We start from the raw sequence: 72,089 nt of genomic DNA, 5'->3' as shown, positions 1-72,089 counted from the left end.
GTCGATTGTACACATTGCTTCACCATGTCCTTCTCCTTTGAAATTCTTTGTTTCTTTTGAAAACTCTCAGATCCTTAGTTTGAGTCTGGAATCCCACAAGTGTTTATCCAAATCCCTCAAACCAGGGCTCTGATATCAAGTTATAATGTCCCATTTTCAAACCAAAATTTTCATTTTTAATTTAGATAAAACATTGTTCATAAAACATGCATACATAAGTGTTAAATACAATCATCCGAAAATATCAGAGTATCAAAATATGTAGAAACACAAAACTACAGGCGAATTTGTACAACCAAGCCTTCGCCTTCCCACGATCATCTGAAGTACTTGAAACACATTTAATCAACAACCGTAAGCACAAGACTTAGTGAGTTCCCCAAAATATCACACACAACACAACATCAAATAAACAATATGTTTATCAGCAACCTTAGGGATTATCAGCAATCCCAATGGGCTAATGTGACATCCCCAATTTCACGGCCAGAAAAGACCGATTTGTTTATGCTTTGTTTTTAAAATCAGAGTAATCTTTTAAAGAAAACGGTTGCAGAATTTGTTCCCTAAACAAGATATGATAATAACTTATCAAAAAATTTCTCAAAGAAAATGTATTTTCATTTAATAATAAAACCTCGGGATGTCATGTTTCGATACAGACACATAAGCATAAACAGAACATATAATCATTTCCACTATTGATTTACATTTCCTTTAATCTCTCAGTGCAAAGCAGCATTCGTATCAATACATGTGATACAAAGAAAACTGGGTGGGTCAGGCTTGGGAGCCTGGTGAGCATATAAGGTTTTTAACCCACAATAATACAATTATTATATTCAATCATCAAACAAACAACTCAATTACCCATCCCCATTATCTTCTTTACTCTTAAGGTTTTACCCTAAGAATCAACTATCCTTTATTCATTCATTCCTAAGGATTGACCTAAGGAATTGGCACGAAGTCCATTGCTGCCAAAGTTTATCTATCAGGTACTAAATCCATAGTTATCAGACGCTAACTCCATAGTCGTCGGGGGGTTTACTTAAGCGGTGCTAACTCCATAGTCACCAAGGTTCACTTAACATGCACAAAGTCACATCGTTACCAAGGTTTACTCAATAGGCGCTGACTCCATAGTCACCAAGGTTTATACAATAGGCGCTAACTCCATAGTCACCAAGGTTTATACAATAGGCGCTAACTCCATAGTCATCAAGGTTTATACAATAGGCGCTAACTCCATAGTCACCAAGGTTTATACAATAGGGGCTAACTCCATAGTCACCAAGGTTTATACAATAGGCGCTAACTCCATAATCACCAAGGTTTATACAATAGGCGCTAACTCCATAGTCACCAAGGTTTATACAATAGGCGCTAACTCCATAGTCACCAAGGTTTATACAATAGGCGCTAACTCCATAGTCACCAAGGTTTATACAATAGGCACTAAGTCACATCGTCATCAACTATTCCATCTATCCATGTTCTACCCAACATTTTTGTAGATATAAATACAAACACAGTTTAAATCATTTAACACCCGTATAAAAACATCAATTCCAAGCCCATCTCAAATATACAAATAATATATAACACATAGCACGTATTTCATAGCTAATACTTTATATTTATGTGTTAGAAGAAAGTAACTATACACTCACACATATAAACAACAATATATATACACATAGCACGTATTTTATAAAATACTTCATATCTTTGTGTAAGATGAAAGTGAATATACACTCACTTGATCAGAAGATGATCGGACAACACTACAGCTCTAAGAGTAGTATTCTTCGGTGAAACCGGGATATCTTCACACACCGGGTTTCTCGCGGGCAGAGCTTCAGCTCGGAAACTTTTTTCTTCTCGGGATCTTCGGGGCTTCGGGACTCGCTTCGGGTCTCAGGGTTAATACCGGGGCTTCGGGATATTTCTTGCACGTAAATCGAGGTAAAACGGGAGAGAGAGAAGAGAAAATAGCAACCCTAAATGGCTGGCCCTTCAAATCTATTTATAGGGCAAAATCTGCCCTTGCCACGTCGTGGCACCTTTTTCCACGTCGTGGGCTTGGTCGTCACTGCATGCGTCATCGCAAGTTGCGTCTGGGGGACTCCCGGAGGTGTCAGAAGACTTGCCACGTCGTGGCACTGCTTGCCACGTCGTGGTATCTGACAGTTTTGGGGTTTCGCGCCCCGAACTTCAGAAATTCATAACTTTCGCATATGAAATCCGTTTTCGACGTTCTTTATATCGACGCGTAGGTGAGATTATGCTCTACAACTCTCGTTTAGACTTCATTGGCTAATTTTGACTTTATTTTTAATATATTATAAATATATTACTTAAATATTATCTTTAGTAGGTCGGGACAGGAAAACTCCGTTCGAAATCCATAACTCCTTCATCTGAACTCTGTTTTCGTCTGTCTTTTTATAGTTGGACTACTATCGAAGACATCTTCGACTCTCGTTTATATCACCAAGGATAGATATCTATCTACCTTAAATTCACTATTTACGTTGCGTTGGGTCGCGCTAGGTCGTGTTGGTTCTGTTGCGAAACTTCGACAGGTCATAACTTCTTCGTTATAACTCGGATTTTGGCGTTCTTTATATGCACGGAAACCTTGTGACATATACTAAAACTTGGTTAAGATTAATCCTTCTAAATAATCTTCCATAAAAAAGTCATTTTGATGCTTATCGTCTCTAAATTGACTAGCCCGGATCTACGGACGTTACAACTAACAACACGCCCGATGGGTTATCCACAACCTTGGAGACTATCAACAGTCTCAGTAGGCTAACAGCACGCCCAGTGGGTTATCAACAACCCTGGAGACTATTAACGATTTCAATGGGCTTAAAGCATGCCCGAGAGTTATTAGTAACTCTGAATAGCACATAACAACAAATATCATGTAAGACCCAGCTGGTCAGCATGCACACATACTATGACATATGCAATATAGTGAGAAAGCTCATCTCTCATAAAAGACTGATAAACCTCACACCCGAACTGTCGGTACTAGACTCCTTCTACTAATCATATCCAAAAATAACCCTAATTAACAATTACAGTAATTACACCAACTCGGGAAGTCCAAATACCAAGACTAATCCTTATTTTGGCAAAGACCATTTTTCCCTTCCAAGTCCTCAACCCCTCACATATGACTAAAAGTCAAACTGGTCAAAAAGTCAACAGTCAACCTTATATTGACTTAGGCGTGACATATACCTATCTCTATGCGGGACGTAGAGCCTTAACTAGAAAATAGGTGAAACCCAAGCTACGCTGGGTGTAGCCCAGATTACGCCCCGCGTACAATGTCTTTTGCTAATATTCATATTTAGCACTTAATATAGTAGGACCTTTCACTTAAAGCTCATATCTGACCCTACTGAGCATTATAAATCTTAAAGTCTCTAACTTTATGTCCTTGCATGGCTAAAAAGATCTCAAATCAAAATCCCTAACTATTTAGTCATTCTCATGATCCATATCTCATGCATGGATGGAAGGAAGGGGCAAAGATTGTATTTTTATGACTTAATACACTCCACAACGTCTAAAAATGCTACTCACAAGGTCTGGAGTAGTTCATACCCCAAAAGACCAAGAATATGTGAGAAAAAAGGACATAAACTCATAAACTAGAAAGATATAGCAAATCATTCATCAAGGTTTGAACTTGATACCTTCTAAATATGAACAAATGGATGCAAAATATGGATCCACAAGCTTGAGTGCACCACAGCTTCAACAATGGCCTTCATTCACAATCAATATGCATCAATAATCACTCACAAGCTCCAAAACTCTCTCCAGGGGATCAGGATTTCGAGATGAGGGATAAAGGGGATGGAGATTGGTCATAAGAAAGGCCTCAATGGGTTAGAGTCCTTAAATAGGGCTCAAAACGCCGAAAATTAAGGTTTGCACCATGTGCGATTACACCTTGTGTATGGCAGAAAACCGTCGCATGGGTTTAATGAATTACGTCCTACGTAATTATCAATCTAACCCCCCCCCCCCCACCCCCCCCCCCCCCCCCCGCGTAGAACCTTATTTCCTAAAAATATATAATTTAAAATCATAAAGAAATGTACATGAGGAACGAGTGTTACATATAACATATGGTTAAGGTTGTAAAGGTCGTTATTTGAGGGATTAGGGATTACTCAAGGACCATAAATGATGAATGAAATTATTATTTAAAAAAATCATTTTTACTAATATTCTAACAAAATAGGTGAATGGACATAAAAATAGTCATGTTCAAGTGTTTAAATATTTAATTCATCAACCATGATACCATAACTCCATAATTAGATTAAAAAAACTAATTTTCAAATATGAAATTGTTTATTGACTTCTTGGGGAATGGATAAGGATAATTGCAAAATGTCATGAGTTAAATGGAATGTGGTTCTTGTTGATAAAAAAGATGGAGGTCTTGATATGGGTAGCTTGGTCGCTTTGAACTTAGCGCTTCTTCATAAATGGCGATGAAGATTCTTAAACAATGATAATTTACTTTGGGTCGGGACCATGGGCTCGTGTTTTGATCTCTATATCTCAGTTGCAAAACCGAGGGGTAGTTGTTAATTCTATTATCAAGAGAATTCATGGTAATGGGATGACGACAAAATTTTGAAAAGATAAATGGATTGAAGATAGTTTGGTGATTAGATTCCCAAGATTATTAAAGTTTGAGCTCGATAAAGTTTGTAATGTTGCGTATAGAAGATAACGAATGGAGTTTGGTGTTGGTCTTGGAGGCATCATATACATTAGGGTGAAGAAATGCTTCAATATTCGGGTTTGATGAATTGTATTAAAAATGTGACTTTTACTCAACAAGAAGACATATGTTGGTGGCAAATTGGTGAGTATGGGTTGTTCATGGTTGGACATACTATGAGATGGACTAATTTTGCTATTTTGCCTTCTTTGGTATGAAAACCGGATGGAATCCATATGTCCCAATAAAGGTAAATATTATGATATGACATGTTTTCTTGAAAAGAATTCCACCTCGAAGTAACGTGGTAAATAAGAGCATGGATGTTCCCTCGGTGTTGTATCCCATATGTGAGCTGCACATTGAGCAATTTGATCATCTTTTTGTTAGGTGTGATGTGGCGACTAAAACCTAGAATGCTATTTTCTCTTGGCTTGATTTTGATCATTTCAAGTTTGATTCGGTTCATAGGTTATTTAATTTCCTTTACAATGACTTGTTGAATAAAAGGAAGAGAATGGTGGAAGATGTGATTGTATGTACTACCATTTAGTACATTTGGAGACTTAGGAATGATGTGGTGTTTGGAACAAGAAAGGTACGGAAAAGTGATATTGTTGACTCTATCAAAGAGTTTTTTTGTGGTATTCTAATAGGAACTGTAGATGTACGTTAATCTACTTAAATTGCTTCAAAATCCCTTAAACTTTTTGTAATTGTTTTTATAGCTCTTTGCTAGTTTTTGTTTTTTTATATTGTTGACTGTTTAAAAAAAAATTGTTTATTAACTTCTAATCTTCTCAACATTCTTCAATAATCCAAATCACACTGTGTTCTGTTCTTCTTTGCAATCATCATATCATAAGTCTATAAATCATTTAAGTATTTAGCACATCGGATACAATATGGGTTATAACTTTTTCGTAATTTTTATTTTTATGTTGGTTTTGTTTCATGGTTTAGTTTTTTTATTGAATTTTTAATGAGTTTGATTGAGTACAACTTGTTTGGCTGGTTAACTTTAATCCTACTAAGTACTTGTCTGACTAGTGACAATAGTATATGTAACATGTTTGAATCCACTACGACAAAAAATAAAATTTAAAAATGTTTCACAATCATTTTTGACGAACATAATAGAGTAGTGTCCTTTCATGAGTCAGATCGATTATTGCTCCAACAATTAAACGATATGCTCAATCATTTAAAGAAAAAAAAAATGGTCGGACATTTAGTTCTTAATCAAATTTTTAATAACACGAATATTAGAACAATTTGAAATGTGAATCGTCATGTTTCATGATATTGGTAGAACCAATATTGCAAATTTTGTAAAATTAAAAAGAGTTATCTCCTATTCTTACTTTTTCACATGCTTTAAACCAAATATAAATAAAGAGTTACCTCCAATTTGGGTTAACTTGACCAAGACTTTACTTTTGCCCAAAATGAAAAGAGTAATTTTCACAATATATTTTTAAGATTATTCCGCGTTTATCTTATGAAATATCGTTCAAACAAAGCATAATACATAAACTTTTGAGAGTCACATCGGTATTGACCTATTACTTATAGGCTTTAGAATATTTGCAAAATGAACCTAGTTCTTTTGACGGATACAAGGCTAGATGAATTTAAAAATCTAAATACTTTGGTTTGATGTAAATAAAAGGAATCACTCTTCTCAATTTTAGTATTGATGGATCATGAATTCATGATTTACTAACGCCCCATTTAGCGCACAAGATGAAGTCGATGATATTTTTCTCATTTGTATTTTATGTCCTTATTTTATAAAACAAGTATATATTTCGTTGGATTAAATAACATTGCAACTTTATTAAAATTTCTTTTGTAAAAAAACAAGTTAGTTTACCCGAACTGGTTATTCAAACCAGGTTTGCAACAACTGGTTCTAGTCAGATTACAAACCTGTTAAGTGTTAAATAAGAAGTGCTTTTTGACCAAAACCTGTTTTCAAGTCAGACTTGTTCAAAACCGGTTTGCCTTCATTAAAAAAAATATATATATATATATATATATGGAGCTTTGGGTCGACATTTGGGCCACATGTTACGATGGTCGTTAACGTCAAATCATGAGCCAGCAACAAAATTTCGTGGTACTAGTTTTCATGTTTTCTTATCCGAAATAGTGCGTAACGCCCCCAACTTCACACGTGGCCACACCAAATAATGGAATATGCGTGCCATCTATGCTTTTCTTTGTTATTCAAATTTCAAAGGGAGAAATATGTAATATGTAATACTATATATATTGGCTCAATCAATTGTCAGCTAGAGTGTTCGTTTAATGCCCATTGACTCGACTTTATTGCTATACATATCTAAAAAGATAAAATATTAAATACCAACACGACCCACAACTACAAAAACAATAACATAAGAAATTCGAGTGCTACTAGAAAATATAAAACTAACTTAAAGAACAAAATAGAAATAATATTGTAAAAGATTTTATTTTATCATGTGTGATAAAAACAATTAAATTTTACAATATATATTACTCACTAATTATACTTATAAAAGAAGATGAAATGTGAGTTATGTTATGAATGCATTTTATAGCAATACATAATTATACTCATAATAATATTTGTTATAATGTTCACTAGTGATGGAGAAATATGAGAGAATATGAGGAATCCAATGGTGATTCACTAAAGGGGCAGAAGGAGGGACAAAGTGGGCAGCTGCACATGACCTAATTTTTTATTATTATGTTATATATGTATATATATTTATTTAAAAATAAAAGAACTTATAATAGCGATAAAGGCCCTTTTTTCTGACTCGTCCAAGGCATTTAAGGATATTTAAACCCTCAGAACCGGCTCCGATAGTATTTTATAACACTCTCCATTTAATGACGATTGTATCATGCTCCCTTAAAACCTTAATAGGTAAAACATCATAAGAAAAAACTCTTATTAAGGAAAAAAGTACATGATTAATAATAGACATTGAAAATAGTTGTCTCATTAAAAACCTTACTAAGAAAACCTAGTAGAAAAAACTTAGATAAGGAAAAGAGTACAATATGTTTTGAACTGCCCCTGATGGACACATTACTTGATTTCCTTGAAGTGACGCATACCAATATTTTGTAACATCTTTTCAAAATTGGATGTAAGAAGTGCTTTAGTGAATAAATCGACCAAGTTGTCACTTGATTGAATTTTTTGGATGCTGATGTCACATGTAACATCCGAAATCTTGAAGATAAATTGTTGAGAATAACCTTATTTCTAGGTCGAGTGTTGAAGATGGATGGATGGCGAGGGTTTAATGAACCAACTCGACAAGTTAGGGAGCCTCAACTGGACGAGTTGGCAGCTGGGAAGAAAACCTTAATTTTTAGGGTCTTGCACGCTATTGAAAGTCCTTAAGTCATTTTTCTTGCCTCCTTATCAGCCTCCATTGTTATCCAAACCCTAAAACGAGTTGTAGCCTCCATTGTCAAGTTTTTGGAGCATTGGAAGGAAGTTTTGTGTTCATTTTGTGCATTGTGAAGGAATTAGAAGATCTTGAAGTTTCTAGCTTGGAGAAGGAAGTCTTGAATCCAGAATCACTCCATTTCTTACAGTCACTTTAAGATATCAAGTTCATACCTTGACTTGTAGATGATTAGATCTCCTCATTTTGGGTTTTGTTGTGTTTTTGGCCTCTTTTGGAGGATGACGATGGAGTGAAGTCATTTAAGGGGTTGGTCTTTCAGATCTAAGTTGATTTTGGTATCCCTGAGCTTAAAGGTGCAAACTTTATGAGGATTTTGGTGTCATTCATGTATTAAGCCAATTATTAAGTCCATTCCAAGCTTAAGAGCTTCATTTAGACATGCATGAACATAAAGTTGGCAACCTTACTTGGTTTTCCAACTCAAGGAAGTCAGATCTATGTTTTGGAGCCATGTCCCTGTGGATTAAGTGCTTAATGTATTAAGAGGTGGGTTTCTGGCGAACCCGACGAGTTTGTTGGATAAACTCGGCGAGTTGGCTCGGTTTTCCCCGACATTTTCAGTCTGATAGAGGAACTCGGCGAGTTTGTTGGTCAAATCAGTGAGTTGACTTGGTTTTTCCCGATCTGTGCAGTTGATGGAAAAACTCGACGAGTTGGGTCAACGTGGACTGGTGACTTTGACTTTCGATTAATGTCTTTGATCAAGTTTGTTCCAAGGGGTACTTGAGGAAATCTGAATTGTAATAAGGAATATTATGGGCTTAGAATAATGCCCATATGGGGTTGGTCCCAATTTGGAAAAATAGGTCATTAGTGGGCCTTTGTGGATCTTTTGGTTTTGGGCCTCATTTTTGGTCCATGTTGGGTCTTGGGTAAAATGGTCGTTTTACCCCAAGTAAGGATTATGGATTATAGCATGTGTTGTTGGTATTGATAGTTCGGGAAGCCGGCAGGGAAACAACTAGAGATTTCTTTCGGGGAGCTTCTGTATTCGAGGTGAGTTTTCCACTTTTCCTCACTGTACTTTTGGGTCGAATGCACCAAGGTCGGCCCGTTGGATTAGATATCCTATTATGTGATAGTATGTTATTGTTCAGTAGTGATCTGTTATATCAATGTCATGGTTTATAGTATAATGCTATGAGTAGTGAGAATGTGTGTTAATGACAATAGTTATGTAAGATTAAACATATTTATATTACCAAACAACATATTTTCTTTATCATTCTCATAGCATACGATATCCGTACAATAATTAGTTAGAATACTTGAACCTAACTCTCTCTCTCTCTCTCTCTCTCTCTCTCTCTTTATATATATATATATATATATATATATATATATATATATATATATATATGGGAATGTTCAAATGAGAACAATTATGAAATCGAGAATGCGATAACAAATCCGGCCCACATATATAATTTTTTTTGCCGCAAAACTTTCTGGCGTACCGGTGCGACAGAGGAATGAAATATTTTTATGTGAATACAAATGTAAATATATTCTCGTATATTGCAAATTTGCAACTTAAGCGCTCCAACATATATGGACGATAGAGCAGATGATATTCATATATGAATTAGTATATATATATATATATATATATATATATATATATAATCACTTGAGAATATACATACACTTATTCATATACGAATATACTTATTTACATATGAATATTACATTCTTCCCACACGCTGTACGTTAGAGGGTTTTGCGGAAAAAAGAAATATGTGGCCCATTGGTGGTTGCATTAGTTGTGGTGGTGGTGGTTTATATTCACGTATGAATATTAATTTCTTTCGTCACGCCGGTACGCATGAGGATTTTACGGGAAAAAAATGTGGCTCAGATTTGTTCTCGTGTTCTTAATTGAACCTATATATATATATATATATATATATATATATATATATATATATATATATATATATATATATATATATATATATATATATATATATATATATGAGACATTTCACTTGAGATTAAAAAAATTGAGATCTTGAGATACAACATCAACCACATATTTCTTATTTTCCGCTCTAACGCTCCAGTGTACCGGTAGCAACGGAGTATGCGTAATCATAAATGATTATATGACCGAGAGGTATAGTCATATAAGATTATACATATTTATACGTATATGCGTAATCATAAATTACTATACATATATGTTTGCTCATAGACTGAGTAATCATATATGATTATAATGGTTGGTGGCCGAAGAGGTGGTGGTGGTATAAGTGACGGGGGTGGTAATAGTGGGGTCGGCTGGTGATAAAAGTGGTGGTAGCGATGGCGGTTGTGGTGGTGGGGAAGGCGGTGGAGGTGAAAGGAACAGGCGACGTTAAATAATCATTTATGATTATAATTGACCCGTCGTGTCGGTACGCGGGAGTGTTAGAGCAACAAATGTGAATTATGTGGCTAAGGTTGAATCTCAAGATCTCTATTTTATTTTGAATCTTAATGGAACCTACCTATTTATATATAGGAGTTATAATACTATATCTAAAATATAAACTCAGGCAAACCAAGACTAGGACTCATTCACAAAGACGCACTATAAGAGATGTATAAGGAAACGACCTATAAAATGATCGTTAAATAGGTGTTCTTTTCACCCACCGCTTCTTTGTGTGGTGGAGTGTCATTAGTCGAAAGGGTTTGATAGGACACAAATCATTAAAAGTATAATGTAAAAGTACTAGAACATTCTATAATAGCGTACTTTAGTTACTTTAGGAAAAATGTGAAGATTGTATGCTAATCCATGAAAACACACATTGTTTCTTTGTGAAACGTTAGTGGAGCGTGCATGGTTAACCGACACACTAATTTGGGACTACAAAGATGAAATGATGGCAAAACTTGAAATTTATGATTATTGATGGAGCGTGTGTGGTTACGACATGTCAATGTGAGCTCGTAAATGACATCAAGGGTGTTACACGGGTTTGCATGGTTATTCACATTTTGTTTGTGATTCTCGGTATCCCAGTCACAAATCGAAGAGCATCATCTGAGATTAAACATGTTATTGAATAGTTCAATGAATATCAAAAGATCTAGGAGTTTCATAGGGACTGGAATTGGTAAATTGAATTACCAACCTAAAATAAATTCACAATTTAGTTACGACATCCCTTTTCTTGTTACAAATTGTATTTATGGATCCTAGCCTTAGATATTAATTTTGGTTAAAATATGTAACAGCCCGGATTTCCAGGTATCTTTTATGCTTATATTTTTGGAGTTTTGTGAGGGGACTCGACGAGTTGGAGCTCAAACTCGCCGAGTAGGATCGCGGTTCAGGACGCGGGTTCGCGCCTAGACTCGACAAGTCCAAGGAATGGACTTGGCGAGTCCTCGCTGTTTAATGAAACCCTAATTTCCCGGTCCTAAGCCCTATTTAAAGGACCTTATGGCCCTTCATTGCGGCTACCTTGATCTTGAGAGCACCAAAGCAGCTGAGGGTTCTTATGAGTGAGATAAGAGGCCATTGTTCACCAAATTTGTGTGTTTTTGCAAGAAAGGAAGAGGAAAGTCAAGCTAGAAGAGTTGGGGAGCTTGGATCTACTTTCATTTCATCAGAGGAGGCTTCTTGAGGTATCATTCAGAGCTTATTTCCGTATTTTTGTTGATATGGTCAAATCTAGGGTTTCTTCATGCCTTATTTGCTTTGTATTTGAAGTGTGAGAGGTCCCATGGGGATATGGTGCTTAGATCTGGACCTTAGTAGGTCCAGAGAGTCCCTAATGTCATGCTTTGTGTCCTTCCTTTTGGGTTGGAGGCTAGGATTGCCATTTTAGAGGTCATTTCTCCAAAAAGAGCCTTGTAGGTGTTGTATGGTAACCAAGACATGAACTTTACGTGATGAATGAGCTTAGGAGGGCCAGATCTATGAGTGGATGGAGCGGATCTGACCTCAGAAGGTAGTTTGAGTTGATGCATGGCATGGACTAGCCGGGTCTGAAGAACAGACTCGGCGAGTAGCATGAAGATTGTCCTTAACCACTCAGCGAGTGGTCCTGCCGAGTTATGGGTTGACTCAGTAAGTCAGGGAGAGTTAGAGAGGGTTGACAGATGGACTGAGTCGAGCTGGAACTCGCCGAGTTGTTCTTGAGACTCGGCGAGTTGAGTCGTGGTGGCCCTGCGATTCATGCCATGTGGAACTCGTCGAGTCAGGGGAGTACTCGACGTGTCAAAAGAGAATCCTAGAGAGTTGGTGAATACGTATAGACTCGCCGAGTCGCCCTAGTGCACTCGCCGAGTCCGGTTAAAATTGACCGTTGACCTTTGACCAGAGTTGACCAATGTTGACTTGATAGGGGTAGTCAACCTTAGTGGTAAAAGTGTTAATTAGAGATGTATGATGTTATAGGAGGATTATAGCTCGGAGGATCGAGCACGAGTGATTTCCAGGATTCGCGGGTTATCGAGATATACGAGGTGAGTCTTCTCACTATACTTTACCTTGATTAGGTAATCAGAGTTATGTGACAGAGTATGTGTATGTTATGTGTTGTACTGCATGATGTCTATATGATTTATGCTGTGCATGTTTATAGAGTTGGAACCGTAAGGTTCCCAGAGTTAGAACCAGTGGGTTCACAGAGTAGGGTCTACGGACCCACAGAGTTATAGCCTCGAGTGGCTAATATGTGTTATGTGTGGTATTTTGAGGAAATCACTAAGCTTTGTGCTTACAGTGTTAGTGTTGTTTGTTTCAGGTACTACTGATGACCGTGGGAAGGCGCCGGCTTGATCTGTACACACGCAAGGGATTTTTATGTGATATGATTTTGGGATTTTGTATGATGTGAATTGAAGATTTAAACTTGATATTTATGAAAATTAAATGAAAAATGTTTTTATATTTTGCGAAAATTATTTTGAAATTCACGGTGTTACAAAATATTAAGTATTGAATCAAATAACTAAAATTTGTATCTCGTATTATAGATGTCTGGAAATGGTTCCTCCTCCTTCACCCACTAAAAACGCAAACTTCACTCTTATATGAATTCTGTCAAAAGACAAGCTTACTGGTCCAAACTGTATGGATTGGATGCGAAATTTAAAGAAGACACTTTGTTTTGAGAACAAAGAGTGTGTTCTCGATAGCCTAGTTCCCGAAATTGACGAGGCAACTACTACTCCTGAGGAAATTGTTAAACATAAACAACATGTTGACGACGCCACCAAGGTCACTTGCATTATGAGTGCAACCATGCAACTTAATCTATAAAAGTCCTATAAGGACTATTGGTCCTATGAAATAAACACGGATCTTGCTCAAATGTTCCACAAGAAATCGAGACAAGAGTGTTATGAGGTCATCAAATCCCTAATGTCGTGCAAACTGAAAGAAGGGTAATTCATGTGTGCTCATGTGCAAAAGATGTAGAGACACGTGGAAAGACTAGAAAATCTCAATGTGGATTTCGATAAGGAGTTTGCCATTAATCTGGTACTAAACTCCTTGCCAAGTAGTTATGATCAGTTTACCCTAACTTATCATTTGAAAAACACACAAACAACATTGATTGAGCTAATAGTCTATTGCAAATTGTTGAAGTTGGAATGAAGAAGTCTCATTAGAATAGTATTAAAAATTCCCCTGTCATGGCTATTCATCAAGGTAATAGGAATAAAAGGAAGGATTATTCCTAACCCAAATGGAAAGGGAAAGCCCACATTGGAGAGTCCATTGGTGTGTCAAAGGGAAAGTTCAACTTTGATGCTCCTCTTGTCGGTGATCCGAAAGAGGTCACGTGCTTTCATTATGTCCAGAACGGACATTAGAAGAGAAGTTGTCCTAAGTACCTATAAGAAGTGGGAGGAGCAAAGGGCAAGGTGTATGGCTCTACATCTGGAATGTACTCTATAGAAATCAATAACAATCATATTTCAAATTCTTGTATCCTTGATACAGAATGTGGATTCCATATTTGTTCTTATATGCAGGGACTAAGGGAAAGTGAAGAGATTGAGCATGGGAAGCTGAACCTGATTATATGGAATAGGCATACATCAACTGTTACCAAGATTGGGACTTATGAGCTTGTATTTGATAGCCTTAAGCGGTTCCGGTTCCGGTCCCGGTTCTCAATTTCTCGGAACCGCTACCCGTTGGGTAACCGCCAGAACCGATATATATATATATATATATATATATATATATATATATATATATATATATATATATATATAATAATAATAATAATAATAATAATAATAATAATAATAAAAGGAAGGGTAAATGTATTTACCTTAGGACTTAAAGAAGCATTGTATTTGTTCTGTAAAAGAGTTGATTTTCTCTGAGAACCATTGTGAAATGAAGTAGCAATTTAATCAATGTTAAGTGAGAATTAGATTTAAGGAATGATAGATTGATAGAAATTAAAAAAAATACGTTTTACATAGATTGTTATTTGTATGTCAAGCAATCCCACATCGGTGGTTAGATGGAAAGAGCATAACTATTTCAGGTTATATAAATGAGGTTCTATATGTCACTTTTAGCATGGATTACCACATTACTTCCAAGTAATACGGGAGATAGTATGTGGTTTGTTAAAAGGAAATAAAACACTTATTGTTTTGAATAACTAAAAACTAGTTTTCATTAAAATCTAGTTTTTTTACTATTTTTTTTGAAGTGGGTACCCGAAATAGGAACCGGAACCGCCGGTTCCAGTTCCTATACCAAAATATTAAGAATTGCTATAGCCGGTTCCGCTTTCGGTTCCAACATGTAAAAAACCTCCGGTTCCGGTTCCATCAAATATAGGCGGGTACCCGCTTATGCTCACCCCTAAATTGATATTGTTAGGGTTGATTTATACAATTGATGTTGTTCCTTAGAAATAACACGAAACATAATTTCCTTTCACGCTTTATTTAGACAGGGTTATCGTTATGTGTTTGACAATAATGATGGTTCAATTTTGGTTTATAAAAATGGTGTTCTTATTTTCAAAGCTTATCCTTCTAATGGCGTGTATGAAATTGATGTGTGTGTGAATAAACTTGGCAATAATGTATTTAGTATTCATTGTTCTAGTGGTTTATATAAGGCATGCTTATGAAATTGTCGTCTTGGGCATATTAACAAAAAATGCATCACCCAACTCCAAAAGGATGGAGTGTTGGAATCATTTTATTTGAAGTCATATGATGAATGTGAATCTTGTCTATTATGCAAGATGACTAAGTAACCTTTCATAGGAACTTGTGAAATAGGTGAAGGATTGTTAGACCTCATCCATACTGATGTATGTGGCCCTTTCAGATCTGCACAAAGGATATTAATTGCTACTACGTGACGTTTACTGATGATTATAATAGATATGGCTATATCTATTTAATTAAGCATAAATCAGAAATTTTTGAAAATTTTAAAGAGTTTAAGAATGAAGTAGAAAATCAGTTGGGCAAGAAGATAAAGAAGCTCCAGTCTGATAGAAGTGGAGAATATCTTAGTATTGAGTTCAACGACTATCTTAAGGAATTTGGAATAATTTCACAATTGATACCTCATAGGACACCACAACTTAATGATGTGGTTGAGAGGCGAAATCGAGCATTACTTGGCATGGTTCCTTCCATGATGAGTCGAGATTCACTCTCTATATCTTTATGGGGGTATGCCTTGGAGACAGCCACCTACATCCTTAATCTTTTTCCTACCAAGAAGGTTACCAAAACACCTCATGAAATATGGATTGGGAAACCTCCCTCACTCATACATATCATGGTCTGGGGTTGTGAGGCTATCGTTAGATGCAAGACCCATGGAAAACTGGAACCTAGAGCTAAGAGGTGTATTTTCATTGGTTACCCACAAAAGTTGTTTGGATACTTGTTCTATAGACCTTTTGATAGCGTCGTATTTGTAGTTCGAATATGAGTCTTTCGTGAGAGAGAGGTCATATCCAAAGAGGGCAGTGGGAGTATGATTGAACTTGAAGAAATTTAGGAATCATCTAATGAGGAAACCTTAGATTAGGGATGAGCAAAAACCGCACCGCAACTAGAATTAACCGCAAAAAACCGCAACCAGTAAACCGCAGCCGCAATAAAAACCGATGGTGAGGTTTTTTGTTTCTCAAAAAACGTAAATTTGCGGTGCGGTGCGTTTATTAGTTTTCAAAAATCTCAAAAAAACCGCACCACACCGCATATATTGTATACAACCTTTTTTATTAATTATTAATGTATTAAATATTAAAAATAAAACAAGTTTCATGAATGAAAGTTGAATAAAATAGTAGAAGACAAAAGCATGGTTTTTTGTTATGTTTTACTTTGAAAAATGGTGAAATTAGACAATTTTAAGAAATTTATTGTTAATTACTATTGATTTGACGTTTTTAAGATATTAATTGTTTGTGATTTAAGTTAATTGTCTTATACATTATGGTTTTTTTATTATTACAAGTAATATGTTTGAACTCTTAAAACCGTTTGAGCTCTAAACTATGGTTAAAAACCACACAAAATAACCGCACCAAATCCATGCGGTTAATAACCACAACATAGAAAAAACAAAACCGCACCGCAAAAATAACCGCCTAACCACACCAAGCGGTTTTAAACATGGATTAACTGCATTTGCGGTTAGTGATGAGGTTTTGGCTAATAACCGCATTGAACCGCACCGCGCTCACCCCTGCCTTAGATGACACTAGCAATCAACCAGAGGATGAAATGCATGTTGAAACCATTGAAAGTTTGTTACCTCTTCGTCGATCTGATAGAGTTATTATGCCACCCCCGTTTTATGGTTTCCACATCACTGTGGATGGATACATATTTATCAGTGATAATGCACTAGTAAATTTCGATGAGCCAACTAACTACAAGGAAGCGATAATAGACCCTGGAGCTACTAAATGTAAAGAGGCAATGGATAACGAGATCGAATCTATGTACGATAACCAAGTATGGACCTTGTTTAGTCATACACCTGGTCGGAAGACAGTAGGTTGTAAATGGATGTTCAAGAAGAAGACTAAAGATGGTAATGTACAAACATTCAAGGCCAGACTGGTTGTGAAGGGCTATACTTAAACCTAAGGGTTTGACTATGATGAGACTTTTTCATCAGTTTCCAAGATCAAGTCGATTAGGGTGATGTTTTACATAGCTACTTTTCATGACTATGAAATATGGAAAATGGATGTTAAAACTGCCTTCCTTAATGGGAAATTGATTAAGGATGTTTACATGGCTCAACCAGAAGGTTTTGAACATGCCAAATACCCTGATAAGGTGTGAAAGCTTGAGAAGTCCATTTATGGACTTAAACAAGAATCTCGTAGTTGGAATATTTGCTTTTGTGAAAAGGTCAAAGAGTTTAGATTTTCTAGAAGTAAGGATGAAACATGTGTTTATATCAAAGCTGGTGGGAGTGTAGTGACCTTTCTAGCTTTGTATGTCGATGACATACTCCTTATAGGAAATGATGATGCAACTTTGCAAGAAGTGAAGTCTTGACTTGGAAAATGTTTTGCTATGATGGATCTAGGTAAGGAAATGTACATTCTTGGAATAAGAATTTACAGGGATAAACAGAGACATTTGTTAGGGCTTAGGCAGAGTACCTAATTGGATAAAATATTGAAACGATTCAATATGGGGAATTCCAAGAAAGGGGATTTACCTATACAACATACTGTAAAATTAAGCAAAACTCAATGTCCCAGTACTGATAAGGAAATAGATTCGGTGAGTCGAGTTCCATATGTTTCGACTATAGCATCGATCATGTATGCTATGACTTGTACTCGCCCTAATGTGGCTTATACCTTGAGTATGGTTAGCATATATCAGGGAAATCCTGGCACAACTCCTTGGACAACAGTGAAGAACATACTTAAGTATTTAAGGAATACCAAAGATATGATATTAGTTTTCGATGGCAAAGATAAATTCGAGGTGAGTGGTTATAGTGATGCCGGTTTTCAACGAGCTGGGATAATAGTTATTCACAATCTAAATGGGTATTCCTATTTAATAATGGAGCAATGACTTAGATGAAAGATCTTGTGTGCACGGGAATCATTTTGTAACATTCCGAATTTCAGAAGTATAATTTAAGGGTTTAAAGTGTAACTTCGAAGAATGGACTCGACGAGTAGGTACGCTTACTCGCCAAGTCGGAGGGGGTTGGGTCGCGAATTAAGTGACCAACTCGCCGAGTCGGAAGCTGGACTCGATGAGTTGGTGTTGGAATGAGAAAAACCCTAATCTTAGGGTTTGCACCCTATTTAAAGGGCTTTATGCCTCTTATTCCCCCAGAAAGTTCCAGAAAACCCTAATTTTGTGTGAGGCTTCATTATTAAGGAGATTGGAGCTTGGAAGAGGAAATTGGTGGGAAAGAGCTTGAGGAATTAAAGGCTTGCTACAAAGGAGTGGTGTAAATCCGGGATCTACTTCAGTTGGAGCTTATATTGGAGGTAATAATCTGTTGCTTGGGTTCTTTTTCATCTAGATCTTTTATCATTTGAAAATTTGGGGCATTTTTGGTATGATTAAGAGTTATTTTGAGTTAGAGGCTTAGATCTGAGGTTGCTACTTCAGATCTAGGCTTGTGATGGTCCATAATGTCATAAAGTTTTAGTCATTGAGTTGTTGGTGAAGCCCCTTAGTCCTTAAACCTAGCCATAGTGTGTTTTGAGCCTATATCTCCTTGGTTTCACGTAAAGTATGCAACTTTATGTGAGGGTTAGATTGTAGAAGGGTGGATCTATGGTTTGGAGCCCCTGCGTGGATCGAAAAGCCTCTGAATGGATTGAGAACTGGAGGGACTCGGCGAGTCACATGGGTGTACTCGACGAGTTGTATGAACATAAGCATGGACTCGGCGAGTTAGAAGAACAACTCGGCGAGTCTGTTGAAGATTGCCTTGGACTCGGCGAGCCTGGTCATAGAACCCAACCACTTTTGGTTAAAGCCTTGGACTAAGTGAGTCGGTTGGCGACACAGTGAGTCGGACAGGATGGGACTCAGAGATCGTTGGACTCGGCGAGTCTTGGGGCGACTCGGTGAGTTAACTTGTGTAATGAGAGTTTTCTGGGTATGGGAACTCGGCGAGTAGAGTCAACCAGGAAGGTTGACTTTGACTGAGGACTTTGACCTTGACCAAGAGTTCACCAGTTTGACTCCCAAGGGTATTTTGGTAATTTTTGTATTTATGGAATTGATTCTTTGGTAGTGTTCTGTCGTGAGGTTCGTGTCGGTGGTTGAAGCAGCTTGGCCTTATCTCTTTAGTCGGCAATTGCAGGTGAGTTATCCTCATTATATCGACAGGGTCTACGACACCAAGGCCGACCCTTTATCGGATGGAAATCCGGGAGTTGTTTGTTATGTTATTGCTTTGCTAGATTTGCGTCCTGGTATTTAGGATGGTGTTATGTTAGTGACTTGGTTAAGGTCGGTACCCGGTATATAGGGTAATGTTATGCTAGTGACCGGTTAGGTCGGAATCCTGGTTAGGATGTTGATATGCTATGTGATCTGATAGATTGTTGTCTGGTTAAGGATTTGTTATGTGATTAATTGTTTTATGTGCACATGGTTGTTTGACAGAGGTTTGGGTTGAGGCAGGTCTTGCTTTGTGCTGTAGGCCAACATACCCAGGGCGGACCGGATATTTTAAAGGCCCAGTGAGCGGTTTGGATAGGCTAAAGGCCCTAAGAGGGCGGACCAGATGTGCCGAGGCTCGAAGAGTGGACCAAGCCAACTGAAGGCCCGGTGCGGGCGAACTAGTCATACTGTAGACTCAGAGAGTGGACCAGGTGGATTGAAGGCCCGGTGCGGGCGGACCAATCACACTGTAGACTCGATATACATGGCTAGACTCGGAGGGTGGACCAGGTGGACTGAAGGCCTGGTGCGGCGGACCAGTCCCACAGTAGACCCGATGTGCATGGTTGTTCTATTTGTGCTATGTTATGAGTATGTTTATGTGTGGTTGGTATTTTGGGGGTAACTCACTAAGCTTTCGGGCTTACAGTTCAGTGTTTTGTTTCAGGTACTTTAGGAGATCGTGGCAAGGCGAAGGCGTGATCATACTGCTCCTCATGTTTTATGGTTTATGTAATATGGTTATGGGGGATACTCTGATGTTTAAACTATTTTGAAAACAAGATGTATGAACTTAATGGTTTTTGAATGGATTAAAATGTTTTAATTTAGCTTAAATTTTACGGTCGTTACACATTTTAGAATGATATTACTAATAACATATGATCCTATAGGGTCACACCTTATAGCAAGTTACCATCAATTGATTATTTATTAGTACAATTTGATTATTAATAAATATATGAACACTTGTATTTGATTAGAAAAAAACATTATTTTGGGAAAAAATATTTTACCAACATATTAGGAATTATTATTTCAATGAAATAATAATATAGAGAACAAAAACTATATATATATATATATATATATATATATATATATATATATATATATATATATATCATATGGTATGGTTATTAAAGTTGTGTACAAACTTTTGGACACTTTAGGTAACCAAATTAAAGTAAATGGTATTTGATTTTTCTCCCATATGACAATAATGAGGGACATGGTCTAGATTTGCTTTTTCTTTATTTTATTCAATACTACATGTTTGTAAAGAGGATGCTTTTACTTTTGCTTTAATGTCTCCTCTTACTTTTGTATAAGATATAAGCATGAATGGAGTGTGAGAGCTAAGAGTCTTGAACTTTGTTTCCTCATATTTGGTATTCCAAACTATGAGAAAAATGAGCTCCCAAAGGCTGCCAAAATTTTAAATTCAAGCCCCTCTCTTCCTTTTTCCTTTCTTGCATTTGATTCTAGATAAAAGGCCATTAGTTGCTTCGCCTTTGAACACATATTTAGTGTATGTTTCTACGGCTTAGGAATCACTAATTTACAAGTGTTTACTAGCATATAGTGGTGGTTTCATCATGCTTGGTGGATACATTATAAAGAGCTTAATTTAGAGCTTAAATCCATTTTTATCAACTTCCTAATTGTCAAAAGGAACCAAAGTATTCAAAGTTTGTTTCACTTTCTTCTTCTTTGGTTATGTTTAATCTTTATAAATTCTTGCAAAATGATCCTTGGTGGGTATAAAATAGTTTTAGTTTATTCAAACAAAAATGCTTCAATTGTTAATTATGCCTAATTTTGTGTTTATAATTGGACTATTTTAAATAAAAACCCAACATTGGAAAATTTCCAAGCAGCAAACATTGGCTGAATCTACTTGGGAATCAGAGTATATCGTAGCAAGTGAGGCAACAAAGGAAGCAACTTGGTTAAAGAATTTCATTGGAGACCTTGGAGTAGTTCCATTAATCCAAGAGCCCATGGAGATTTTCTACGACAACGAAGGTGAGGTTGCTTTGACAAAAGAACCAAAGGATCTTGGGAGATCAAGGCACACCGAAAGAAAATACCATTACATCCCGCATCAAGTTGAAGAAGGAAAACTCGTGGTGAATCGTGTGTCATCAGAGGAGAATCTTGATGATCCTCTCACAAAGGGTTTAAGTAAGATAAAGCACTTTAAGCATACTAGGAGCATTGGACTAAAAGATGATATTAGATTTATATATTTAGAAATTAGTTGATAGTTTTGAAATAATGTAACAACAATAAATTGTAATTGTTTTTGGTGATTAAATAATAGAGAATTATTTATGAGTTTTAACTACCATCTTCAATTTTTTATTCTTGTGTTTCACTTTGCATGTTTTACTTCCTAAATATTAATTTATTCAAAATACCATAGTTAGTAATACTTTTGGGAGTATGTATTCATTTAAGACTGTCATGAAATATGTGTAGATTGTCCATGGTGATTAGACATTGCATAGAGATTGATGCAATATTCACGAGTACTTAGAAAATAGGGATTTTGAGATTTGGTTAAGCTTGCGCTTAGAGATTACTTCATGGATTCAATCTCGAGTAGTTGTAAGACGATAATATATTGTATTCTTAAAACAAAGATATATAATTCAAAGCTTCCAAATCTATTGTGCATTGGTTTTGCATCAATGCATCTGTAACAAGGAGTGATAAAATGCAACTCCATGTATGGCATAATGAGTAAAAGGTGTGATTATATAGTCAAAGTTTATTCGTTCATTTTTCCTATTAAGGAAAAATGATATCTTTGGGCCCCTCAGTGATTCGATGTTGATATTGTAGTGTTGGGCCCAGCCGGGACTAACTGATGTGTTGAATTCATATTCTAATGTTGTCATCAAAAATTAGAAATCGAGAAAAAGAATATTGGACCATGAGATTGATTCATATTCATGTCTCGTGTCCATATGATATCTTGAAACAAGGAGTAGTTGATCACTTATCTTAAGAAAGATGATAAATTTAATTAATGTTTGGCAGTGGATTTGGAAAAAACTCTTTACTAGTTATTTAAAGACAATATTTTCAATTGTAGTTAAAGACTTATCCAAGAGGGAGACTATTGAATTAAGGTATCTTAATGAATAAAAGTTAATTTCTTTTTGGGTTGCCCTCATAACCATAAAATACCTAAGATTGATATTAAGAGATAGAGATAGACATATATATATATATATATATATATATATATATATATATAGAGAGAGAGAGAGAGAGAGAGTGTGAGTGATAAAATGATTTGTTAATAAATTATATGATTGATATATTAATTAGAAATAGTTAATTAAGAATTAAGAATTAATCAGAATTAACTAGAAAATAATTTTGAATTAATTAAAATTATTAAAGGTTAAATGGTTGAATTGCAAATGCTCAATAGTTGAGCAAGGGAGGCCATTCTAGAACCTCCCTAGAGATGGACGGTTTCGAGGAGGCAAAAGAAAGGTTTTGGAAGCCTCCTATATCAGATAAGGAAACATATATGAATTAGATTAAAATACAATTATTTTAATATTCAAATATAGGGTTTCTAGGATATCTGGCAGCTACAAGTAAAGATATACCTTAGCCAAAACCAATCCCCTACACACTGATGGGTTTTGGCCATATGAACATTCCTATGTGCACATGCAAACCCTAATGCTTGGATCTAGGTTTCTCTAATTAAACATGCATTGGATCCAAGACTTCTAATGACTAATGGAGTATAAGAACAATACAAAATCAGAATTAGAAGCATACCTTGAAACACTTGTTTGATCTTCTAGGTCTTGGAGCTTTAGAGTCACAAATGTCACTCCTCTAATGGCTTACAAACACCAACTAGCAAGAGGATGATTTGAGAGAGAGGAGAGGGAATAGAAATCGGCCAGGGTTTCTTTGCTTTAGCAGAGGTGCCGATTTCCCTTGCCCCAAGGGTCTATTTATACTTGTAAGGCTTCTAGGGTTTCACCCTTAAACCCTAGTTAGATAATCTTTACTCAAAGCAATCCAAATCCTTTCCAAGATAATCCCTTGGATGATTTGTGGCTTATCCCAAGCCCTAGAAATCGTCCAACCCTATCCAAGAAGGATTTACAGCCCAAAGTGTAACTATCAAACAATTGACAGTTTATACCCTCTTATTTAATTAATCTCTTTAAGTCACCAAATTAATTCTAATTAATTTATGACTTATATTAATCAAATAACAATATTATTATTCCTTATATTATTCTCATAATATATCAATAATATTTATTCTCTCATAATAAATCATCCTGTCAAGTTGCTATGGTGAAGGCAACCCAAAAGGACCATGCACAATCGGATCAAATACTTGCCTAATATAGTTGTAGCCTTAGACACTATTCCAACAGTCTCCCACTTGGATAAGTCTAGTAACTATATGCACAAGTACAATTCGATTTGCAATCGTAGCTCTCAAAGACGCTGTCAAACTCTGATCTAATCAATCTTGTCCTTTAGATAAGGGATCGTATAGTCCTCTGTTAGATATCATGCTGACAATTCTATGGAATAATTTGTCTAGCATTTTGGTTTCTCGATCTCCGATTCATTTGACATAGAACTTAATCGAACACATCAATTCAGTTCTGACCGGGCCCGACACATAAGTCAAATCAAATCATCGAGCGACCGAGATATCGCTTTTACCCTCTTGGGATAAAAGTAACAGATAAAATTCGACTTATATGCATTTACTTATTCATTAATCAACTATACACAACAATGCGTTTTATAACACCGAGTTACTGATGCGTTTTCGCATTATCAATGTACAACCAATTAACAAATAACAAACCATATATCTAGGTTTTAAGACTATATGATATTATCGTCTTGCGATCACCCTTTTATATCATATTCCATAAGGTGATTCCAGCAAGCGTGGGTTTGTTCCAATGCTCAAAACCAGTTCATAAGCACTCACGAACGTTGCAGCAACCTTTTGCTATGTCTAAAACCATTTAGACAATCTACACACCGATTCATGACAATATTCATTCATATCTACTTCCAACATATGAACGATTGTGGACAATTTGAATAATTCGATTATTCTTAATAAACTCAATTATTCTGGAAGTCAAAACATGCAAAAATTGAAACAATAGTTAAACAATTAACACAAGACAGTAACATTACTCATAAATAATACTCCTTTATTTAATCATCAAATGTTAATTACATTTATCTATTACACGTTTCTACTACTATCTAATCTATGCTAATATCATCCTTCAGCCCAATACTCCTAGCATGCGGCAAGTGTTTAACCCTACTCAGTCCCTTCGTAAGCGGATCTGCTGGGTTATCTTCTGATGATATCCTCTTCACTACGAGTTATCCTTCTTCTACACGATGTCTAATAAAGTGATATTTTCTGTCAATATGTCGAGATCTACCATGATCCCTTGGTTCCTTGGTCAAGGCAACCGCTCCTTCATTATCATAGAAAATTTCCATGGGCTCCTTTATGGCAGGTACAACTCTAAGATCACCAATGAAGTTCTTCAACCATATTGCCTCCTTCGACGCTTCGCTCGCTGCAATGTACTCTGATTCGCACGTTGAATCAGCTACGGTTTCCTGCTTGGAACTTTTCCAAGTTACTGCTCCTCCGTTTAGGGTAAAGACCCAGCTCGACTGCGAACGGTCGTTGTCCCTGTCGGTCTAAAACTGGCGTCACTATACCCTCGCACCTTCAAGTCATCACTCCCTCCGAGGACTAAGAACCATTCCTTCGTCCTCCGAAGGTACTTAAGGATATTCTTAACCGCAATCCAATGGGCTCTGCCAGGATTCCCTTGATATCTGCTAACCATGCTCAAAGCAAAGGCTACATCAGGGCGAGTACAAGTCATAGCATACAGGATTGAGCCAACTACGGAAGCGTATGGTACTCGGCTCATTTCTGCTATTTCAGCTTCGGTACTTGGACTTTGAGTCTTACTCAACTTGGCATTACTTTGTATCGGTAATTCTCCCTTCTTCGAGTTTTCCATACTAAAACGTTTTAGTACCTTCTCTAAGTAAGTGTTCTGACTAAGTCCAATTAGTCTCTTACTTCTTTCTCTTACTATCCTTATTCCCAAAATATAAGAAGCCTCTCTGAGGTCCTTCATAGCGAAGCACTTCCTGAGCCATGACTTAACCTCCTGTAGAGTCGGGACGTCGTTTCCTATGAGTAATATGTCATCGACATATAGAACGAGGAAGCTTACTATACTCCCACTAGCTTTGACATATACACACGATTCATCTTTGCTTCGTACAAATCCAAACTCTTTGACTTTCTCATCGAAGCAAAGATTCCATCTGCGAGATGCTTGCTTAAGTCCATAAATGGACTTCTCAAGCTTACACACTCTATTCGGGTGCTTTGAATCCACAAACCCCTCTGGCTGAGCCATGTAAACATCCTCAGCCAACTTTCCGTTAAGGAAAGCGGTCTTGACATCCATTTGCCAAATCTCATAATCATGAAATGCGGCAATAGCTAGCATTACTCTAGTAGACTTTATCTTCGCAACTGGTGAGAAGGTCTCATCATAGTTAACTCCTGGAGTTTGAATAAAGCCCTTCGCAACCAATCGCGCCTTATACGTGTGTACTTTTCCATCCACGTCGCTCTTCTTCTTGAAGATCCATTTGCACCCAACGGTCTTACGTCCGGGAACATTATCAACCAAATTTCAAAGTTGGTTATCATACATGGATTGGATCTCGCTATCCATCGCCTCTTTCCATTTCGCAAACTACGGGCCTGCCATGGCTTCCTTATAGCTATTAGGTTCATCAAGGTTTATTAGTGTACCATCACTAATATACGTGTCTCCTTCGGTAGTAATACGAAAACCATAAAACTGGGGTTGAACTCTAACTCTTTCGGAACGTCTAAGAGGTAAGGATTCGTCAATCGGTTCAACCGGAGTTTCCTCCTCGGGTTGAGTGCCAGCGGTAGAGGTTCCTTTATCTATCGATTCTTGAATCTCTTCAAGCTAGATTTGCCTCCCACTGTCTCCTTGGCTTATGAGTTCTCGCTCTCGGAAAACTCCTCTCCTCGCAACAAAGACAACATTGTCCTTTGGTCTATAGAAGAGATATCCAAAGGATTTCTGCGGGTAGCCGATGAAAATACATCGCTCACTACGAGGTTCGAGCTTGTCGTGAGTATATCGTCTTACGAAAGCCTCGCAACCCCAAACCTTGATATGTGCCAACGAGGGAGCTTTCCCTGTCCACATCTCGTGAGGTGTTTAGGCAACCTTCTTAGTAGGAACTCGGTTAAGGATATGGGCGGCAGTCTCTAAGGCATACCCCCAAAAAGAGATTGATAGTGAAGCACGACTCAACATAGAGCGAACCATGTCCAACAAGGTTCGATTACTCCTTTCTGCCACACCATTCAATTGTGGTGTCCTAGGTGGCGTCAATTGTGAAACTATTCCACACTCCTTGAGATAATCGTGGAATTCAAGACTTAGGTACTCTCCTCCTAGATCGGATCGAAGCATCTTGATTTTCCTGCCCAATTGATTCTCCACTTCATTCTTGAACTCTTTGAACTTTTCAAAAGTTTCTGACTTTTGCTTGATTAAGTAGATATACCCATATCTACTATAGTCATCGGTAAAAGTCACATAGAAGCGGTTCCCATCCTTCGTGGTTGATCTAAACGGTCCACATACATCGGTATGTATAAGGTCCAATAGACCCTCACCCCTTTCACACGTACTTGTGAAGGGTGACTTAGTCATCTTTCCAAGCAAACAAGATTCACATGTGTGATCTTCCCTAAGGTCGAATAACTCCAACACTCCATCCTTTTGGAGTTGGGCTATGTGCTTCTTGTTGACATGTCCAAGACGACAATGCCACAAGGATGCTCTATCCATACTATTGGAAGAATCCATGCATAAAACATCATTTCCTAAGTTATCTACAATCATAACGGTTTCATAAATTCCATTACATGGTATAGCTTCAAAATAAAAGACACCATTTAGATAAGCCAAAATAGAACCATTCTCATTATTAAAAGAAAATCTAAAACCTTGTCTAAACAAACCATGAAATGAAATGATGTTTCTAGCCATTTCTGGCGAATAGCAACAATTGTTCAAATCTAAAGATAAACCATTCCTAAGGACTAAAGAATACACTCCAATCTTGGTCACAGGCGACGATCTTCTATTCCCCATGATTAGATTTATCCTTCCAGGCTCCACATCCCTATTTCTTCTTAGTCCCTGCACATTAGAACAAATGTGGTAACCACAACCGGTATCAAGAACCCAAGAAATAGCATGAGATGAATCGTTAAATTTAATTGTGTATATACCTGCGAAAGACGGCTTGATCTTTCCTTCCTTGATGGCTTGCAGGTACTCTGGGCAGCTTCTCTTCCAATGTCCTATCTTGTGGCACTGGTGGCACTCTGCCTCCTTTGGGTTAGGGCAGGGTTTAGCAGGATCAACTTTGGTCCCACTAGAAGAGGCACCATCTCGGGACTTAACCTTGCGATGGTTCTTAGACGAATCCTTCCTCTTCTTTCCCCTTCCTTGTCCAATAGCCAAAACAGGAGCAGCGGGTGGATTGGGAGTTGGTGCAACAGACTTGTCCTTGAAGTTGCTCTCAGCGACCCTCAAGAGACCTTGGAGCTTGCTTAGGGTGACCTTTTCTTTGTTCATGTGGTAGGTCATCCTAAATTGATTGTAACTTGGAGGCAAATAGTGAAGCACCATGTCGATCGCCAAGTCTTCCCCAAAGTCAACATTCAACTTGCGAAGACGGTCGACATACCTTTGCATCTTTTGCAGGTGCACGGTAAGAGACTCTCCATGACCCATTTTAGCGGAAATCATGTTAGTGAAAATCTCATAACGCTCTTGTCTCGCGTTTTGGTGGTATCTCTCCAACAAGTCTTGGTGCATCTCGTACGGGTACACGTCCTCATAGGACTTTTGGAATTCGGAGTTCATAGTGGCTATTATGATGCAATGTACCTTCGTTGCATCACGCTCGTGAGTTTCAAAAGCGGTCATTTCAGCCGGAGTAACGATTTCAGGGTTGATTTTCTCGAGCTTCTCATCGAGGACATACTCCTTGTCCTCATAGCGAGCAATAGTGCGAATGTATCTTATCCATTCGCTAAAGTTCGTCCCATCGAAAGTGACCTTTTGACAAAGGCTCATCAATGTGAATGAACTAGCAGCAGCGTTGTTTGCTTTTGACATCTACAAATAGAAAGGACAAAGATAGATTAGAATATGAATCCCTAATTATCACCCAATAAGAAAATTAGGGCTAGGATCCAACAACAATATTTACATATTAGAAAAGGGATACCGTAATCTAACATGCAAACAATTTGAAGGTAAGTGAATGACGATTCACTAATTCTCCATCACGAAAACATAACTTTAAGTTCTAAATGTATTGAGAATTCCTAGGTCTAGATGAGATTCATTGAAACTTTTCAATGGCATGTTTAAATCTCGATATGCCCCTCTTGTTTGTGACTAGGATACCAAGGATCACAAAGCGGGTGTGAATTACCATGCAAATTTACATGGTGCCTTCATTGTAACGATCACCTATTCGATGTGCCGGTAAACCACACACGCTCCATCGAACTATGATAAACAATGAATCACCCTTTGCCACCTTTGCTTAGAACCAATTAGTGTGCCGGTAAACCACACATGCTCCACTAACTTCTTAGCAAGGGTGCAAAGTGTAATTTCATGGGATTGCATCAATTCACTTTTCCTAAAGTAACTAAGATTGGGAAATTTTTGAAAAACATGTAGTTACTTTGTATTTCATATTATACTTTTAATGAGAGATGAGGTTGCCCTATCCTACCCGTTCGGCTAACGACCCTCCACCGATCAAGCAAGCGGTGGGTGTGAGTGTACACCCATTAAGCGTCATTTTATAGGCAGCAACCTTATACCCACCTTATAGACCGGCTTCGTGAATGAGGCCTACTAACGGTAAGACTAGCATTTTAGTTATACATACATATATATATATATATATATATATATATATATATATATACATATTAATCTTGTAATATTATATTAGTATAGGGTTGGATTTTAAACTTGTAAAATTCTAGGGTTTGAAATTTAAATTGTCTAAATTAAACTTTTAATCATAAAACATAAATTTCAAAACTTGAGGGCAAGTTTTAAACATTTAAAACATGGAGGATCAAATAACAAATAATCTTAATTAACAATTAATTCCATAATTATCCATATTTGATTTATTTAATGATTTCTTGCAAAATAATTTACCAATTTAATCAAAATAATTAATTAATTATCACATAAGGAAATTAAATATTTTATTAATTGATAAATATCTTTAATTAGATCAAGATTATAGTCATATATATCAAGAAATCGGATTAGGGTTGATCTAATATGATAAAGGCAAGTTTCCATAAGATAAATATCAAAAAATCCCGATTTTGGCCCTTCCTGACGCTCGGACTCGTCGAGTCAGGCCAACTCGTCGAGTCCACCATGGGACTCGTCGAGTTCATGACACAGAACCACAAAATTCGAATTTTGCAAGCAAGAAACAAACAATTATGCATCAATTTAATAGAAACCAATCTAGGCTCTGATACCACTGATGGGTTTTGGCCATATGAACATTCCTATGTGCACATGCAAACCCTAATGCTTGGATCTAGGTTTCTCTAATTAAACATGTATTGGATCCAAGACTTCTAATGACTAATGGAGTATAAGAACAATACAAAATCAGAATTAGAAGCATACCTTGAAACACTTGTTTGATCTTCTAGTTCTTGGAGCTTTAGAGTCACAAATGTCACTCCTCTAATGGCTTGCAAACACCAACTAGCAAGAGGATGAATTGAGAGAGAGGAGAGGGAATAGAAATCGGCCAGGGTTTTTTTGCTTTAGCAAAGGTGCCGATTTCCCTTGCCCCAAGGGTCTATTTATACTTGTAAGGCTTCTAGGGTTTCACCCTTAAACCCTAGTTGGATAATCTTTACTCAAAGCAATCCAAATACTTTCCAAGATAAGCCCTTGGACGATTTGTGGCTTATCCCAAGCCTTAGAAATCGTCCAACCCTATCCAAGAAGGATTTACAGCCCAAAGTGTAACTATCAAACAATTGACAGTTTATACCCTCTTATTTAATTAATCTCTATAAGTCACCAAATTAATTCTAATTAATTTATGACTTATATTAATCAAATAACAATATTATTATTCCTTATATTATTCTCATAATATATCAATAATATTTATTCTCTCATAATAAATCATCCTGTCAAGTTGCTATGGTGAAGGCAACCCAAAAGGACCATGCACAATCGGATCAAATACTTGCCTAATATAGTTGTAGCCTTAGACACTATTCCAACACACACATACATAAAGAATTTAGATTTCTCTTCCCTTCTCTCTACAGATTTTCGATCCTAGTTTTTGGGTGTGAGCCATTAGAGGCTTCCACATTATTGGAGATAGCTTTCAAGAAGGTTTTCAAGAGAGTTGTTTGCACCATATGATTGTTGCAAAAGGTATTCTAGCCTTATGAATTTCGATTTTCATAGGTTAGATTTTGTTTCATAAATTATGTTGTTATAACTTAAGAAAATGTCATAGTATTATAGGCTGCATGTACCTAAAATTTTTATGTAAAATCTGTTGTGCAATTATTTTGTTTGTAACTTAGAAAACCCATCACTTTCAACAAAAATGTACTTCAGAAATTAAACCATGTAAGACCAAATTACTTTAACCCATAAGAAGATTTATTTAATTTTACCGAATATACTTCTCGAGAATTAGAGGTTTGTGCGTCTGCAACCTTAAGCCCTTCTACGATTTTCATACAAATATCATGCTCGAGTGAACCATATAAATAGGCTGTAATTACATCCATTAGATGCATATCCAGTTTTGCATGTATTGTCAGACTTATGAGATAACTGAATGTAATTGCATCAACCACGGGAGAGTACGGTTCTTCATAATGAATTTCGAACCTTTAGGTAAACCATTGTGCGACGAGTCTTGCTTTATATCTCACAACTTTATTTTGCTCGTTTCTTTTATGCACAAATACCCATTTATGTCCCACTGGTTTACCCAATTTGGTGTATGGACTATACGTCCAAAAACTTTTCGTTTAGTAAGATAATTAACTTCTTTATTTATTACATGTTTCGATTTTGGCCAATCTTTTTTATTCCTACATGCATCCATAGATGTAGGTTCAATATCCTCATTTTCATCCATAATCTCGCACGTAACATGATATGAAAATTTATCATTGACGTCTATCTTATGTTGGTTCCATCTGATTCCTATCATTAAAAAATTTATTGAGTTATATTTATTTTTATAATTTCAAGGTGCCTCGGTTTATTTTGTTATGTCATTGGGCTCTTCTAGAGATTTATTAATCTTTTCAAGAGATCATGATTTCTCCTTTGGACCATCAATCATGTTTATTCTCTTTCGTTTTCAAGGATTTTTATCTTTGGAACCAACTGGTCTTCGACATTTCAAGCTTGCCTTAGATTCATTTGCAGTTAATTGGAGCACTTACAACCGGTATATGAGACTTTTTTACTCTCTTTTGGTTAGTAAATGCATTTGGCAATTGATTTTTTGTATTTTTTAAATGAACTATACTTTGCACTTCAAGTTCATATTTACTTGAACAAGGATCTAAAACTGAAGGTGATAATTCATTCCAAGAGATTTTATGTTCGAACTTCTTTATTTCTCCCCTTAATGTTAGAAACACTGATTCATCAAAATGACAATCATCAAATCTAGCTATAAATAAATCTCTAATTGATGGTCCTAAATATTTTATTATAGATGGAAATTCGTATCCAACATTAATTCTCATTCTTATTTGAGGACCCATTTTACTATAGGTTTTATTTTCTTTCGGAAAAGATTTTTGAGTCTTTTGATGTTGAACTTTTAACCTTTGATTAAAATCATTTTCTACAACATTTTGGTTAGATTAAAAACTTTCATCAGTTACTTTTGTATTATCTTCTTTTAACAACTCTTCATTTTTGGATCTACATTGTCCCTATTCCTTGTTGTAACGAAAACTTGATTGGGAAGTCCTTTAATTAATGTTGGATAAAAAACTGAATTTTGTTCTAGAAAATGTTTTCCTTGTTCTTTCCAAATCTTGTGAATCCCTCTTTGTCCTCAAATACATAAGCTTCAACAACACGTGGAATTTCTTTTTCACAAGAATCATCATCGCTATCACTATCATTGTTTGTTATGTCCTCGACAATAACTGATTCTTGAGAATCATCAGCTTTGGTTGTCGAAGATGAATCATTGTTTAGCTTCGTTGTTGAATCAACATTTCTTTGCCTTTAGCTAATGAAGTGACATTAATTATAGACAATTTTGAGCAGTCTACACATTCCTCTTCCTCAATTTCACTGATATTGTCAGAATCATCTTCGATATTAGTAAAATTTTGTTGTGTACTTTGTGTCGAATTCTCAGTCTTGTTCAAAATTTTAATTTGTTCATTTTTGGTCAAAGTCTCATTCAAAATATCAACCAAGTCATCAACATTTAAACAACCATCAATATTCACAACACCATATGTGTAACATCTCAACACTATATGCTTTAAGGACTTTGGAGAACCATAAAATTGCGAACTTTATTCCATTCATTCACTCAAATCAAAACCATGAATCAAGAGGGACTAGAACAACTTAGATCTAAAAGAATAAACCATAAAGCTAGAAACTTGAAGCCTTACAAATGGTACAGAAAGGTGATATCAAATATGAGAAGGTGTTGATTGCTTGATCCTTGCACCAAATATCCTTTTACTTTCTTCAAAGAGCACAAAACCACCAAAATGAGCCAAGAACTACCACGAGGGATTAGGGTTAGGGTTTATGAGGTTTGAGAGTGATGGAGGCTGATAATGAGCCCTAAATTTGAGTTAATGGGGTTTAAATATGAAGGAAACCCTAAAAGATCATGGCCTTGGGTTGCATCCATCCTCATGACGTATCCATACTCATGTTACGTCGTGACATGATTCCCGGATACATGCTTCCCATTTAACTCGTCACGTTGTGACCACCCTATGGTTACGTCGTAACATCCGATTTTTTCCCAAAAACTGAGCTTTGGACTCCTTAATGCCCTAAACCAATCCATTCTGGAAAACGGGTGTTATATAAAACGTCATCAAGTGAACATACTTTCTGATCCACACACTGTAGATTTTGTGCTCGAACATACCTTGATTCTCTAGAACCTCATACACTTTACCGAGTATTGCAAACGTTCTGCTTAAGCATCGCAAACCATATGCCAGAGTACCGCATACTACATTGCATCTTGAAACATCCCACATATGAGATAATTAAATTAGTCATTCAAAATAAAAATTCCCAAAGTATTTTTATAAAAGTGTATCATCCATAAAATTCATAAAAATTTAAAACTTTTTCAAACATCCAAAAGTCATTAGTTATTACAAAATATTTTCAAAATAGTTTCATATAAGAGAATCCCAAAAATCAAAATCATAAAAAGCGAGGAGGTGCACGATCAAGCCTTCGCCTTCCCGCGATCATCCAAAGTACCTAAAACAAAATCTAAAACTGTAAGCCCGAAGCTTAGTGTGTTTCACCCAAAATACCAATGCCATCCCAACCAGAACAATATCATAACAAACAATATGCATATAGAGTCTTCAGTATGACTGGACCGCCTCACCGACCTTCAGTCTATCTGGCACACTCTCAGAACCTTCAGTATGTCTGGACTGCCCTACTGGGCCTTCAGCCTGTCTGGACCGTTCTCCGGGCCTTTGGCCTGACTGGTAAGCCTCAATGGGCCTTCAGTCTATATGGGCCGCCCTGGGTCTGTTGGCCTAGAGCACAAAGCAAGACCGCCTCAACCCACCTGCAAACACACATTTAACACATAGATATCAAACGCTAGCTAGCATGTACAAACAATCATACAAATCTAACAAGTCACTAATCATAGCATCATCCAATATACCATGATACGGATCTAACAAATCACTAAACATAGCATCATCCTATATACCATGATACAAATCTAACAAATCACTAGACATAACATCATGCGATAACCAGGACAACAATCCAAAAGGGCACGCCTTGGTGCCTTCGACCCTGTTAGCATAGTGAGGAAAACTCACCTCACAAGTAGTGTTGAACCGATAAAATCGAATCCCAATCCATAGCTCCAAAATCAATTGCCTGTAACCACCATATGACTAATTCTATTTAAATTCCAAATTACCAAAATACCATCAGAAGTCAAACTTGGTCAATCATAGTCAAAGTCAACAGTCAACAGTCAAGGTTAACAGTCCATGTTGACCCAACTCGTCAAGTGCATCTACTGACTCGTCGAGTTCCTTCATATCTCAGAAGATCGTGAAAAGCTCGAGATAACTCGCCGAGTTAACAGAGCAACTCGTTGAGTTCTTTAGTGTTCAGAAAACTAAGAAAACCCTAGCCAACACGCTGAGTCATCTCACCCACTTGCCTAGTTTACTCAGTATCCAGAAAGTGGGAAAACCCGACCCAACTCATCGAGTTGTGAGGGCAACTCGTCGAGTTTTCTTGTCTTAACATATTCAGCCCCTTCCAGTTGAATCTAAAGCCCCAAACTATAGATCTGGTCCCTCTAGGGTTGAGATATCATGTAAAGTCTCTAACTTTACGTCCATGCATGGCATCAAAGGGCTAGAACACTCCATTAAAGCTTTATTAGGGGACTTAGTGCATGAAGGAGGTCTAGATCCAGTTAAAGCTTGGAACTTTAAGCCCTAGGAGGCCACAAAGCTCCCATATCTGAAGTTATAACCTCATGTAATGACCAATCCAAGGAATGGTCCCAAGATGGGCCAAAAATGCCACTAAACTTCCATAGAAGGAGATCTAAGAAATAAGAGGTCAAGGTATAGACTTTATACCTCAAAATGGCTGCAGAACACTGAGAATTCCGGATCTAAAGCTTCTCTCTTCAACCTTGCACCACCAACTTCAAGCTTCTTCAAGAAAAGCACCAAAGAACACTCTTTATGCTCACAAACACTCAAAATGGGGAAAGAGGCACGATTAGGGTTTCTTCTGGAATGAGGGGACAATGAGGGAGGCCATAAATGGGTCATAAGGTCTTTAAATAGGGTGCAAAACCTTTAAAATTAGGGTTACATAATCAGCCGTCAACTCGTCGAGTTACTCTTTACAACTCGTCGAGTAGAGAACTTCCTACTCGTTGAGTCTGAGGCCATTAACTCGACGAGTTCCAAGGACAATTTTGACTTTTAAGCCATAAATCTCATACCTGGGAATTGGGATGTTACAAAAAGAACAACATTTTAAAATGTTTAAATGTTGAAATTTACACATAATAATCAAGCAACAAAAGTTTAAAGTAAACTCTTGTATGTTTATTCTAACTTCTAATAAGCATCTTCTAAATATATAATGCTAAAACATCATCTTCTAGTAAGTCTTTAAACTTGAATATACTTCAAAATATGTAGGTTAGACTTGAAAAGTTTAGTGAGTATTACTGATATTCAAGATTGTGAAAATGGATCGACACTCGACTGGTGATATAATGGATTAATCAGACTAGGCGGAGATTAATTGGCGATTAATTGGGAACCCTTAGTTATTAATAAAATTATTTTTAAAAATTAGTATATCCTAAAAAATAAGTATTTGGATTTAAAAAATTTGAATTTTTTAAATATTTCCCACCTGTGACCGCCAAGGCCAAGTTTGACTGATTTTGACCAATTTTCGTCAAGCACCCTAATTTTAATTGATTTAATGATGCTAAACGATTAATCGATTGCTAATGTCGATTTCTACAACACTGTCGGTATTCAACATCGAGTAATTACAAGAAATTAGCATTTTCCTTGAAGAATGTAAACCCCAAAAAAGTTACATGTCCCACATGGGTGTTACATCAACAAGTCATATAGAAGCCATAATATTACAGCATTAAAATTCAAAGCTAATGTATAAACGCTTTCCTCTTGCTAACCCCAAAAATCCATTCTTATAGTCATCATATAAGCAATGGTGGGTCTAAAACATAAAACACGTGGTTCACTATATATATATATATATATATATATATATATATATATATATATATATATATATATATATCATTATTATATATAAAAACCTTATTTTTATCATCCCGCCAACACCACATTTTGACAGTTGCTAAGGCGCCACGTCAACTACCCTCTAAACGACGCCATGGCCCATGGAAGTCGATTCCCACTGCCTGATGTTCTCTTACGGCGGTTATTGTGTTTATTAATTTCACCCAAAACACCACACAACCACTCCCTTTTCTGCGTTTCCCTTTAGCTTCTCCGTCGTCAAGACCTCCACTTTTCTCACCCCAAAAGTTGGAACCGTCTTATGTCGATAACTGCAACGGGTGTGGCTTTTAGTTTGGAACCTATATATAGAGATCAAGATATCTCAAATGGGTAGTTTGATATCGTGGTGTTTAAATGATTTTCAAGAACCCTAAGATCTGAAAAGGAACCCTATAATCAGTGAATTTCATATTTGATTTTTGATCTTCATCTTCCCCATTTCCAACCACAAAACTCGCTAGGCCTCACAAAGGTCAGTAAGCAAACTTCATTTCTTTTCGATAATGATCGGTGGTTGTACTTCTGTCTTCTTTTTTATACTATTAAAATCATATTAGTTAATTTTTACATTTTTCTTTTGATTTTTGGTTGCAGGTTATGAAAACACTAGGTTTTTGTTGCTTAATGTTCTCTGTAACATTGATATCGGTCAAGGTGGGTTCAAAATGAATCCCTATTTCTTTCACTGTCAACAGAGCATGTATTTTTTCCCTCCACTTGTTCTTCCCTCCCTTTTTTTGCTATTTTCCCATACCACAACACGCATCTCTTATTTTCCTCTTTCTCCACAATCGCTTTTCTTCGAATTATCTCCCTTACGAATTGTTCCATCTTCCCTCCTGTTAGTGGTAGACCAAGAACAATAGGCTTTCAGTACTCTTATTGCATGTCTTTCCCCATGTTTCATAGCACCCCTGTTTTTTTGAAGATCTTGAGATAGATGCACAGGTACCATAATCCTATTATATTAACTAGCATGCATTTTGATATATTATATTTTGATTAATGGTGATCCATCACACCCTTTCAGAATGAGTTTGGTGTACATGTTTTTAATTTTGGATATAGGTTGGGAGTTAGGACCATCTACTGAAAGTGTGATGATTTTGGGTGTACCCTAAAGGTAGTCGATGAAATGTGGTTACATGATAGTAGTTGTATAAGTAAATTTATGTCAATTAATGTTGTCATATCTACCTGAAAATATGAGTCATTTTCACCCTTCAGTTCCAGTTAAGCACCAAGTTCATGATTATTTTGTATACATGTGTTTGCATATGGTTTGGAAATTATCCTATCTTGCATTCAAGATGTTACAACTTCACGTTTTATTGGTGATTTTTGCCAACATAATAACATGCAGTTCTGTATTGGAATCAAATCTGATCGCGTTTGGTTTGGGGAAGATGTATATAATTTGTGTTTATAAGATTAGAGAAAATCAATCTGTTAAAATCTTTGCTGGGTATGAGAAGGGAAGAAATACACAAGAAGATTTAAGAAAATACATGGTTTAGAAATGGAACTAATTGATGGTTTTTGTTTGGAATATGTCTTATATTGTTAATTTAGAAATATCATAATATAATTATTTGTCAGAATGTGTAATTTCGGTGGATTATGGGTAAGTTTTTATATTAATCCATCACATTCATAAGTTTTTGCAAAAAGAGATGATATATAAATCTTGACTGTTCATTTTTATTGTGATATTTGCAATCATAGCATAAAATATGTGGACAATAATAATTAAAAAAAGAATAAACTCATGTGCATAAATTGAGATTTGAATTGTCATTTTTGGTAATGAATGAAAACTCATAACCACATACACATGATTATATTTTTGAGTTTATAAAGAGTTTTTCAAAAAACATACAAGATTTATAAAGGCGTAAATGTGTTTTTCACTTAAAATAAACTTAAAATCTGTTTAGATTACTTTATCTTTTATGGATTTACCGTTTGTGGTAATTATTTCATTTTGTTTTATATGAAATTTTAAGATATTAAATAAGTTTATACTTTATGTAATATGCTAACAGGAAGCGTGCTCAATAACAATGCAACGAAAATGGTTACATAACTTGTGAGATACGCCGTTAGGTATGCTTTTGTTATCAAGTATATATAAAATCCTCATCGTTTTATAAGTTTTTATAATGACTGAAATATGCATTATTTCAAGTACCAATAACTTTAAAAAGTTCAGTTTTTTACTTCATAATACATTACAAACTTGGCTATGCTGCCCCTCCTCAACAACCTTACTTGGAAGAGACAACTATAGATGTTGAGTAATCTATTTTTCCTTATTTTTCTGTATTTTTTTTAATTTTTTTCATTAGTATAAAGTACAAATATTTTGTGAAACGTTTTCTTTCTTCCTATGGGTATTTTTGATATGGGTCCTTGACTTTGAATGAGCATAATGCAACCAAATAGCAACAAAATTTTATTTATTTGTTTATTGTAGAAACTTACTTTAATTTCTTTCTATTACCATATTGTACTTATTTTCTTTTCTTATTAACAAATCGTACTTTGAGAACCCAATTACAACATTGTACTTTTATTTATTTAATTTGGACATTGTACTTTGAAATTCTATTAAAATATAGCAGTGAATGTATTGATTTTTAAATACAATGTTTTTATAGGAAAACATAAAAGTATGATGCTATAATAAGCAATGAAATGCAAGCATTTTGCTATTTTCTGCATTTAACCCTTAGCAAAATCATGTGCATCTTGAAAATATGTTTTCTTGTGATGTTACGAGTAGTTTTTTCCAATGTAGAGTCATTTCATTACAATTAAAACAATAGATGATGAAGGCATACCTATGTACCTGAGATAATCTATTTTAAACCAACTTTAGAAAGGGTATTTCAGGTATAATCCCAATGGCCATTAGGCGAACATTTATGTGTTCCACTTTATATGCTATTTTCATATCAAAGCAACGCCACTAAAGAAATTTACTTTGTTCCATTTTCTTGAGTGTTAAATTTGATATTTTATTTGTTGAAGTAACATGTTGGTCCATTATTTTTTTACCATATGAGGCATCCAGGAGCACATCTCCCCTTTTGTACTTCATCAAGAGAGCTTCCAATAATATCATTGTTCCTTTATTTTTATCAAAATAATCAAGTATGAAAAACTATCAATGAAAGTTCATTGCTATTTGTTGCATTTAACATGCATTGTGTTTGTTTGAGACTTTGAGTATGGTTTATCAGGATAATCTTATGGTTTTTCCAGGAAATACCAAAAATACCATTCATGGGTCGTGCTTAGCACGAGCCTCAAAATTTTCTAGTATATATATATATATATATATATATATATATATATATAGAGAGAGAGAGAGAGAGAGAGAGATCTAGGTTCAAGTATTTAAAGTAATTATTGTGTTATTGTATGCATAAATGTGGGCCAATTAAAATTAAATAATTAAATAAATCAATGAGGGTAATTTAGTAATTTGGTAAATCAATTCTATAAATAGTCCCTTTATTTTAGGGATCCGTTTCTTATTAGCCCTATTAAAATCCACCTCCAGATCACAACGACAAACTAAATCCGCCTCTTTCTTCCTCACATTAACAATTGGTTCTTTCTCCTCCCCTCTGCGTCGTAGGTCACCTTCCTACTTGTCTCAATAACCAATTAATCGTCCTCTCTCCATTGCTTCCTCCGCCTAATACCATTTACAGTTTCTGATGAAAATCATTATACCCCTCATACTCTTTTTCCCAGGTGGCATGTACGCGTCAATGGCAGTGGCTCGGGATACCCCTTTACGTTGACCCTGGCTCTGCCACTGTTTTATGGAATAGGTGAAGTTAGTGGACAACTTGAAAGAACAGGAAATAAGGTTGGTTTCAAAGTTTTTATCTACTTTTTTTCTCATAACAAATATTTGGAGTATCATAACAAATGCAATAAACACAGGTTTTTACTTGGAATACTGATGCATGGGGGTATCGGATTGGAACTACATCCTTATACTAATCACATCCATGGGTTCTAGCCATTCTTCCTAATGGAGAGACATTAGGATTCCTTGTTGATAAAACAAAACGTTGTGAGGTGCTCAAAACTCCTATAACTTATTTCATTTTTTTCAGTTTTGTAAATGAGTTTGTATTTAGCCATTATCTTTTTGGAACATATTTATCAGATTGATCTGCGTAAAGAATCAACAACAAAGCTTATTGCCCCATCGCCTTTTTCTATGGTGACATTTGGTCCATTGGCTTCAGTAAACGATGTTTTGACATCATTATCACATGCAATTGGTAATTTCCTGAAAACCATAATGAAATTTTGCATCTCTTCCAATTACTTTTTTAAGGTCATCTATTTTTACTGGTATCAAGTAAGACTACTTGGAAGTTTCACTGAACTTTAATTTTAAGTTGGATTATTAGTTTGATATTTCTTTTTGATTATCAAAAAAGGATCTGGAGGTTGGAACTGGTAAAGGAGAGAAGCAAAAGCAAGGCCTGCAAGTTTTCGTATATCAGATAAGGAGAATAAATGTGTTCTAATAGAATGGTATTCTTATAGAACGTAATTCTCATCTGGTATTAGTCTCACAAAATGTCATTCTCGTAAGAATGGTTGAAATCAATCGATTATGGACAATTGAAGAAGATCAATGACATTTGTTCACGAATTGTATGGAATCACGAATTCCAATTCGGTTGGAATGGAATCATGAATTCTAATTATGTTGGAAATCTAAACTACAATTTGGTTTTGTTTTCACAGAAGTTGATGCTTGAAGAACGGACCACAAAATTGAAAGTGATTATAAGCAACATTATTCTTTTAGAATGTATTAGTGTCGTTGTTAGATTTTGATGTTTTCTTTCCCGTTTTGAAAGTTTTTTTAGTTTTATTTTTTAACACTAAAGGTAATTCTTAACAATTGTTACCCGTATTCTATAACAAATAATGTATTTTTTGTTTTTATTCTTCAATTGATTATTCAAGAATTTGTTATTCTACAAGAAGTTTTTAAAGTCATGATCAAGAAATAGGTTCAAGAATATTTTTATTATTTATGGTTCAAGAATATTTTTATTTTTGAATATACTCATAAACACATTCTGTCAGAATGTCCGAATTAAAAGAATTATAATTCCTAAAATTGGATTTTTAAAATTAATAGAATCTATGACCCCTTAAATTATGCAATTTTCCTTTATTAAATTTATATTAATTGACTAAAATACCATTGTAATTAAATTAGATGATATTTTTCAATTATATTTAATTCAATAATATATATTAATCAATTTCTTAAAATAAGTAAAATTGATTGGTCCACATTTATACATACAATAACATAATAATGACTTTGAATAGAATAACCTAAGCCTATATATATATATATATATATATATATATATATATATATATATATATATATATATATATATATATATATATATATATATATATGCCAAAAATATTAAGGTATGTCCTCTCAAATATTTAAAGTATGTCCAAAATTATTTTTATATATAACTTTTAATAAAAAAAGATATTTTATTTGGGTCAGGTGACCTACCTTATGTACCTTTAGCCTCATCCCTACATAAAAGCCACGCGTTGAAAACTAAGTATGATATAAGCCTGACAATTCTCGACATGACTCGCGACACGACACAAAATAATTGAGTTTGTGTTGAGTTTTTCAACCCATCAATGCCAAATAATATGAAATTCACATTCATTATGTATGTATGAGCACACCACAAGAATCCTTCATTATGCACATATCATTCATGCAAAGTGTATGCAATGTACTATAACAATATTAATATATTATCATACACAATCTTTCATAAGAACATACATTTCAAAAAGACCTGTTTAAAACATACATTTATAATTCAGTTTAAAAGAAAAGGCTCATGCTATAAGTAAGTGACATATATATCGTAACGGGTAAAAATACATATGCACTCATTTTAAGAGGTTAAAACTAAATTAACCTCCACTTTTGTATTACCCAGCTTTCACATCCATACATGTCCGAGTATTAAAGATATGTATTTAATATCACAATAATCTAAAAATGTTAAAATTAGTACTAAATTTTCATTTCAATCAATTCCTTTAACCTAACCCCTTTATTAACACCTTCTATTCGGTGCCAGTCTTTCATTTAATCTAAATTAACGTTTTGTCATACTTTCAATTACATATAGATCTTTTATGGACATGTCGTCCTTATTTAGATGATATATTTCTATTAGGTTAAGAAGATTACACAAATACCGATATACAGTTGTTTTATACATAATCTGGTTATTTAAGATGCATGATACTTATTTAGGAATCATCATACCGACATTTTAAGGGATGAAAGACAATGCCTCAAGTTATCTTTTGATTCATATATCATTGTTTTTTCTTGACTTAAATCTCAATATAATAAGTTTAATGGTTCTTGGTCATATTAGTTAAAAGAAACAAATTTAATTCTTCATGACGTTTGGTTTTTCCTATTGTTAGTTTCTTGATAGTGTTTGTTTAATAAAATATTTCAGTTTAGAAGAAAAAAAAAATTAATACATAACTAGTTGATACTACGCATGAAAAGTGAAAGTACTTTTGTGATCTATTATTATGTATCAAATATAAATCTATTAAAACCAAATAATAATAATTGAAATTTGAACATTATTCCCATGGGAAATTTACGTTTGTACCCTTTTAACTAACACATATCCATCTTCGGAATCTATGGTGAATGACTACAAAACCACATCCCCAAATATATAAGAGGGGTTTAAAGCACTCCATCTCACTGCAATTCTCCATTTCTTGAGTATTGTTTTTATTACTTTTTCTAAAATGATCTTCTCCTCCTTATAATTGCAATAATCTGTTTATAATTAATACAGGTTGTTTGGAAAAATTCTCCGTAATTATCGAAATCGAACTGTACAGTTACGTGTTACATACGAATCAATCGGATCAATCAATTTCTCTTCGGACAGGTAATTCGATCCTGATCTATGTTATTTCTCGTCAATCTTTTCGATGGATTTGTTTTCCTTGGTTTTCGCTAGCAAATCGCTGTTTTGTTAGGTACAATTTGCCGAGATTTGGTCCGATCTCCGTGGGGTTTAAGCTAAACCTCCTTTTTTCTGTTACGAGAATTCCCTAAATCGTATGGAGATCGGATCGGATTCGTACAACATATACTATTTTCTCCGATCGCGTTGAATTTGTGTCCTTTACCGATTAAACCTTGTTGGTTAACAATTTTACGATGTAATTAATGCGAAATTCCGCTAAAAATCACGGTGAAATCGGATTTGATTAATTCATAACAATTATGAACTTTTAATGCTGGATTATATCTGTGGACAGCTTTTCTTAAGATGTTAACTCGATGTTGCATGGGTTTTGAGTTCTTTTCTTTTTATTTTTGTCATTTTCGTATATTCTGTTGACAGTGTTTGACTAACCGCAACATTGAATTCATGTGTGGGGACTAATTAAGGTCATCTTTTATAGATTTTTTCCCTATATTTATCATCATTGATCTTATATCCAGATCCTGAGATCTAGCTCATGGGTCAGCATGGTTTAGAAATTATCTGCTCGTTTACTTTTAGTTGTTCAATTCTGGATCATACCATTGAAGAGTATCCATTACAATCTAGCTTTGAGAAGTAAACTTTTTGCATAATGTGTTGCAAGTGCAATAATGTTCTTTCCTTAACCAATCAAACATCATCGAATGTTAAGTTTATAATCAACTTTTTGAGATGGTTACTTACATTTGTTGGCATTCATGATCTTTTAGCTCATAAAGCCTATTTGTTTAAGGAGTCATTTACATCACTAAACTGAATTATTGAGTTTGATGATATTATAGCAGACACAATTGGTGCGTGATTATAGTTGATGGTCTTTCATTAGCATGCATTCCTAAGATATGGTGGTGAAGAAGAGAATATATTATGGAGGATTTCATGGTTTGATACCCCCTGTGATACCTAAAGCTCCTAGATCCTTGAGGGTGAGTTAAAAAAAGTTAAAAAATTTCCTTCACCAAACAATCTTAAACTCCAGATTTCAATTAACACATTCAGTTTGTTTCTTTCAGAGGAGGAGGAGTTCACAAATCAAACCATCAGAAGGTGGTGAAATCTGTGCTTTTGAGCTTTTAGCAGCTGTAGCTGGCAAGTTGTTACAGGAGAGTGAAAGTTCTATTTCCAGCACTGATAAACACGAACCACATGAAGTCAAAGTCAAACCTGCAACATCAGAACATGAGCATCATGATCAAGGAAGTGGTACAGAAAGTCAACCCACTAATCTTGACCCAACCGTGAATGAATTCCCACATTCCGATAATGATTCTGGTTTAGAACGCGCTTCTGTTTCTACAACTTGTGATGTCATACAGAAAACCGATACTAATTTGGGAATGGAAGCTTCTGAAGACAAAAACATAGTCAACGAGACTCCTATAGAGAGTCAACTAGCTAGTCAACCCACTGATCTAGAAGCATTAAGTGCAGTTAATACGTATGGGTTAAAGGATGAGGTGGAAATGGAATCATGTGTAAATAATCATGTATTAAAGAAATCTTCTAGTAGGCTACATCTATCCTTCTATAGTGATCATGTTCACAGGCATAATAGAGGCAATATGAAGATAGATATTAGAGATGATGATGAAAATTATTTTAGGTATAATCATTATAATAGTAAAAGGAGGGCGTTTGGGTCACGATCACATGCTGGATACAAAAGAATAAGGAATATGTTGACTTCTAGATATCGTAAAGTAGCTCCAAAACCCAAGGATTATGGTAATAACAATATTCCATTCTAGTAAACTAAATATTTTTGATGTTTATTTGATACTTTTTATTGGTTGTTTTAGGTAGTGAAGTTAGGTCCTTTTACCATAAAAGGAAAAATATATACATGAGAGAACAGTATCAAGCAGATAAAGCATCTAAAAGGAGGAAGTCTTTCCATCATTGCTCAAAACCTGTAAACACTAAAGATACTCATGGTATTTCTCTCTTGAATATTATATTAGGTTTTATAATTAATAAGTCTCTGAAACGTATGATTTTTCTTGGTTTTAGTGAAATTTAGCATAAAGTCGTTTAAAGTGCCAGAATTGTACGTTGAGGTACCTGAGACTGCAACTGTGGGTTCACTTAAGGTATGTTAATGAAATTAGTCAAGTTTTGAGTATCTTTTTGTTAAATTCTAGATTCATATGATCTAAACATATATTATGTTATGGAAATTATGTTTTTTAGAGGAGTGTGATGGAGGCTATTACAGCTATTCTACAAGGTCAATTACATGTAGGGGTACTTGTTCAAGGCAAGAAAGTTAGAGATGACAACAGAACATTAGAACAAACAGGGATTTCCCAAAAATGCAATCTTGAATCTTTAGGATTCACATTGGAGCCTAGTTTACCTGAACCTTCTTCTCCATCTCCATCTCCATCTCCTATACAGAAAGAAACTCCATTGTTGATACCCTGTAGTCCTGTTTTGGAGAAGAATGAAGTAGAACATGTGAATGCAAGAAGTGAAGAAGAAGGAGAAGAACAAGTGGCAGATTCAAAAGCTCTTGTGGTTGTAGATCCTGAGATACTCTCAATTGTCCCTTTGAGTGAAAAACCTACCAAAAGATATCAACTTTCACAAAGAAGAACCAGAAGACCTTTTTCAGTGTCTGAAGTAGAAGCACTTGTGGAAGCCGTTGAAACCCTTGGAGCTGGAAGGTCTCTGTTTTTTTTTTTTTTTTTTACTTTTAAAAAATAATCCTATTATTATTATTATTATTTATAATATTTGTTTGTAAAAAAAATTGCAGATGGCGTGATGTTAAAATGCGTGCTTTTGATGATGCAAACCATCGAACATACGTGGACTTGAAGGTAACAAATACGAAATTCTGTTTTTTTTCCATAAATAAAAAATTTGGATAAAAAATAATATAATAATGGTTTGGTTTATGAACAGGATAAGTGGAAAACTTTGGTTCACACAGCAAGCATTTCGCCTCAACAAAGAAGGGGAGAGCCGGTCCCACAGGAGCTTCTTGACCGGGTCCTGGCAGCACATGCTTACTGGTCTCAACATCAAAATGAGAAACATCAGAAGACAACAATGTAAAGAAGTTGATGTAATTTCATTTGTCCATCTTTTTTAGTAATTGTGATTCGTTTGGCCCAAACAGTGGTCCCTCCGGTACCTGGTACTGGTACTGGTACCAGGTAACGTAACAGAGGGACTGCTAAGGGGCCCGTTTGTAAATTATTTGGGACTGGGAAATAATGGCATTCTGACACAACTGTAAGTTTGCTCATCTGATTCCTTTGTGCATTTTGTAAATTTTCTAATGTATTTAACTTTGTTTTGATTCATGATTCGCTTTCTTTTTTATGCTTTTATCTTCTTTATAGTTTGGGTCTAAACCCGACCTGGAAAACCCGGAAACTGGTTAATAAGATTTTGTAGGACTGGAAACCGGACCGGTATATAGAAATTGGTTCTAGGTAAAGTGGGTCTAGAACCGGAAAACCTGCGAAAACCAGAATCTTTTGGTAATTGTTTAGTCTATTGACATTGAATATCCCAACTTCGGAGGACTGTAAGTCATTGAATATTAAACAAAAAATGACAAAATTATAGTCTAAAATTATATATAAACTCTAAATTACACGTTAAAATCACATAATACAAAAAAAAAATGCAGCATTGATATCCCAATTTTAGAGGATTGTAAGTCAATGGATATGAAACCAAAAATAAAAAATTATAGTTTAAATTCACGTATAAACTTTAAACTATAGGTTTGAAAAAACCACATGCCAACCAATTTCAAACGAATAAGATATGTATGTTTTAAATTTTTCACAGAAACCGGTTCTGATTCTTAAGCCCCGTTTACCTGACCCAAAGGATCCGACACCCAGATAAAACCATTCTTTAAACTTAGAACCCGGACCGGTTCTAAATGTTCCGGTTCTAACGGTTCCGTATCCATATATGTAAGTATATGAAAATAAAATTGATAAAATATATATGATTGTTATCTATTTTGATATGCTCTTAAATGATTAGGTCAGAGTATTTTTTTTCTTTTACATAGATATGGAAATTACGATATTTTCACCTACAAGTTGAATTTGATGCCAAACAGTAATTTTCATTTTCTTATCGGAATATGGAAATAAATTTCCACTGTAAGTGTATTAATTTTTATCTTAGTGTTAATTATATTATCAAGTTCTGAAACTAATTATTTGATAGTTAAACCGCATCTTGTGAGAAAGATTTGCTTATTATAATTTATATTGGGATAAACTTGTCATGAACTAATGATTATATGATTATTTATGAAATTAAATAATCAGTTTCATACAATGATGATTAGTGATTGTAAAATGGAAGTGATTCGTATATAACAAATTTATTTTTTATACATAACAAATTGTGCTTTAAAATGCTGTATTGTACTAACATTATAAAACAGAAATTATTGTATATATAAAAAAATTACTGTGTACTTTTGATTGTAAAATAAACTTGCCTATTTAACTTAATTAAAAAAAAATCAATTTCTACAGTTTTTCATAACACTTATTTTTCTTGCCCAATAATGTCCGTTTTGTATTTAATATAGAGTTCATATAATTGCTTATAAACACTTATTAATTATATTATCTTTTTAACTACCTGTCACATAATTATATTATCTTTTTAATATATATATATATATATATATATATATATATATATATATATATATATATATAATTTGCGACAACGCGGAAACAAGAAAAAACTATGAAATTGTGCCACCTTAACCATATATTTTGGACAATAATCCATCCAAACTTCGAACTACATGATGATAAACGATAATACATGAGAAACTGTTTCATATTAACAAAACATGATTTTTGACATTTTTATTATGAGAACATTAATTTAAAAGTGTTTAAGGACATGAAAAAAAATAATTGTTAAAACAGTTTTTAAATCTATATTATCATAACACAATTCAATGTAAACTTATTATCTTTAATTTATTGCAAATAAATTTAATTTTTATAGTCAATGTGTTTGATTTTTTTAAGATAAAATTTGTTTTCGCGTTTTCGCGTAATATTTATGTTTTCGTATGAACCTATATATATATATATATATATATATATATATATATATATATATATATATATATATATATATATATATATATATATATATATATGATGAGTTAGGCTCATATGTGCATGAACATCTATTGTGTAGACATGTAGATGATGTTATTATGTGAGAATAACTAAGAGAATTTATTGTTTGGTTTTTCTTATGATTTTTATTAATTGAATCGTCTATAATGATATTATGGTTTTTTTATTATTTTTATTTTGTCAGAATGTGTTCTTGATAATCGTATTCTATAAAAACGATACTTGAGAACAAAAATGAAATTTTTTTTAGTGAGAATGCATGATAATAACGATATTTATGTGAGATTGAACGTATTTACATTACCAAATAACATAATCTCTTAATTATTTTCATAAAATAACAGTGTCCACACACGTCTATACAATAGATGTCATCCACATTTTAACCAAACCTTATATGAGATGATGTTCTGCTTGTAAATGTTATAAACTAGTTGCAAGACTCATGTATTACATGTGTTAATTTAAATAAAAGTTAAATATAAAAGTCAAAATATTTGAGAACTTTGAATTTATAAGAAAAATAATGAATTATTATAATGGAAATATTTTTTATCTTTTAAATTTAAACAAATACTTTAAATAAATAAAAGAAACTAACGAACTTTAGTATTGAGAATTTTAAATTAAAAAGCAAGTTCATTAATGAAATTGATATCCATTTATTACTATATTTATTACAATTATTACATTAAAATATTATGTGAAATTTAATAAAATAGAAAAAACTCATAAAATGACATGTGGAAAAAAAATAATTCAAAATAAACAAAAAATGACATTTGACAAATTGAATGAGAATGTGACAAGTGACAAAAAACATTCATTTATTAGAGAGGATTTTACAACAAGCTATAAATTATATGCGATGGTGTTGTGCTTGTAAAGAGGCTTCTAGTCCAGCGGTATCAAATGTTGTCCTCCCTCATTGAGGTCAAGGGTTCAAGTCCCACTATGGGCATATATGGAATAATTTAAGATAGTTTAGTATATATTTGTATTTGCCGTTCAAAAAAAAAAAGATATCTAAGATTACAAATCTTTGTAAGCAACCATATATTCTCTTCCACTCTAGAATTCTGTTGGAAAAGATTTAATCGAATAATCTGATGATTGTTTGAGATAATTTCCCATAATATTTAACACTATATATTCACTGCAATGTACTTAGCAGGAATGAAGATACCTAGAAGAAGTTCAAGAATGAAGGAGAAGGGATACAAATCAAAATTTTCAAACACAGTTGTTGATGCAATCGTATTGGATGCTTATGATGATTTTAAAAGTGTTAAAAAAGGTATTCGAGAAATTTTTTTAGAATTTGTATGATATCAACATTTTACTATTTTTTATTTTGATGGTTCATATTCAAAAAGCACGTTCAATTCATCAAACCCTACACATTCCTTAACTGGTCGGCTGCTCACACATAAACTCCTCCGTGCAACTTCCACCAACCCTACAACACTCGTGTATGACACTGGATCCTATAGACAGTCGAATACTTGATTCTAACCTATGTTTTTCATCAAACAAGAACATGAAATAATGCTAAACCAAACATTCTCAGGCTATAGAATCTTAGTTATGTACAACTATAATACATACACTGAGCCACTACAGTAATGGTGTCAATTCCATACAAGAAATAATCCTAGGCTATCTGGCATCACATATCAGACAATTCTATCATGTAATTCATGAAGATCCCTAGCCTACCACTAGCATTCTATTCTACCATAAACATAATATCAAATAACAGTGTGGGTAACTTAGGGTATACTTTCTTGCTCCGAATGACTGTACACATCGCATCCTTCCTTGGTTTCTCTTGAAAACAATTTTGAAAACCATTAAAAAAAACTTTTGTAGTTCCCTGGTTTGAGTTTGGATTCACACAAATTTTAATCCAATTTTCTCAAACCAAGGCTCTAATACTAAATTGTAACACTCTAAAAATCATAAAAATTTAAAACTTTTCAAAAACAACCATTAACCATCATTGTTTACAAAAAAGGAACCATCGTTTTAAAGTAAAGTCATGTCAGAGTGTCCTAAAAATCAATATCATGAAAATAGGAAGATGTGCACAATCAGGCCTTTGCTTTCCTTTGATCCTTTAGAGTACTTGAAACAATAAACTAAAACTGTAAGCCAAAGTTTAGTGAGTTCCTCAAAGTACCATCACACAACATAACAAACAAAGCATGCAAATATGAGCCTTCAGCCTGACTGGATTGCCTCGTAGGACCTACAACCTATCTGGACTGCTCTACAGGCCTTCGGCCTGACTGGACCACCTCGCAGGGCCTACATCCTATCCGGACCGCCCTAGGTGTCTTGGCTTGCAGTACAAAGCAGAACCACCTCAACCCAACCACAAATATGTTGACATATATAACAAACAACATAAACACAAAACCAACAAATATAGATATCCATATAGTTCCACTAACTAATCCTATACTAGCATATCGCTATCCTATAACCACGATACATAATCTAGTGGGACGACATTGGCGCCTTCGACCCACGAGTACAGTGACAAAAAATCACCTCTCAGTCTGAACACAAGCTGAATAAAATCTTTGCTGCGAAAATCATCTCTAACTGACACCTATTATTCAAAATATTGCCTAACTTAAATTGATACCAAATTACTCAAAATACCCTTTGGTCAAAATTGGTCAAACTCAACAAACCGGCCGACTCAACCCAGCCTCGTACGCGGGGGCGTACACAATGTGTACACGAGGTGTACTCTGTTTGACCGAGGAGTCGAGCATAGACTGCATACGCATAGCGTACCCTTTGGTACACCCATCGTACGTACCTGGTCAGCCAACCAACTCATTAAGTTCTTAATACTTAATCCATAATGTCCAAATTATAGATCCAAGTCCCAAATGTTGTCCTTGACCATAAAGTTTCCAACTTTATGGTCTTGCATGGCCATTAAGTGCTTAACACTAAAACCCCCAACATCTTAAGCCATTAAAGCAACCAAACTCATGCATGGGGGAGAACTAAGAGCCAATATCATATTTTTATCACTCAAACAACCTAAAACGTCCAAAAGGAAAACTCATTGGGCCTAGGGTAGCTCATACCCAAAAGAACCAAAAATATGAGGCTAATAAGCATATAGTTTTAACATAAACAAGATCTAGAGATAGGATCATCAAGTTTAGAACTTTATACCTCAAAATGAAACTTGGAGGTGAGGTGTTCCTTGATCTATGAGGCCTTGATCTTCCAAGTTGGTGCCTCTATCTTCTCCTTGCTTCAAAGGCACCACAAAGATACAGTTTTAGGCTCAAAGGAACACACATAAGAGATTAGGGTTGCAATGGAGGCTGGTGAGGGAGTGAGCATTTAAGATTTAATGATGTTTATATAGGGTCCAAACCCTAAAAATTAGGATTTGAAGATCTCGCACGTAAGCCCAACATATGTGACCTCGGGCTAGAATTACAAAAATGCCACTATGGGCCATTTTGCAAGCTTTCTCATACATAAGGGCTAAAATGCAATAGCTCTTCATACTTAGGGTTAAAATTGAAAATACCTCATCATCAAAATGTTACTTGGATCCATATCAATACATAAAAAGAGAAGAATTTATGTAGATATGAGAGAAGCCGATATTATTGATGAACGAGAAGTGATTCGTACAAAACAATAACGAGGCGAAGTGGTGAAACCATGCATGACATGTTTAAGGCCATATAAGGATCATTACAGGTCGACATACATGGTTAAGAAATCTCAGGTCTCTAAAACCATGTGGTTTTTGCATGTAGACCATTTATTGAAGGTGCTCATGAAGAAATAAGTTATTCATATTAAGTTGGTGAACCGACCTGTGATAAGAGACAACAAGATAGAACCATATGAATGGTGAATGGTTTTACAGTGGGACTAAATGTCTCATCAATTAAATTATTGGACTTTGACTCTTGTCATTATCCATAAAATGATCTTTATATCAGGAAAAAGAGCCATTCATATTGTTTCTTTTTAAATAACCAAATGGAGTTAACAATATTTTCCTTATCAGCCGAGGAGAAAACATCGAAGAACTTTTATTAGTAATAAATACATTAAACCCATATTTCATTGCATTAAACAAGTTAGAATCTTTAACAACTTAGACATAATTAATGGGAACTATAGATGAGAAATCAAAATGAACATTGAGTCTTTGAATGAATTCGATTATATCAAGCTTAGGGGTAGTCATAGGATGAAAGAATGTGGTTTGAGGATCACCCAAGGGGTTGTTAGATTGATTGGGAGATAATGGGACAACCAAGTTCGAGCTATTAAGAGGAGGTCTAGCACTAACCGAAGTGGCTGTAGGAGACCTGTGTATTACTGGAGGCGGAACAGAGGCTACTACGAAGAAACCTCGGTAATAGGGACATTTTGAGGCAAAGGGTACAAATGGAGGGCGGAGAAAGTGAAAAGACCAAGGAATGGATCATTAAGGTCCTCAACAAACATGTATGAGTGAGGGATAATGACTATCATGGAACCAAACAGGAAGATAGATTCATCAAAAATCACATGTAGTGAGATGATTATCTTGTTTTTTTTGTTTCGAATTTTCAAAAAAATTAGGGGTTTTAATCAATAAAATCAAGGAAGAAATTAAGTTTTGAATGGAATATCAACGTTGAAGCTTTGAACAGAACCCAAACTTTAATGCTTTGAATTAAATCAACCTATTCCTTTTCGATTGGCGAATAATGATGAAAATTTCAACGAAGATGATGCTTTTTTCATGAAGTTTTCTTGGTAAATCACATCTTTTGTAAACTACGAAGATATTCAGATTTTAGATGCATATCCACATTATGTCAGTTTAATTTGTTATTGGTCATCAGTGATAGCCACTAGAGAAGATGAATGAAGTGGAATAGGACATGAAGGGATGGTGGTCATTTACCAAAATAAGAATATAAATTTTTTGAATAGATTAGAAGACTTTAGTTTAAATCTTCGTCAAAAAGAAGAAACTCAAACCTTTTTAGGTTTGTGGTTTTCTAAAAAATAAACAGTCTACAAATACTAATGTCTATTGGGTTAATCAGATTTACGAGTGCATTGTTATTTTGGGAAAACTCTTTTTATTTGAAGTATTTGATTTATATTAGGAAGTTGTCTGCTTGCTTAACAAATATTACTTATTGGTTTAGGTTACTGCTTTCATTAGTATAAATAATGGTATGTATTCCTTAGTTTAGATAGAGATTTATAGCAATACAGTCATTTGCCACAGTTTTTCTTATTTCTCCTTTGTTTGGTCTTGGGCATTAAGGTATTACCAGTTTAATACCTTACAATGTGTGTTCATGGTCTACAACTCCCAGATAAAATAAACAAAAAATCTTATAAAAAACAAATACCACCTTATTTCCATGTAAAATTTTAAAACCATAAAACTAGGATGTAGCGTTTTACAAAGTTGTCTTAAAATTGCTAATTTTTGAAACCAGAAGGATCATTCGCCAAATTTTGTCTTATTAACACTTTTTTCAAGTTCTTTCTGTTGGTTTAAATAGTCAACCCCCAATTCTCTTCAGAACCAAGATTTCTCGACTCCTTTACCTTTTCTCTTGATCTCGTCTAAGTTTTGGCTCTGGTAAATCTTCTTATATTCAACGAAAGCTACTTTTTTGTTTTATGCTTCGTATGTCTATGTATTACTGTTGATCCTTTAATTTACAAATGATTTAGGGTTTTAACTTTTATGAAGCAATTTCCTTTCGTATTTGATTCCTTTTGTTCCGACTAATTTTATAAAATGAAAACCATGGAACTCGCTTAGCATCTGTTGATGTTCATTTACTTCAGCTGTTGCTAATTTAAGTTACTGAAATCTCTACTTCTTTTCCATTTTCATGTTAAAATCCGACGTAATTAAGTATTTTGAAGTTTCAATTTGTTTTGTTTTTCAGGGATTTAGGTTATATGGTTTTGAATAGATGGTCATGGATGGGCGATTGAAGGTGGAATACGGTTCATTGAATTTGAATGCAATGAAACGCAACGAATATGCTTCAATTCTATCGGATCAGAATTTTCTAAACGCAATGAATCTCAACGAGTCATCTATAGATTGGAACTCCATTACAAGCTTACCTGATTCAGCCGCTAGTAATCATATCCTTCCATCTTCCTTGAACGATAAAGGAGATCATCATGAAGATCTCGATTTCAGTGACTTAGTTCTCAAGTACATAAACCAGATGCTTATGGAAGAAGATATAGAAGAGAAGAACTGCATGCTTCAAAAATCCGCTGCTCTTCACGCCACAGAGAAATCTTTCTATGATGCTCTTATGAAAAAAGAACTTCCGTATGATAAATATGCTACATCAGAATCCATCACTTACATTAATGGTAGAGATCTTAGTTGTGATGTTACTGATTCTCCTCTTTTACCTAATCCTCTGATCGATTTTGATTCACAGTCTAGATTCCATCCCTCAGTAAGCAGTACTAGTAATGTCGTGGATTCACCTGTGAGTATTCTAAGTTTTCCGGATACAGTCAAAGTAGAGATCAAACATGAAATCAATTCCATTCCAGATGAATCAAGAGGAAAGAAGAATCATCATTCCAAAGATCATTCAGATGATGAAAGAACTTCCAAGCAATCTGCAGTTTATGCTGAACCAACTGTTAGATCAAAGATGTTTGATGAAATCCTACTATATGGTGGTGGAAACAAAACTCATCCTTTCAAAAGTCAACCAAAGGAATCAAAACCGGTCAAATCCCGTGGTAAGAAACAAGGTAGTAAAAAAGAAGTAGTAGATTTAAGAACACTTTTAACCCTCTGTGCACAATCCGTTTCCACAAATGATCAAATTGGTGTAACCGATTTACTAAAGAAAATAAGACAACACGCATCACCAACAGGAGACGGAATGCAAAGATTAGCCCATTACTTTTCCATCGGTCTCGAAGCAAGAATGGCTGGCTCCGGAACCGGAATCTACAATTCCCTCATCTCCAAACCCACATCAGCAATCGACATCTTAAAAGCTTACCATTTATTCCTTGGAATCCTCCCCTTCACTAAACTCTCACATTTCGTTTCCAACAAAACCATCATCCAAACATCCCAAAACAAAACAAAACTCCATATCATAGATTTCGGAATCTTTTACGGATTTCAATGGCCTTCTGTAATCCAAAGTCTCTCGTCTAGACCGGGTGGCCCACCGGAATTGCGCATCACCGGAATCGATTTCCCCTGTCCCGGATTCCGACCTTCACAACGGGTCGAAGAAACCGGGTCTCGGTTATCCAATTACGCGGAAACGTTTGGTGTAAAGTTCAAATTCAAAGCCATCGCTCAAAAATGGGAAACAATTACACTCCAAGATCTTGAACTTGATAGTGAAGAAACCCTAATTGTGAATTGTCCTTACAGGTTAAGAAACTTACTTGATGAGACAGTAATGGCGGATAATGATAGCCCGAGGAATAAGGTTTTGAAACTAATTAAAGAAACGAATCCACAAATCTTTATACAGGGGATTGTGAATGGTTCATATAACGCGCCTTTTTTCGTGACAAGATTTAGAGAGGCTTTGTTTTTCTTTTCATCTTTGTTTGATTTGCTTGAGGCGAATGTGGGGCGTGAGGTTGAAGAAAGGATGTTGATTGAGAGGACAATTTGGGGACGTGAAGCCATGAATGTGATTGCGTGTGAAGGTGGTGAAAGGATTGAGAGACCCGAGACTTATAAACAATGGCAGGTGAGGAATCAACGGATAGGGTTTCGCCAGGTGGCGTTTGATCGGGAGATTTTGGAGGTGGCTAAAGAGAAGACGAGGTTGTTGGGGTATCATAAAGATTTTGTGATTGATGAAGATGGTGGTTGGATGTTGCAGGGGTGGAAAGGAAGGATTTTGTATGCGATTTCTTGTTGGAAACCATGTTGATTATTGAATATGAATATGAATATGAACATGAACATGAACATGAAGAAGGGAAAGATGGTAGGTTGTAGTTGTTTAGAATGGAGTTAAAGTGACATTTGGAGTAATGAATAATTAATGTAATAGTGCCAAACGTAATGTACAAACTCGTATTTCAGAATAATTAATGAACAAGATTCCGATGTGTTATAGCATTTAATAAGCAATATATAACAATAGCTACAACAAACGAATTGTTGGAGAAATAGTTTCCAACACGATCTGATGTATATTTCAGAATTTATTTTTCATAACCAAATCTTTGAAACTAATTTTTCAGAGAAAATGAGTTCGAAACTAACCACTTTTCAAACACGGTTATTTCCAAAAAAAAATTAAAAATTGGGCAACTTTCTTATATGTATTTATGGAATGTTATCATTTTTTATTATTATTTTAGATTATTTTAAAATGTGTTTGAAATATAATTGGTCTGGTTAATATCGGTTCTTAACAAAGTTCGGTTAGAAAAACGGTTTTACAAAAATCTGATTTTGTCTGAACTGGTTTCAGTTATAATCAAGATTTTTTGAAGTGAAATTATATTAAAAAAACTAGTTTGGTTCATAGTTTTTTTTAAAAAAAAAAAAAAAAAAACCAGTTTTTATTTTTTTAAAAAGCTATATCAAAATGACAATTAATCACACAACCAACATAACATTGGTATTTCTACAACATGTGACCAATGATATTCTACCAAATGACACCAAAACATGATATATAACTTATTTCACATAAGATTAAGATGTTATGAAGGTCTACGACTTAATCGTTGGTTGCCATTAAGTCCCAAGTATTTAATGACACACAAGGAGGTCAAAAATCCACCAAGAGCTAAATAGACACCAATGGAAGTACGATTCACAAGATAAAGTAAATAATTGATAAATTATAACAAGTTAAGCTAGAAAAAACTATCATACCATCAAAGGAAACACAAAATTCGGTAACCATGGAAACTAGGATAGAAAATCCTCAAAACAACTCCATGGAAGCTTGAATTTCTACAAATTCAAAGCCATAACTCAACATGGGAAACAATTGATAGTGAAGTACCCTAATTGTGAATTATCGTTTTAGAAACTTACTTGATGAGACAACAATGGCAGATAATGATAGCCCTAGGAATAAAGTTTTGAAACTTCAAACTTATTAAGGAAGAGAGTCCACAAACCTTTATACATGTGATTGTGAATGGTTCATATAATACGCCTTTTTTGTGACTAGATTTAGAGAGCATTTGTTTTTCTTTTCATCATTGTTTGATTTGCTTGAAGCGAATGTGGGAGACATGCGGTTGAAGAAAGGAGGTTGATCGAAAAGACAATTTGGGGACGTGAAGCAATGAATGTGATTGCGTGTGAAGGTGGTCAGAGGATTGAAAGACTAAATATTATCCTTGTAACTTATTACGACACTTCCTTTGTGCTAACGAACTTGCTATATATTATTCGGCAACATATTAAGTGCATGACATGATATCATTCACAACTTTTGAAATTCGATTATTTGATGAGTCCTCTCCTAATTCGACGTCTTCATTTTCTAACATTAAAAAAAAAAAAAAAAAAACATTCAACATATATGTGATAAAATAAAAGCGCCAAAAAGTCCTGAGTCCCCACATTCGAATGTCACCATCTTCTCCTGAACCTTCCATCACCCCGACACTGTACACCGACTCAGCAGATCAACACGGTTTCTGATTCCAGCTAGGATCCACGTCACCCTGATCCCGCGTATTTCAATGTCAAAATTACAGCTTCCGGAAGAAGTTAGCGTTCATATAAATATATAATCATATCATATGTGATATGTTCCGAATTCCCACCCCATTGAAACTCGCCACCAAATTACTCTCTCAAACAAAAATCAGAACCCATTGATTTCGATTTAATGGAGGTAGACGGTGGTTATTTGTCGACTGAGGATGGTTGTCGGACGCCGAAACAAAGTGGGTGTAGGATTCCGGCGACATGCCCACCAGCGCCGAGGAAGAAACAGGCGTATTCGAAGCAGCGGAACCCACCAGAAAATGGATATTTTCAGCCACCTGATCTCGAGATTCTGTTTGCGATGCCACCCACACCCATACGAGAAGCTTGCATTTGATAATTATGATAGTAATTATATGTAGTTGTTTGTTAAATTCCCATGTTACTTGTCAATTTGTTCTTGTTTGAACTGATTTCTTGTAATTAATTCTTCATGATTTAGTAAATGTAAAAAGATTGAGGAATTGCTGATCTTTTCTTTTTATTAGATTATAGAATATGTTGCATCTTCTTTTTGAACAGCGTATCCCAAATTTATGTTAACGATTGGTGGTGGTTCAGTTATGGTTGAAGTATTGAACCCTTGGTAAAATGGTGGAGCGAGAAGGATTTACGTATTGTAGTATTTCACTATTTTGTAAGACATTTTCATGAATGATTTGTTATGAAAGTTTATAAATAAAATCAATTCTTGGAGTTCACAGCCAGGCCCAATTTGTCATACTTAGGCCCAATAAGTTAACTAGTTACGTTAGATTATGTGGCCATCAAGAACGGACACCGTCCTATGTAGGGTTTAGTATCATTTATTTTTCTTCATAACCACATATATATATATATATATATATATATATATATATATATATATATATATATATATATATATATATATATATATATATATATATATATATATATATATATATAGTACTAACTTGTTTCACTACCAACATATTTGCTTGACATAAATAAAGTTATATATCAATTTTTTCCTAATTTTTAATTGTAATAGTTAAAACTAGCAACGACTTGAGAATTATAAAAGATCCATATGATTTAATTTTCTAAACTAATTAATTTTAAAGTAAATTACACGAATGGCCCTTGTTTTATGGTTCTAAGTTGGGGTTTCCATCTGTGGAGTCCTTAAACGCAAAATGTGTTGTACACTTTGTCCTTATTCTAACCCAGTGTTGCTCTTAGCGACCCCCATAGGTGGGGGTAATTTAGTCAATTTAGGTTTGAGGTTTCTTTTTCCCATGATCAATAACTCCTCTTCTTTGTTCCCTTTTTTTTTCTTTGGAATTATCTGTAGACAAATTAAAGATGAAGGATCCGATTAATATGGTGGCATGCTCTTCTGGATGTGATGTTATAATATAGGGGTGAGCAACAAAACCAGGTACCCGCTTTCAAAATTGGAACCGCCATGGAACCGACGGTTCCAAAACCGGAATTGCCTTAAGCAGTTCCGGTTTCAGTTTCGGTTTTCATTTTTACGCAGCTGCTACCCATTGGGTGCCCGTCGGAACCGGTTTATATATATATATATATATATATATATATATATATATATATATATATATATATATATATATATAATGGTCTAACATAAATTTAGACGTGTTAATAGTTTGTTAATAAGATGGTTCTCGTTTTTGGACATTGAGTGTAGACCTTTTCATTTACAGAAACTCCATTGTAAACATTAATCTTAATGGTTTGCTAATAAGATAATAAGATGCTAATTATTATTTACATATGTTAAAACGATGAGAATCTGTAACAATGGAAGAATTCGAAAATCAATTAAATATTGATAGAGTAACAGAGAGTGACAATATGTAAACATCCACTAAGAATTTTCATTTGTTTTCAACATTTTTAACGCTATTTGGTTTTCGACGCATATAACATGATAATCGTATTGATAAGTAATTTATAATGTTCACTATTAATTTTAAGTTAATAATATATGGTTAGTTTATGGTTATAACAATTAAATTATAAGAAAGAAAAATACGAACCGGGTACTTGGTACCAGAACCGGTTCCGGTTCCAAGATTTCAAGAACCACCGGTTCCGGTTCCAAGATTTCAAGGATCGCCGGTTCCTATTCTAAAGAATTAGGGCGGGTACCCGCTTTTGCTCACCCTTACTATAATACGAACCTCATGCATTCCGAGCAACCACAGAAGACCCTTTTATGCTTGTCTACAAAAGGTACATTGTGATTTCAATTTCATCAACTATAACACTACATCATTGAAGGGTAATTTGACTCTTAGTCTCTCAGTCTCAAAATAGTGATGTCAGGGACCTCTTAGTGGATTTATTTGTTGGGTGGAAAAAGAGAATACGAGTCGTGAAGCATTGACGATTGAAAGTATGGTTAGGTCAAACAAAAGCTTTAGACAAAGAATTTGAAGCTTAAGATATAGTTAATTTTTAGTTAACTTGTCTTCTCGAGCATAATATAGCTTACAAGTTGTAAGGGTTTGGTAATGACACATAATTTGCTTGTCTTCTTGTCATATTTTTTCTAAAACTAGTTCTGTTCTCGTTTCTGTAGCATGAAGTTTCACATTCTCTTTAACCTCTTCAGCTAAGTTAAAAGTTTGGAAAAGGTAAAATGACTCACTAAGAAGGACATTCTCATTTGCAAGTGCTCTATAAATGCTTTTAATCGATTTCTTTCTTATGTTACTTTCTCATTCATCTGATGAAGATCCTGATATCAAGTCATCATTGATTTGAAAGATCTATATGTCCAAGAATAATTATAGAAGGATATTTGCTAATGATATATGATCCTACAGGGTCACACCTCCTAGCAAGTTATCACTAATTTATTACCTCCTAGCAATTTATCACTAATTTATTAGTAATTTGATTATTAATAAATATTATTAACATTTGTATTTAATTGGAAAATTATTATTTATGAAAAATAATATTCTTCTAGAGAGAAAACAACTAGTAAATCATAAGGTATGAGTTTATATGTTGTGTACATCTTTTCGGACCTATTGAAGTCCATTTATATAAAGCTAGTTTATTTATATGAAAGATACACATGCTAGTATTAAGTTTGAGTAAAAGACACTCTAAAGTCTCTTCTCTTTGTACCAAAACTGCAAGGATTGTAAGGGTATAGGGATTGCTTATTTGACTTGCATCTTACACACCATACATCTTACAAAGAGATATGATTTCATCTAGTGAAATGGTTGCTTTTTTTTTTCTTCCTATTTTCCTCTAAAAAACCATGGGTGTTTCATGGCATTCCCTCTATTCTCTCTTGCAATGTGTTGTGTAGTCCGAGTGCTCTAAGTTGCTTCTCTTTTAAGGCTTATTTGGTATAAGTTCTTTAAGGTGTAAATAGTGCTTAATAAAAGTGAATTCTAGCATCTTGAAGTGGTTTACTCTTAATTAGTCGATAATCATAGATGAACCCTCCTTTGTGTTCTTATCATCTTCATCAACTTCCAACCTCTCGAGAGAAATCAAAGTCTTCAAACGTTGTAATTCTTTTTCCTTCTGTAGTTGTTTTATTTTTCTATGATTGCAAAATGATCATTGGTGGGTATAAACTAGTTTTATTATTATTAAAATTTTAATACGTCCATTACTAATTTCGTAGTTTTAATATTTTTGAATAAAACCCTGGTATTCGAGCCATTTTTTCAAGCTTGGATTCGATTATTATATTATTTGGTATAATCTTTGTTTTTGGAAAACATGCTTGATTTTCTTTTATAAGAAAATATGTTTTCTATATCAACTTTAAAATGTTTATAATTATTATTTTTATGACTAAAGTTTTCATGCATTGATTTAGCCATAAAAGTTGTCTTAAAAAAACAAAGTGTTGTTATATATATATATATATATATATATATATATATATATATATATATATATATATATATACACACACACACACACACACACACACACTAGTCGTTTACCCGCGCAAAGCGACGGGTGCGAATCAACAAAATGATATAAAAAATTTGTTAAACAAAAGGACGAACAGATAGAGATTTCTTATACCTGGGCTAGGATTAAACGTAAGAAATTTTTGGCTCATTCGATTTTAGTAGAAAGAAAAACCAAAGGAGGAGATAGCGAGCATGAGAGAGAACCAAGGTTTTGCGGTTAATGGCTAGGCATTCATGATAGACGAATGCTAGATCAATGTGCCTCTTCCAGTTTATATGAAATGCTTTATAACGTGTACATCGTATTAGACCGATTCAAATGGATATAAAGAACATTTGGTCAAACTTTGACCCATTCAAAATCTTATCATCATCTTATTTGACTTTTTCATTAATGTTGGCCGGAAAAGATTCAGTATTTACCGATTCAATTGGATATGGGGAACACTTGGTCAAAGTTTGACCCATTCAAAATCTTATCATCATCTTATTTGACTTTTTCATAAATGTTGACCGGATAAAATTTAGTATTTACCGATTCAAGTGGATATGAGGAACATTTGGTCAAACTTTGACCAATTCAAAAGATTATCATCATCTTAGTTGACTTTTTCATAAATGTTGACCGGATAAGATTCAGTATTCTTTTAATGCATAAAGTCATTGTACATGATGGACTAATGGTTTGTACCTCTTAATATTCAACCTTTGACCAAATTTGCATAATAAGTAATAAAGATATATATATATATATATATATATATATATATATATATATATATATATATATATATATATATATATATATATACTGAGTTATTGTGAGAACTAAAAAAAGCATGTGAACTTGCGAACTCATAATCAACTTATCATTTTTTAAAACCAAAAACAACAATCTTCTCCAAATGGTGCGTCTAAGCCATATCTAGACTCAAACAAAAATTTGACATTTTTTTTTGAAATTTGCATGTATGTACAATCAGTAATGACATGGATTGCTGATGAGCACAATCAACAATCATATTTACTGTGGATGTGCACAATCAGCATTCAATATGACTACTGATTGTGCTCATCAGCAATCACACAAAAAAACCAAAAAAAAATCGTTAATTTTTTTTGAGACTAGATATGGTTTAGACGCACCATTTGGAGAAGATTGGTGGCTTTGGTGTTGAAAAATTATGAGCTGATTATGAGTTCACAAGTTCTCGTAAATCTTTTGGTTCTCAAAAGAACCTCTCTCTCTCTCTCTCTCTCTCTATATATATATATATATATATATATATATATATGTGTGTGTGTGTGTGTGTGTGCGTGTGTGTGTATGTGTGTATGATGTGCATAAACTAGTCATTGACCATTTATGATGTTATTTGTGTTGATTTTTTAAGATGGTTGTAATATTTATTTATTCACATGGTGTGTAATAATTAAACAAATAATTTGCATTTTGTTTATTTTATAAGTAATAGGTAGTTACAATAGTTTATTTTAATAAAAATGTAACAAGAATGAAGATGGTGACCATTTTGAAGATCAAAAGTTCACGCACTTAATTTATTAAAGCTTTATAAACTTTATAAAATTATATTTTATGAACTTATTACAAGGTGTTGAAACAAATGGGAACATGAAGCCACCACAAGAAGATTTGGTCCCTTATGTACCTTAGGAATGGACTTGGCATTTGTCTTAAGCTCTTTCCCTCTAGGTATCTTTCAACCTATAAGGCCCTCACACGTATCTGGATAGGGCACACACACCTAAGTCTAGGTACCATTTATGCCCCACTAAGTGTATTCCCCTTTTTAATAAATAAATTATTAATTCATCACATAAGGATTACACTACAAACATCCTTAAGTAATCATGCTCAATTTTAATTAGTAATATCAAAATGGCATATTACTTCCATACTTCACATTATGTAAACATGCAACAAGGTATCACAAGTTAAGGAATTTTACATCTTTTGTATAATCATGCTCACATCATTTCTTCATCAGTAAGGCATATTATATTACTAGCATGCATTTTCCAAAGCAACATAGACAAATAATACCAATAAATTATTGCATGCATATATTCACATACAATCAACACAAATCTCTCATTGTATCATGGACCTATCACACCCTTCACATCAAAACAACAACCAAAAAGTATAGCATGAAGGAAACATCATTCAAATAAAAATATCATTCACAATTTGGGTACATTCAACCTAAAAAACCTAGGTTCATTCCAATCCCTCTAAGATGTGGAATCCCTAACAAGTACTTTAAATAACAACAAAGATTGACTCACCTTTGTCAAACAAGCACCCTTTCCTCACTTCAAATCTTGTAGGAAATGAGGTATCAAACCTTCCTTTATTAAAATATAAATATATGGATTATTATTAAGTTTACATGAATAAATAATGACAATTTACTACCCAAACATGCAAATTGATTATTAGGTCAAATTCTCAGTTTTTGACCTGAAACAACAGCCTGTTCAAGGCCATTTTAGCCCCACTTATGCTTGAATAAGTTGCAATATATTTTTATATTATAGTAGACAAGACTTTTAGTATTTCATAAAGCGCTCGCACAAGTCAATACGATTTTTCTAGATTTTTCTATGAATTTTACATGACAACATGTCCGTGCATCTAATTTCTGATCAGACAGTGAAAAAGATGATTTTAACCTTGGTTAGGGACAATATTAGGTCTTGGAAAATATCATGGATAAAATAGACTAAATATTCAAACTCTTAGTGTTTATGGATCCCTAATCTGACTCTTGATTATTTTTATAGATTTTTTTTTCAAAGCAGGGACATATTGGTATTTTTTCAGAATTTCCCAACATTGCATTTTAAGGGTTAATTGACAACTTAACCTATTAATCCGTAACCAAAATCAACTATAAAGATGGAAATTGAGTTCTTAACAATATCATAATGACAAGAAGTTAAAATAACAAAATCAACCTCAAGCCATGATTCAAAGTACATTGCTTTTATGGGAAAACAAAGTTCATTGCTAAAAGAGAAACCACCACTAAGGATTGAGTTTCCTCCACCATTAAGCTTAATATTAAGACCTTTAGGGAATGTTTTGAAGACCTTTTGGATGGATCAAAACATGGTATTTTACAAAAAAAAACTACTCCTTTGAATCAAGATAGCAATAACATGAGTTTTTATCAATCACCAAGGAATACAATGTTCTAAAAAACTTGGAATATTTCAAGAACATGAATCATAACATTCTTGGGAGAGTTCATTCTTGAAATTGACATAAAAAACATCAAATTTCTCACAATAAACTTGAATTCAACCATATGAACAGTCGGAGATTATAAGGAGGACAAAGATATGATCATTAACATCAAAATTTATTCACCAATTCCACCAATCCTCAAGAAATTGAAATGAAAACATGAGAAGAAGAAGAAATAAGGAGTTTTACCAAGATCAGGATTGATTTCAAAGCTCCAAAAAGACCTCCAAGGATCGAAGATTGCTTCCCTTTTTCTCGATCTCTTCTTGACTCTTTGCTCCCCTCTCCAACCCAAGTTGCCATTTTTTCTTGCTTATGTTCGTACATCGCAACTCAAGGGAATAGCCAAGAATTGATTTTTTTGAGTTAGCTTCTTAATCCCATGAATAATGAGTAGGAGGAATGGACGTAAGGAGGAGTATCGATCCTCCTCCTCGGAAGTTAAACGACAAATTTACCAATTGGTACCTCCAATATCACAATTTATTTCCAAGCTTCCCTAACCCTAATAATCTAACATTTAACGTTTCATTTTTATGACCCCTTGGCCCCACACTTCATAATAAACCTTTTAATGAATAGAAATTACCTCAATTTCCCACCAAAAATCATTTAATTAAATTATATGGTTGCTAAATATAAATGACTCCTTTTAGATATTAATTAATATCTTTTTTTAGTTATTCCTTTTTAATACTCGCATAATTAAAATAGATTTATACAATTAATTCTCGAGTAACAGAAGGTTAGCATCGTTAACAGAAGGATTTTCTGGTCCTTACAATTCTCCGTTCCTTAAAATGATTCTGTCCTCGAAATCTGATATCGATATGAACAACTTAGGGTAACGAAAGTTCATGTCTCCTCTGACCCCCTAGGTCACTTCTGACCTATATCCATCCTCCATTAGAACTTAATGATTGTGACTCGTTTCATGTAATGTTCTTGGTCTCTCTCTCTAATCAGGGTATCTACCAACTCTTCCACCTCTTGCGTCAACTAGTCGAGTTACAACTTGTCTAACAATAGGACACTCGTCTCTTAATCTCCCTCAATTGTCAAAGGAATTACTTCTCACCCAATGAGGGCCTGTCAATGTCACCCTTCGACGGTCTACAATCGAAACTCCTTGAACACCCCGACAAAAAGGTAGCCAATGACTTCCTTGAGCCCACCATCGCATGAATTGAGGAAACCTCACACTTCCTCGCTGGACACTTATTCGACCTAAAGTACAGATGATGGAAACAAACCTTAGAGTTCTCTCATCACAAATCAGACATAACCTCACACAAAACATGGAACTTGCACACACTTTTAGCATAGAGAATCTTAGTTCGACTACTAGACAACCAAAACATATCATTGATGACATCGCACGACTTGATCTTGATCAGAGTCCATGTAAAAGGAAAAAGCGTTTCTAACCATCATAATATGACAATCATCAGATATATCCCCAAGCACGAAAACAAGATTCCCTACCACTATCACAATGTCTACACAAAAGTTCAGAAAAACTCTGAACTGACACCAAACAAGCACAAAAAGTAGCAAATACAAATGATCTACCACCGCTAGCAACAAAGAGACTTACACATAACAAATAAAACACATAGATGAGAAAGTTATGAGAGTACCTCACCATTGCATCTAGCCACCTCGATGATCATCTGAAATGCTTACGCTTTCACTTTTGGTGCATCAGTCTTCTCACCATTGCCACTTCGATACACTTTAGGATTTATGTATTTCCCACTCATGTGCCCTGTTTGATGACAGTTAAATATGAGTGGCTCAACATTCTTACAATCTAACTACTTATGGCCTAATTTTCCACGTCTGCAACTTATAGTACTATCACTGCACGACCCCTTGTGTGAGGAATGACACCTTATACAGAAGCTCGACCTATTAGCCTTCTTGTCCTGGTGACCCTTCTTTGTTCGAGAGGATTCAGACGAACCCTCACACTTCCTCTTCTCACCATTCTTTGCAACATAATGCCCTGGTGTTTCCATATCAACTTCAATATGAATAGCCTCGTCCATGGCATCTGCCAAAGTGATGTGTTGCCTGACACTAGCCCTATACTCAGCCGGTAACCCCTCAACATAGTGTTCCACCTATTTTTCCTCGGTGAGACAGTAATTATTCCCAAACTGTAGCTTCTTATAGAACTAGGAATTGTATTACACAACAGACATAGTTCCTTTTTCCAGTGCAAGAAACTCTGGCTCGATCCTCCTCATCTGCCTCGGTGGACAAAAACACTCCTGAAGCCTTTGGCTAAAGGCCTCCTAGGTCATGGCTTGAAGTGTAGCCTTAGGACCAACATAATCTAATGCCTCCGACCACTATAGAGCATCACCATCCAACTTCAGTGCTGCATAACTAACTTTCCATGACTCCTGTGAAGTAGCTTGAACAAAAAATCTATCTCATCTTTTGCAACCATTGCATGCACAATGTTGGGTTATCTCCTCTTCAAAAGACAGGGGGTTTGTGGTCCGTGAATGCTCTAAAGGAACTACCTCGAACCTCGTCACGATCTCTAGTGGGCTCCCTACTCCACTCCCGGGAAACTGAGCGACTCTCAGTTATCACCTATCGTGGCTCCTTATTCTCCACTTCTTTATCCTACGGGGGTAAGAGACCAACAACTTGCATAGCCTGCTGCATCCACTCCATAGCCCGATTACGTCTCCATAACTCAACATCTTGTGCCTCAAGATGCTTGTATAGATTAGTAACGATAGCAACACTCGCGGTTCTGTGCTCGCTACGTGTTGGATGGGCTTGTGGATAACGACCAATAGGTGGGGTCTGAAAAATAAACGGTGGTGTCTCGGGTGTATGGTTGTCATGACCCCACCAGCTCCTTCAGCATTGAAATTCCCTTCAGCGTGTGACATGTTCCTAAATAACGAAGAATTTTAGGTATACATAACAATTTAAGAAAGGAAAGTTCAAAATGTTACAAGAAACTGTTCTAAATTTCTCAGCACACACCCTCCCCCTGAAGATCCTAAATCACCTAATTGAGCCAATCTACATTGTGAGTCTGAACACCAACCTCTGTATTCAATTCACCCGCGAAATGTCTCTGATACCAACCTGTAACATCGTAATATTTCACCTAATGTTTTTTTAGAGTATTTATTGAAGTAGAAGACGTTAGTGGAAGTCTTATTTTGAATTTTGTGAGAGCATCACCAATGTTAATTTTATTACCAAAAACACCATTCATCAAAATAAAGTTCATAAACCAAATCAAAACAAGTTCTCAAAAAAAAAACCAGTGTTAAGAAAACTCAATGACATGTCCAATTGGTATCAATACTAAGACATAAACTAGAATGTAACTACTCAAAAGCCGCTCCTCGCCAAACTGACAAACTATGCTACCTGTACTAATTCAATGCAACAACAAGAAAAGAAACAAGTGTCATCAAATGCTAAGTGAGTCAACCATAAGTACAATGTTAGGAAAAAACACATATCATATCATCACTTACATCACATGCATCACATACATTACATACATCAAACACATCATATACATTACACACATCACATGTTCATCACTGGAGTATCGTTAAGGTCTATCGTTATTATTTATCTTTTAATATTGGATAAATATTACCTAGTGCTAACCTAGCCCTGGGTCCATCACTAGAATGAAAGATATATTCCCCACACATGAGTCCATCACTAACCCGTAAGGAATACACCCCACATGTAGGTCCATCACTAACCTGGAGGCAAAAAACGTTCACGACTAAGCGACCGACCAAACCCTACCCCACTAGGTCCATTACTAACCTTGGGTCCATCAATAACCCAAGAGGTAAAAAAACCTCATTCACTACTAACGTGACCGACTTGACCCAATGCACCAAGCGCAACTCTCACTCATAACATTGCCCCTGGTTCACTACGTTTGCTACAATGACATTACACATACAAGTATGCCATTGTCGTTCGAGATTGGTACTTGTCATTGTTTCTCATCACTAGAAACTTCCCACCCAAACATGATATTTGATTTATCGCCATCATTATGCCAATATCACTCCAGCCCTCGAACACCTTAGTGTCCATGAACCATGTCCCAAGTGGTGGTCTAGAAAAACCACTCGACATCACAATTTGGCTTAAGCTCTTTCCTTTTAGGTATCTTCCAACCTATAAGACCCTCACAAGTATTCGGATAAGGCACACACACTTAAGTCTAGGTTGCTACCCTTTATGCCCTACTAAGTGTATTCCCCTTTTTAATAAATAAATTATTAATTCATCACATAAGTATTACACTACAAACCTCCTTAAGTAATCATGATCAATTTCAGTTAATATTATTAAATGGTATATTACTTCCATACTTCCCAATATGTAAACATGCAACAAGGTATCACAAATTAAGGCATTTTACATCTTTTAAGTCATAGAATACGTTAAACCGAGAGCGTCCATAAAAAGAACGCCCAAATCTGACTTTGTATGAGGAAGTTATGATTTTTCAAAGTTTCGGCTTAGCAGTGTACAGCCCGAAGTTCGAATATTAGATCGAACGGTTTTTAGCCGACACAACCTAAACGATAATCGAATATCTCGTTAATACAAACGTAACGATAAAAAGACAGACGAAAACGGACGTCGGATGAAGAAGTTATGAGAGTTTAACGGACCAATCCTGTCCCGGCCTGTTAATAATATAACTTTTAAAATAATTTCAAAAGTAGCCGACAGAGTCTAAATGAAAGTCGTAGAGTACGTTCCCGCCTACGCGTGGATATAAAGAACGTCGAAAACGGAGCTCGTACGCGAAAGTTATGAATTTTTAAAGTTTAGACTCGAATTTGCGAAGTCTGGAGCGAAATCGATGACGTGGCCGGATCCTAGCCGACGCTTGCTGATCACGCTTCGCCTTCGGATGCTGACACCTGTACTTCGGACGCCCAACGTAGCCCAGAAGCGCCTCGCGTACGAGGAACGCCTCGCGTGCGAGAAGGGAGCCCTGCGCATACTTATTCTACTTGGTCCGAGGAGTGGCCACGATGCATCACCAGGGAAGCGATGCGTGTTGGCCTTATCCGATGCTATGTGGCACGTAGCTGCTGAACGCCCAACGTTTGTCCAAAGCCAACAGCCTATAAATACATGCGAGAGTTCTCGTATTTTCCACACCAATTCACTTCTCTCTCTAAAATACTTTCTCTCTCTAGGGTTTTTAACCCTCCCTAAAGTCTAGGTGAACCCTTAGCACTTGAGGGAAGCCCCGAGGCTCCCGGAGTCCCGGGAAAAAGGGGTCTTTTGGTTTCAAAACGCTGCTCCAAGCAAAGCCTGGTTTTCTTTAAAACCCGCTGTAAGTGAGCTACGCCTACACAATTTTTAATATAACTTTTAAATAATTATAGTAATGTTATTAGGACCTTAAAATAAGTATTTGGGCTATTATTATGAGTTATATAGAGTGTTGTTTAATGCTTATATAATAATAATAATAATAATAGCTAGACTATTAATTAGTCACGGTTAACGCTAGACTAAACCCTAGTGGTATTGATACTAGGTTTTATCGAGGAATAATTGTTTTGAGATAACGAAGAGCTATTCGAGGGCAGAATCACCACCTTTTTAGGTGAGTGCATAGTTACTTTCATCTTACACATAGATATGAAGTATTTTATATAAATTACGTGTTGTTTGTGCATATTATCTGTATACTTGCTATCTATGCTGGATGAACGATTTTATACATGTTTTAAATGATTTAAAATGTATATGTATTTTATATCTACAAAATGTGTCGGGTAAAACATGGGTAGATGTAATAGTTGCTGAGGCCTCGTTATAGATGTTAATGATGA

General features: G+C 34.9%; 2 protein-coding genes and 1 pseudogene across 7 annotated transcripts; all 3 read left to right on the top strand.

Moving 5' to 3' along the window:
* The first annotated feature begins 43,710 nt into the window (after positions 1 to 43,710).
* LOC145066137 (telomere repeat-binding protein 4-like) lies at positions 43,711 to 47,390 on the top strand. 4 transcript variants are annotated; one of them, XM_079013325.1, is made up of 9 exons: positions 43,711 to 43,802; positions 43,879 to 43,974; positions 44,865 to 45,005; positions 45,093 to 45,804; positions 45,879 to 46,013; positions 46,090 to 46,169; positions 46,270 to 46,745; positions 46,838 to 46,901; positions 46,987 to 47,390. In XM_079013325.1, exons 3-9 carry the CDS (start codon positions 44,922 to 44,924, stop codon positions 47,137 to 47,139), a joined length of 1,704 nt encoding a protein of 567 aa, XP_078869451.1. In that variant the 5' UTR covers positions 43,711 to 43,802; positions 43,879 to 43,974; positions 44,865 to 44,921; the 3' UTR covers positions 47,140 to 47,390. The 4 variants fall into 4 exon arrangements, with proteins under 4 accessions (XP_078869451.1, XP_078869449.1, XP_078869450.1 ...); XM_079013323.1 differs by having other exon boundaries at positions 44,862 to 45,005; XM_079013324.1 differs by having other exon boundaries at positions 43,765 to 43,974.
* Positions 47,391 to 54,721: 7,331 nt separating this feature from the next.
* LOC145066547 (scarecrow-like protein 9 pseudogene) lies at positions 54,722 to 57,378 on the top strand (annotated as a pseudogene). Of its 2 annotated transcripts, none has more exons than XR_013688781.1 (2): positions 54,722 to 54,873; positions 55,190 to 57,378. The product of XR_013688781.1 is annotated as a scarecrow-like protein 9 pseudogene, transcript variant X1 (transcript). The 2 variants fall into 2 exon arrangements; XR_013688782.1 differs by lacking the exon at positions 54,722 to 54,873 and adding an exon at positions 55,020 to 55,100.
* A 1,639-nt stretch (positions 57,379 to 59,017) lies between these two features.
* Positions 59,018 to 59,462, top strand: LOC145068983 (cyclin-dependent protein kinase inhibitor SMR4-like). The gene has a single exon (XM_079015950.1). It carries the CDS (start codon positions 59,120 to 59,122, stop codon positions 59,333 to 59,335), a length of 216 nt encoding a protein of 71 aa, XP_078872076.1. The 5' UTR covers positions 59,018 to 59,119; the 3' UTR covers positions 59,336 to 59,462.
* Positions 59,463 to 72,089: the final 12,627 nt, after the last annotated feature.

Source organism: Lactuca serriola, chromosome 8 (assembly GCF_051521515.1).
Source record: "Lactuca serriola cultivar US96UC23 chromosome 8, Lser_US96UC23_V15, whole genome shotgun sequence".
Classification (NCBI taxonomy): Eukaryota; Viridiplantae; Streptophyta; class Magnoliopsida; order Asterales; family Asteraceae; genus Lactuca; species Lactuca serriola.
Note: the sequence above shows the minus strand (reverse complement) of the source record. Positions and strands in the feature narration are given on the sequence as shown.

Excerpts from the sequence above, each read along its gene's own strand:
- LOC145066137 (XM_079013325.1), top strand. The coding sequence starts at position 44,922 with ATGGTGGTGAAGAAGAGAATATATTATGGAGGATTTCATGGTTTGATA. Across the intron at positions 46,014-46,089 it reads AAACACTAAAGATACTCATG|TGAAATTTAGCATAAAGTCG; the intron begins GTATTTCTCTCT and ends TCTTGGTTTTAG. Across the intron at positions 46,170-46,269 it reads CAACTGTGGGTTCACTTAAG|AGGAGTGTGATGGAGGCTAT; the intron begins GTATGTTAATGA and ends TATGTTTTTTAG.
- LOC145068983 (XM_079015950.1), top strand. The coding sequence starts at position 59,120 with ATGGAGGTAGACGGTGGTTATTTGTCGACTGAGGATGGTTGTCGGACG.